This window comes from Chenopodium quinoa, unplaced genomic scaffold, assembly GCF_001683475.1.
Source record: "Chenopodium quinoa cultivar QQ74 unplaced genomic scaffold, ASM168347v1, whole genome shotgun sequence".
NCBI lineage: Eukaryota > Viridiplantae > Streptophyta > Magnoliopsida > Caryophyllales > Amaranthaceae > Chenopodium > Chenopodium quinoa.
This window is the reverse complement of record NW_018744704.1, coordinates 1,495,899-1,567,987: the sequence shown is the minus strand read 5'-3', so window position 1 is coordinate 1,567,987 and position 72,089 is coordinate 1,495,899. Positions and strand designations below refer to the sequence as shown.

The 72,089-nt window shown below is 35.1% G+C and overlaps 3 protein-coding genes and 1 long non-coding RNA gene across 8 annotated transcripts; 2 read left to right on the top strand and 2 right to left on the bottom strand.

The window, feature by feature from the left end:
* Positions 1–7,483: 7,483 nt before the first annotated feature.
* LOC110702885 lies at positions 7,484–10,416 on the top strand. The gene is made up of 3 exons (XR_002507608.1): positions 7,484–9,064; positions 9,465–9,616; positions 10,119–10,416. It is a non-coding gene; the product is annotated as an uncharacterized LOC110702885 (long non-coding RNA).
* Positions 10,417–24,259: 13,843 nt separating this feature from the next.
* On the bottom strand, positions 24,260–27,532 carry LOC110702847 (protein MAIN-LIKE 1-like). The gene is made up of 5 exons (XM_021880590.1): positions 27,229–27,532; positions 25,711–26,201; positions 25,395–25,624; positions 24,496–25,283; positions 24,260–24,408 (listed from the first exon to the last, which is right to left on the bottom strand). Exons 1-5 carry the CDS (start codon positions 27,295–27,297, stop codon positions 24,286–24,288), a joined length of 1,701 nt encoding a protein of 566 aa, XP_021736282.1. The 5' UTR covers positions 27,298–27,532; the 3' UTR covers positions 24,260–24,285.
* Positions 27,533–36,369: 8,837 nt separating this feature from the next.
* LOC110702883 (carbon catabolite repressor protein 4 homolog 5-like) lies at positions 36,370–60,639 on the top strand. 5 transcript variants are annotated; one of them, XM_021880632.1, is made up of 15 exons: positions 36,370–36,913; positions 38,014–38,177; positions 38,487–38,552; positions 38,630–38,682; positions 46,241–46,322; positions 49,908–49,954; positions 51,119–51,185; positions 51,296–51,388; positions 51,466–51,498; positions 51,572–51,660; positions 53,329–53,455; positions 53,568–53,653; positions 53,732–53,816; positions 58,102–58,162; positions 60,145–60,639. In XM_021880632.1, exons 1-14 carry the CDS (start codon positions 36,655–36,657, stop codon positions 58,108–58,110), a joined length of 1,260 nt encoding a protein of 419 aa, XP_021736324.1. In that variant the 5' UTR covers positions 36,370–36,654; the 3' UTR covers positions 58,111–58,162; positions 60,145–60,639. The 5 variants fall into 5 exon arrangements, with proteins under 5 accessions (XP_021736324.1, XP_021736322.1, XP_021736326.1 ...); XM_021880630.1 differs by lacking the exon at positions 58,102–58,162; XM_021880634.1 differs by lacking the exons at positions 51,119–51,185; positions 58,102–58,162 and having other exon boundaries at positions 51,325–51,388.
* Positions 60,640–61,904: 1,265 nt separating this feature from the next.
* On the bottom strand, positions 61,905–68,514 carry LOC110702882. The gene is made up of 2 exons (XM_021880629.1): positions 68,368–68,514; positions 61,905–62,993 (listed from the first exon to the last, which is right to left on the bottom strand). Exon 2 carries the CDS (start codon positions 62,969–62,971, stop codon positions 62,444–62,446), a length of 528 nt encoding a protein of 175 aa, XP_021736321.1. The 5' UTR covers positions 62,972–62,993; positions 68,368–68,514; the 3' UTR covers positions 61,905–62,443.
* Between the last annotated feature and the right edge of the window lie 3,575 nt (positions 68,515–72,089).

Genomic DNA, 72,089 nt, shown 5'->3' with positions numbered 1-72,089 from the left:
AGGAGCCGTCTGAGTTTCAAATCCTGGCAGTCTTTTTTGTTCTGGCCATCATGCTCTGCATAGACACAGATACAGTCGGACTTTGTATAAAGGGCAAAGATGGGTCCGGAAAAGGGCAGGCGGCACTCCTAGTCCTAGATTCAGCCGTCCCCGGTGACCGGCTGATCACTAACCTAGGTCGTGTCGTGTGCTTCCGTGGTGCCATTTCAAAAAAGAATAAAAAGAAAATTAAGAGTAAGAGAACCGACAGTTACCTGAACGAGTGACGATTGATGAAGTTCTGAAAATACTTTGCATTCGGCTTGTCAGAGCAGGCGGTAGGCAGAAAGGGTCCAAAATGTCAGAGCAAGTTCAGGGGTCCGAATGTTCTCTCACAAAGTTCTCAAGTGTGAAAATGACCGAAGTCAACACTCCTTTATATAGGCAAAGTGAGAAGGCAAAGGGTCACTTCCAGAATTCATAATTTGGGCGGGAGAATCTCTCGGCCTTTCGCCGAGTGACACCTGTAGCAGGTCGTCGCCTGTTACAGTGCGACACCTGTCACAGGTCACAACTGACCAGTCACGTGCCACCTGTGAGGGGCAAATGATTAGGGGATTTTGCTCCCACCAATCGGAATGCGCCACGTGGGCCAATCAGGTCCTGCCAAGTGTCCCCCAGTTTGAACTGTCAGGGCTTGCCACGTGGCACACGCTTATTTGTCCACCTTGGACCTATTATGTCATGACACGTGGCATACTCCATGCCTAATGGAGAAACCGGCCACCCAGGCCCAACTTCCGAGGGAAGCCCAATCAGCCCTAGGTTAACCTAAACCTAGGATTGGCACGTTTCCCAAGGTTATAAATACCTCCCTTAATCCTCATTAAGGGAGATTACATGATTAACAGGTTGATCACGCTAAAAAAGCAGATTACCTACATTAAACACTCTCACCTAGAGAGACCCAATCACTTTAATTTCCGCATTAATTACTCCTTAAACAAGTACTAACTTGATCGTTGGAGGTGGAGCTCCCACCACCAGGAGTCTCCGTTGTTTTGCAGGTACAGGCGTCCGGTTCCAGTCTCGGAATTGTAACTCTCCCGCAGGACATCAGAAAACCCCGAAACACCAAGCTTGGCTTGGGGGAGCTAATAGTGAGTGAGATGAGGGAGTTTGTGTAGGGATTTAGGTACTATATTGCACAATTTCACGAATCATATACGTTTGCATCTAAACAGGATCTACAAGCATAACACATAAATAATCACATAATTCATACCTTTGACGCATGATTTTTTCGTTACAATTGACTATCAATTAGGGAGAGAATAGAGCCCTAAGCGTTGCTCCTCTACTTAGTCCACGAGATTCGAACGAGTCGTCCACCAATGCTATATTGGTCGGATGAAGGAGGAATGCACCACAATCACCACCTTTGCGGATAACCGGCCACCTCCACCACCATTTACACCACCGGCGCAAGGAGGAGTACGGACATGAGAGAGAGAGAGAGAGAGAGAGAGAGAGAGAGAGAGAGAGAGAGAGAGAGAGAGAGAGAGAGAGAGAGAGAGAGTGAGAGAGAGGGGGGGAGTTTGAGAGGGGTTGGTTTCGTGTTTTCTAATTAGGGTCTTATCAAGTTAAATATTAACTGATCTCTGAATGTTATATTCAACCATAGGCACCTAGTCTATTTACAAACATCTTATAATTAGACTAGGAAGTAAAGCCCCAACCCTAAAATACTACCCACATAGCCGGCCACCTAGAGGGAATCATGGGTCTTTTCCTTTTATGCTCAATCTAGCCCCTTTGTATGACCTTATAGAATCCGTTCAATTTGTCTTTAGCCTATTTTACTAGTCCAAAGATCGTAAGTACCTCTAGGTATGATAAAACGATGACCCAAATAAACGAACATAATTATCTCCATAATTTGATCTATTTATATATCTAGTAATTGCACTTGACAAAGACGTAAAACCTTCAATCTCCCACTTTTCTAAGACAAGTGTGCGTTATTCAAATTCCTTAAGTCAATATGTGTCGATTTGATAATATGATTACATCACATCTCGAGATCATATTAATCTACAAATCATTTCTTGAAATCTGAGTTAGATTTGCAAAACAAATGATTACTATGTAATCTATTTGAGAACGGCCATGCAGTTTCTCAATTCTCCCTCTTCAAGAGGCCATGACACATTTCCTATACAAATAGGCAGACTCAATCCAATCTTGTGGCACCCAAAGCTCCCACTCAACTTTTGAAGTAACCAGCAAACATCCTTTATAGTCCCCTTTTACAGCATGACGTTTTGATGTCCCATAGTTAAAACAATCATCAAATGACAACAGTGTTCCCCTCTTGTCAAAGGAATCCACTAATATATCCGGAAGTTTTATACTTGAACTTCAAAGTAGGTCAATAGTTCGATCATGCATCATTTATACATATCCATGTGATTAACTGAACATCTTTATGTCCCTATAGCCCATGAAATTGCACTATCAATCAATCTTACATGCTAGTCCATTAATTGAAATCATTTATGTCCAATTTAATGATTTTGAACTAGCAACTTAAAATAATTTATGAATTTAGTTCACCTGTGGGGTTTCATTCACCAAATCACGTATTTGACGATCCCTACAATTCATAATTATTTTGGACATTTTATTTAATACTAAACCATAATTAAATAAGATTGAAACTTTATTTCAATTGATAAACATAGGGAAACATGACTGATGATCTTGCAATTGTGACTCCCTATTACACAATAAAAACCATCCACCATTATTTTCTTTTCAAATAAGCCTTTTGTTTCTTTAAGCTATTAAAATAGTTTAGTTAATATAATTCATGAGACATTCTCATAAATGTGAATTTTGCAACTTCTAAATTTATAATAATATTCATCTCCATACACTAAGAATCTTCCTTCATCCTTTTGTAAAGAATTTAGGAATTTCTAAACTGTATTCTAAAGTTACATTGGTTTTCGATTGAAAACTATCACCACATGTTCTTAAAACGTGTGAATCAAATAGCTAGATAAGTATATTCCATGACACGCATGATGCATCCTTTGCAAAATGCACATGGAGCATCATTCAAACCTTCAATTTCATCAGCCTTTCTCAAAGCACTGAATCTTGTCAAGCATTGTGCCATGTTACATGGGATTGAAACTCCTTTCAATATAATGTTGAATCTCATAAGAATCTTATCAATATAAGTTTCTTAACTAAGCTCAAACATCCTTCGAAACCTATCTTTATAGATCTTGATTCCCAAATATACTCATCTTTCTCTTCAAGGTTTTTCACACAAAATGCATTAGCCATCGCTTGACCGTTCAAACATGGAATAATCGCTCTTTGTACAAGACCAAGAAGATTGTATAGCTCCCACTTAACAAACTATATACACAAGATTTCATTTATGAGAACATAAACTAATTTGATTAACTCATTAAATTGAAGATTCTAACTCCATGATGCTTACTTTGATCCATAAATGGGCCTCTTATGCATCCTTAGGATTATTAGATTTTTTAAAACCATTCTGATTGTATCACATACAAGTCTTCTTTAATGAACGATTTCAAGAAAGCGTTTATGAAATCCATCTACCAAATCTTATAAGGTAGAAATCACTAGAAATATCTTTAATAGGTTTTAGAAACATGATTAATGTAAAGGTTTCATCATAGTCACACTATGAATTAGTTGAATCCCTTAACAACAAGTCTTTTCTTTTCTTAGAAAACATTTTTCTTCCTTATCTATTTTGCTTATAATTGGTCTTACCCAATTAAGCAAGTTGATCAAGCGTAACACACTTGTTTTCAAACATAAAATCTATTTCAGATTATCCTGATTTCAAACCACTTGGAGTTATGACTCGTCAAATCATCCTTGTTACTTGCATAATCATTATGTTCCAGAATCAATATTTTAGAACTCTTAGTCAATGTGAAATCATATTTCTTTGGCTAAGTTTTAGATATGCTAGTCATCATTGTGGGTCTTTATGCAACAACTGAAACTTATACAACTTTGTTTAATTTTCAATGAGAAACGACAATAGAGGGTATGCACTTGGAATGTACTACCTTCGACACATGGTTATTATTCCCATTATACTTAATGAGACCACGTGTCTTCATTTATAACATGAGGTGAATCATGCTTACATTGTTGCTTTTATTCGGTTACTTCTCGAATTTCTTCAAGATTCTGGAACTAACTTTTCTCGCACACCTTCGAGGCTCTCGAACTCTTTTGAGATTCATATACTCTCACTTTCCTTTTGGAAGAGGCACATTAGCATGAGGTGAACCAATCATGGTTTGAACCATGTTTGTTTGTTGCTTTTCTCAAAACTCTTTCGAGATTTACACTACTCCCACTTAACCTTTTGGAAGTGACATATTTTCCAAAAGGGCATCTACTTGAGCAACAAACATTTTATGCTAAGTATGACTTGTGTATTAGTACCCCGTTTTTTGTGTAGGAATTGAACGTTCATTAAACGATTTAATACAACTTTTATTCCTTATTTTGTAGAAAGACTTTATAAGACCTTTTCTTATCCATATCACATATGAAGCCTTTGTTGCATTTTGATTTGACGTATGTAGGCTTGTTTAGTATTATAGCTCATCTTAAAAGTATATCCCTTGAATAAGGGTTGGAAGATAGGTAATTTCATCCATTATCAAATTATATCTCATATAGATTGATAACTCCTTTCTCAAACACTTCACAAGGTTTTCTTTCGGAGTTTGTTGCAAAACAATTTCACAACTATTGGATGTTCATCAAGGTCTTGGCTTAAATTCTCATTATTACGATCATATTGCAATACTTTGAATATATTGCCAAGCAAATGTCTTGACACAAACTTTCATCATTACAATCATATTGTAACATATTTATTATCTTGTCAAGTTGATTCTGAACTTCATACTGGACCTTTTGAACATTTTAAAACATTCACACTTATGCTTCAACTAAGCACAAGTGATCTTATCACAAATGAAGTTTCATTTTCCGTCTCTAGCCTTTGAACCTTAGGTTTTCTTACATCGATATGTATTCGACCTTGAGTTCACGTCATCATTTCTCTAAAGGATGACTTGTCAACTTTCAAATCAGAATGATATTTACATATATCGATAGATTCATAATCTAAGGAAAATTTAACAATAACGAACCAACCTTTGCTCCGTTATCCCAAAATGAGTTAACCTTTGAATCAGCCCAAAATAAACTCAAGTTTGTATTTTTTCTCTCTTAGTAAACCAAAATGACCAATGACCTGAACAAGCGGTCACTTTTTTATTTTCCTTTAATTATCATTTTTAAATCAACAAAATAAAATTAAAAAATTTAAAAAAAAAAAACTCAGACCCCCACCCACTGCCAACGCCTCCTCCCCTAGTCCCCTCACCATGAAACCACCACAACTTCTCCCATATCTCCTCTTTCTCCTCCTCCTTCTTCTTCCCTTCCAATCTTTCTCCTCTCCGTCACCTCTAGCCACCATCTGCATCAATGGAAGCGAAATCTCTAGCCTATCAGTCTCTCACTTCCTCCGCAAATACTCTCCGGAACCCTCCCTAATCGCCGCCATTCATGTCTTCGAGAAAAACTCCGTCGTCGAAGATCGTATGGCTACGATCACCATTGGTAACAATACCTTCGAAGCTGGTGCTTCAATTCTCCACCCTAAGAATTTCCATGCCTTGAAATTTACTTAGTTTTTTCAGTTGAAGAAGAAGGTTTCTAAAATGTTGATTGCGAGTCTTTAGGGATTTATGATGGGGAGAAGTTTGTGTTTACAGCATGGAGTTCGAATTGGGGGTTTTCGATTTTAAAAAAGCTCGTTTCATGGCTTAATTCGTTTAAGCTTTTGTGGCGTTTTCGGTTGCAGGAAAGGGGGGAGAGGTGGTGTCGGGGGTAGCGGGAATGTGGAAAGAGGAACGCTAGGTTTCCATGGGTGGGAGAGAGGGGAGGGTGGTGGTTTTTGGCGCCGGGAAATTGGTTTGGGCGCCGGCCACTGGCAGGGGAGGGGGTGGTGGTTGGGAGGAGGGGCTGGCAGTGGTGGGAAAGGGAGAATTTTTTTATTAACAAAATTTTTAAAATGAAAATAAATAATTTATTTAAATTTTCAAAAAAAATTTTAAAAAAAAAAATTAACCATTGAGGAGATGACACGTGGTTTGCAACCTGATATAACAGGTCAACTTACTTGCTTCGTTTAATATGGGAGAAAAATTACAAACTTGGGTTTATTTTTGGCAGATTTAAAGGTTGGTCCATTTTGGGAGAATGGAGCAAAGGTTGGTTCATTGTTGTTAAATTTTCCATGATCTAATGATATTGAAAGTCCATCCTTTTGCATCTTCCTTATGCAATGTTCATTTTCATTTGAACCATTTGACATTTTAGAGACAATTCATATATATATCTGTATATATATATATATATATATATATATACAATAGTAGAAAAACATAAATATGCACCGAAGAATGAGCACCGATTCTTGAAAACAGGTGGCCCAAAATTCAAATAGCATCGATTAATCGATGCCCCTTGATTTTTTTTTCTACACTTCTGATACAAAGAGCACCGGTTATTTTTATACATTTCTAAAACACGCATTCTTTCCCAATTTAATAACCACGCACTCACTCAGTCATTCTGCTTTCTCTCTCCTCTCGTTCCCCCTTTCTCCCTCCTTTCTCTCCTCTATCACTCCACCACCACTCCTTAGCTTCCCCACCACCACTCTTTATCTTCCACCACCACCCCTTTCACCGCCAGCCCACTTTATATCTCCATTTCTTCTCTTTCTCCTTAGAAAATCAGCGTCAATTCGAACCAAATACAACCATCGTCGCCGCCGCCGTCTATTTCTTAAATCAACAATAATGGAGGTTAGGGTTTGTGGGTGTGTTTATTTCAAATCAATTAGATGTTTGTGCTTCTTCAACAACAACAAATACAAACATTGGCGGACTTGGCCTTATGCCTGGTGGGTCAAATGACTCACCAGGGCCCAAAATATTTTTTAAGTTTTTTTTAAAAAAAATAAATAAATAAATTATTTTCTAAGTTTTTTTTTTAAAAAAAAATACTAACTTTGAACCTTTTGTTAATGTTGTTGGGTTTTTGATGAAATGTGAACCTAATGCTTGTACAAATTTTAATCTTGTCAATTATTAGTTTGTTAATTATTAGAGAGCTAAGCTTGTCATGTTGTCAATTATTAGCTTGTTAATTATTAGTTTGTTAGTTTTAGTCTTGTCAATTTTAAGCTTGTTAATTATTAGTTAGTACTGTAATCTTGTCAATTTTCTATTTGGATGATCTTTGTAAATAATTTTTCTTGGGAATTTTGGTAAATTTTTTCTTTTTACATATTTGGTTATCAATTGTGACTCACCAGTCGGAAATTCCTGGGTCCGCCACTGAATACAAATCAATTTCGAACAAAAAATCAGAAATTTGAGGTTAGGGTTTCTAATTTATTTAGCTTTGCGTTATATTTTTGTCGAATTACTTCTAGAATTGCTGAGTATATTCGAGAATCGTTTTTCAATTCCCTAATTCAAGTTAATTTAGGGTTTTGATTTCAATTAATTTTTCAATTTTTGATGGTTAATTTTTTTTATTATATTTGATTCTCGTATTCAACATGCAGTTGAATTTGGGATGTCCATGGAGCTAATTTTGTCAAAGTTGACCAGGAGACTCTTCAGTCTCATCCTTGTATCCCTTTTTCTCTTTACTCTCGATTTAATTGTTTAATTTCTGGATTTGCTATTTTTTTTTCATTGTTTATTGATTGGATGAAATAGTTTTTTTTGGGGGGGTTTTAACTTAAATTTTAATTTGCTTAGTGTTGATGCTATGGAAGACTTGAAAGTGTTGTGTTGTGGAAAATTTCTTATTTACATATTGAAATTTGACTGTGGTGAATATTGGATTATGAGCCAGCAATTTCAGTCTAGTGAATTGCCTGGTTCTCGTATTCAACCTTATCGTCATTGGTTTGGTACGTTTTTTCTTACGAAATTGCTGTTATTTTTTTATGCAAATTTGATATAATTTCAATAATTATTGAATATTAAGTTTGGGGATTTGGAAGAATTGAACCGAAGTATTTGATTGAACGTGAAATTTGTCAAATTGCATTGATGATGATTGAATTGGTTGATATAGTAGTTTTGGGGTTTAAAATCAGATTACACAACTCAGTTTTATTGTGAGTGATCTAGGGTTTTTTTAATTTGTTTCAATAATTACGATTGATCCAGGATTTTGATAATTTGAGCTTTTGGAATTGTGAATATACGGAAAATTTGAATTATGGGTACCCGAAGTATTTGACTTGTGAGTATACAGAGTATTTGATACTTGAATCTTGAACTTTAGTAGTTTAATTTGTGGATGTATTGTGAATATTGTATTGGTTGTCATTTAATTTGATTTAAAAAGGTATATATCTTTTTGGGTATATTTTGATTGATTTCTTGATTGTGGTATGCATATATTTTGATCAGTTTTGGGTTTTTTTTATTGAATATGCAAATTAAATCTCATTTGGTAGTGGATAATGGTGGATTATTTCATTATATTTTGTTTCTAGTTTGTCTTCTTATATTGCCTTATTGTACCATAATTGTTAAGTTTCTTGACAAGTATAGCTAAGGAATTAAAATTGGGTTTTGGATTGATTTTCGGAGTTTTTTTTTTTGCGTTTTTTTATCGAATGACTTGAAGCTTGAACCTGTTGCCCTGCTTCCCTGCAGTGCACCCCTACTACTGCTACTTTTGCTCTGTTATAGCTGCTGCTTTTGCTCTGCCGAGATTAGGCAGGTGTGGCTTTAAGCCTATGTTTTTATATTAAGTTACACTTGTTGCCTGCAACTATGGCTTTAATATCTTCTGGAAATGATGAATTTGTTTGGGAGTATTCTTGCTGAAGCCATTGACAAGATTGGGGCTGATGGTGTTATCTGTCGTTCTCAACCTCTGAAACTTACATAAGGGAATGAAGGTCTGTGTTGCTTTTATATTTTACTGCCATGAATAAAAATTGTTCTGTGCACTAGTTTCATTAGAGGAGTGATAAACTGATAGGTGGCTGTTTGTACTCTGTATCTCTCTCTCTCTCTCTTTCTCTCTCTCTCTCTCTCTCTCTCTCTCTCTCTCTCTCTCTCTCTCTATCTCTCTCTCACTTTTTAAAGGATATAGTTGCATACATTGAGTCATCCTTGAACCTGGTTTGATGGGAAATCAACCAAATAATTATTTCTTTTGAGCTTATAATATGGATTAAGCACAAATTTAATTGTTTCTGGTTCATTGGAATGTTACTTTTATCATGTACTTGATCCTTTGCTTTTTTTGTGGTTATGAAATCATATGAACTTATTAGAGTATGTTTTTATTCTCAGGGACCTGTACAGTAACAATATCAGGGGGCCAATACCTAGTGAGCTGGGCAATCTGGAAAATTTGGTCAGTTTGGATCTCTATTTGAACAGTTTCAGCGGTCCAACTCTGCCATTTCGGAGTCTTTGGGCAGGCTATCAAAGTTTTGCTTTCTGTATGTATACTAATCCCTTGCCTGACTAATTTATCCAAGGACTATACCTTAGTTGCCTTTAACATTTGCATTGAAATGTATGTGTGTTGAATGTATGCATGGCCTTATGTGGTCCTATGCTATCTTTCTTGCTTTCTACTAGTTGTTAATGCCAGAATGCAAGTTGATATGGCTTTCACGGCTGCTCTTGAATAATTGATTATGCCTAGCTATGGAATATTGACTGAGTGTAGAAAAAGGGGTTCTCTTAATGCTTGTCAATGACTTCTTAATATGTTTTGAGTGTGTGTATTGAGAAGGTATTTTGTTGTTTGTTTGTTTGTGTTTGTTGTTGTTGTTGTAGACTCTATAGAACGTTTTCATCTGCGATTTTTATTTGATAATTGTTTTCGTGATTTGGGTTTATTCTTTTGATTTTGGTTTGTGTTATTTTTGTTGTTGATTTATTTATTGTTATGAAAGATTGGTTAGTAATGTGGGATATTTTTGTAAAATTTGACAGCTTACATATGGATCTATAATCAAATTGGTGCATGAAATAACAAAATTCAGGCTGCATTCAGGTTGCTCTATTGCCTAATATGGACGTTGCATTCTCTTTAGTGCTGCTGCTTCGGTACTACTGTTGTTTAGCTACTGTGATGCTGTTGTTCTGCTATTGGGCTGCTGTTATTTTTTTTTTCAAGTGTAAAATTACAGGTTATTAATGAAAATTATCAGTTTCAAGTATATTATGTATATCTATAACAGTTGATGATAAATTCAGATGAAAAAAGCAAAAAAAAAACAAATGATTTTTTTGGGCATTTTTGGCACCGGTTAATAACCAGTGCCAATAACAAGTGTATATATATATGTGTGTGTGTGTGTGTGTGTGTGTGTGTGTGTGTGTGTGTGTGTGTGTGTATGTGTTTGTCTGTGTATATATATAAAACTTTTATCCTATTTAGCAATTTAAATCACACTTTTATTCAAATAAGCATAGAATAACATTTACTCCATGTTTTGAATCTTCAATGCTTAATCATTACTAACATTGATTGGTGTTTTATGAATAGCAAGAATAAATAACATATATTTGATTTTAGCTAAAAACGAGGTAAGGTGAAAATGTATGTTTTACTTGCAAAGTTGCAACTTTTTCCTCTAGACTAATAGATTCTACTTGTGAAGTAGCAACATTTGTTTCTAAACTTGTAGATTTATTCCTCCCTTAGCCATACTTCCTCTTTAAGTTAAACCACATTCACAATGAGAGAACTAAACATGACATCGTATGTCTAAGAAGTAGTAATATGCCAAATCAATTTCTATAATATATTTCTTAAACTGGAACATTTCCATTCTTTTACCTTCCAACTGTATGAGATAGTTTCTAATCGAATGGAATTAGTCCATTCAATTCAAAGCATTTGTCATTCACAAGTGGTTTTAGGTTTGAGAAGTAGCAACTTGCTTGCATTTCTTTGCCTATAACTTCTTAATGCAATCCTCATATATTCTAAACCTTTCCCATTTTATCCACTTAGAACATTTCTCTTAGGTTCAAAATAATACTTTGTGTAACTACTTTTTTAAGCATTTTTCATAATTTTGCTAAGTTTTTTCAATAATCATTCATATTAGAGATTAATCAACAATTTAACTCCATATGAAATGGATGAAGAATAGTGTCATTTGATCAATTTTAGATCATAGAGATTCCAATCACTTTCTTATATTCAATCGCATTGAAGATAAGAGACTTTATTGGATTTTCATTCTTGTCTTTTAGAGGGTTCGTACCTCCCATCTCATTTTAACCCTTGAAACATTTTGAGTTGAAGAAAACCAACTTTAGACATGTGACATGGGTTTCTAAAACTTGTCCTTATAGAACTATCTTAGCAAAATAAGGATATAGGTTTACGGTTTATTTTTTAAACTTTTGAGAACGTTTCTCAATTCTATTTCAATCGAGGAAAAAATGTAATCATAAAACTAGAACATATATTACTTACTTAATAAACGCAAAATTCAACTATATTTATCTTTAAAGCACCTAAATTAATACCATAGGCAACTTTAACACTTTATTCAAAATTAAATGGTCCTAATTGAATTAAGTGATTTCAAGATCCTTTATTTGTGTAATAATTGAACAGAAACCGCTAAATTTTCAAGGTAAGTAAATTCTTTACTAATTGCAACTCTTGTAACTCTTGGTTGAATAATTAACCATTTCACGTTTAATTATTACCCTTTGCTTCAAGATTCTAAACTCTCACAACCAATTAAAATTGAAAACTTGATTTATCCCAAGTCACCTAAGATATAGAAATGACACCCAGCTTTGGCACGACCATCATTAATTTATCAAAGGGTTGTTGGGTTTTTAATTGGAAAAACAATCTCAATATTACCGGGACTTAGATTTATTATGTTGTTGATTGATTTAGTGAACTCTAGCGCATCATCAACAACATAAATAAACCTGGCATGCATAATCTACTAATGCATAAATAAACAAAGACATAGTATGGCCCCTAATCTTAAGAAAACTAATAAAGAAAATGCTCCCACTTGAACCTTTTTCCTTTGGGTCTTCACTTCATGGGCTCCTTGGATTAACTGCAATCAGTAATCCTAGTCTATTCTATTTACTTCTTAAATAAAATAAATAAAATTACAAAAAATACATAACGGTATGCAGACCGTACTTAGATTACCAAAATACATCACGATGCGCAGATCGTGTTTAGTAATCTACTGGGCCATACTAGTACTAGTCATTATATAGCAACATAATATCATATATTATAAAATTGCCACATAATAAAATCACGTAAACATGCTTGCCTAAATTACAACATTGAATGTTCATAAACAAGGCAACAAATTCCTAAAATATCTCATATTTTATCATGTAATTAGATAATATCATATAGTATTCATGACCATTAATAAAATATCATATATTTTAAATTAAGCATGAGATAGAATCAAATCTTATTTTAATCTTAAAAGATAAAGCATATTTATCTTTAAAGATTATTCTAACAAACTTAGAATATTTTTTCCGAATTATTAGCCATTCAAATAATTTTAATCAATTACCAAACTAATTATGGATAATCACATTATCAAGTCAATCCTTATCTTTTGGAATCTTGCTCAATTATCCTAAATATTTCAAAGATTAAAACCAATTTCAAATTTAAAATTATTTTAGATAAAATCTTAAATTTATTCTATCTAAAATTAAAAAAAATAAGATTTATTTTTATTGAAAAAACTGGGGAAACCATGACTAAGCTGTTGCCCATCCACGTCACTGCCACTACCACAACCAGACTCACAATCCAACCACCACAACAGCCTACCACCGCAGCCAGGCCACAAGGTCAGCCACGCAGCCAGCACGACAGCAGCTAGGACATGCAACGCTTGCTCCGTCCAGCCACCACCCCTCCCCTAAACTCTAGGCCTGCTACCTTCGTGCCTGAGCAACCAACCTAGCCACAACGCAACTCTTGCCGCAGCCAGACCGGAGCCCAGCCGCAGCCATGGCCAACTGCTCAGCTAAGCGGAGTGCTTAATCACGCAAAACAACTTGGGCAATAACTGAATCGTGCAGCCTTGCACGTTTCAGCCACTACCCTTCTCAAACGACTGTCCTTTCTGCCCGCCCACTCGACCACCAGAGTAGCCACCGTGGCCCATCGACAGGTGGCTCTGCCACCCAGTCGTGGCTGCTCCCACTCAAACCTTAATTTTTATTTTAAGTTAAATCAATTTCACAACTTTTGCAAAATTAATTTGGTGATCTAATAAAATTAACTATAAACTCTTTTATGTCCACTTCAAAAATTAATCTAAAATCTCTATTTTATTAAATTGGGACTTTTCATACAATTTAATCCACAATTCACATCAAACCATTTTACATGAATTAATTAATTACACAACACTTTTATGCACGAATAATTAAATTAGATCACATTATATAAATTAAATACTTAAAATTCGAAAATCATTAGCATTCATAATGCATCAAATTTTTGAATATTAATTAGGGCTTTTAGGGTTTAATTATTCAGCTAGGGTTTGATTCAGATTTTACTAGGAATAATTGAGCAATATAAATCACATTTAAACAAATTCCAAACTTTAAATCTCCATTTAAAAACAAAGACTAAATCATAATTAGAATTCTCCTTCTAAATTTAATTAAAATTAATATGGACATCAAAATAATCAAATTATTGTGATCAATATGCGTAAATGCAAGAGGCTAACTGATACTCCCTCTGTCTTATAATACATGACACGGTCAACATTGCACACATGTCAATGCACTAGTTTGACTTTATTTTTATATAATTAAATATTAATGAAATTATTTTAAAAATTATATTATGAAACTTTATATGAATACCTATATAACAATATATTTTATGATAAAATATGTTTTTATTATGTTAGTAAGAAATTATGGTCAAAAGCTAATCATGAATGGTGAAAAAAGTCCAATGTTTCATGTATTATGGGACGGAGAGAGTACCACAATAGGGATTTAGGTACTATATTGCAGAATTTCACGAATGATATTCGTTTGCATCTAAACAGGATCTACAAGATAACACATAAAGAATCATATAATTCATACCTTGGAGGCGTGATTTCCACGTTGCAATTGACTATCAATTAGGGAGAGAATAGAGTCCTAAGCGTTGCTCATTTACTTAGTCCACGGGATTCGAACGAGCCGTCCACCAATGTTATATTAGTCGGATAAAGGAGGAATGCACCACAATTATCACCTTTGCGTATAATCGGCCACCACCACGAACCACCACCACCACCAGCGTAAGGAGGAGTACAGATATGAGAGAAAGAGAGGGAGTTTGAGAAAGGTTGGTTTCCTGTTTTCAAATTAAGGTTTTATCAAGTTAATTGTTAATTGATCTCTAAATGTTACATTCAACCCTAGGCACCTAGTCTATTTATAGTCATATTGTAATTAGACTAGGAAGCAAAGCCCAAACCCTACAATACTACACACATAGCCAGCCACCTAAAGGGAGAAGGCCCATCATGGGCCTCTTCTTCTTATGCTCAATCTAGCCCCTATGTGTGACCTTATAGCATCCATTCAATTGGGCTTTGACCTATTTTACTAGTCCAAAGATCGTAAGTACCTCTAGATATGATAAAACGACGACCCAAATGAACGAACTTAATTATCTCCATAATTTGATCCATTTATATATCTAGTAATTGCACTTGACGAATACATAAAACCTTCAGTTTGTAGTGTGCTCTATTATTGCACAATGTGGGTGGGTTTTGAGAAGTTGTTTTGTTCTTGATTGTGGATTATTTTTGATGAGTTTGAAAGTTGAAAATTAAAAGTGAAAAAAAAAAAAAAGCGAACTTTAAAAGGAAGAAAAAAAAAGAGCAAAGAAAAAAATTGTCAAAGCTCAAGTGTTTTAATTGAAGGTTGCTCAAAAGAAAGAAAAGAAAAAAATAAGTTTCAAAGAAAAATTCAAGTTGAAAAAAAGAGTTCAAAGTTTGTTTGTTAACTCCAGTTCTATAATATCAAATTTGTACAAGTGAAGTTGTAAGTGTTGGAAAATTTGTGATATGATTGGATTGGTTGTTTGGTGAATTTTGGTGGAGTTGAGTTGTGTTGGAGATGATTTGGTCATTATTTATTTTTGAGCTTGGTTTTATTTGTTAGGATTTGGCTCCCTTAAGCATGGCTTTATTCCCACTTTTTCTAAAATTTATCCTACCTTTCACCTTAGCCTTACATTAAAAGCTTTAAAGACCTTCCACCTTTGTGCATAGAGTTGTATGAATGTCAAATTAGTTGGTTATCATTGCAAAGAATGATTTAACATATTTCGAGTCGACTATTAGGTTGAGCGCTTGTCTTTTTAAACACACGAGTGTGTGAGTTTGGGAGGGCATTGTTCACATTAAAGGAGTTGGGTCGAGAGCGATCGGATACATTTTATATCCGCCACAAAAATGAGTAAAGAGGGTTTGATCACTAGTCATGAACTCCATATAAACTTTTTGTTTACTTTGTTTGACGATTGTTCGGATGGATTAGTAGTCTGATGGATTTGATTGGTTGATTTGATGCATATTTGTTAGATTTGCCTTTAATCTTATCTACTTGAATTTTAAATGAAATTTGGGGTGAAGTATGTTTTATTTGTTCATTGATGAGATCTTTGCTTAGGGACAAGCAAAGGTTTAGCTCGGGGGAATTTGATATGTCTATTTATATAGTGATTTACCGAGAGCGTGTCACTATATATTACTAATATGCATTTTATTACTAATATTTTTGGAATATTTTTGGCTATACGGAGCTATTTTATTACTAATATGCATTTTCTAGTGTTTTCGTAGCTTTGGTATTATTTTATAGGAAATTGCGATTTTGGAGGCATTTCCTGGGATTTTTGAGCCATTACGAGCATTGGATGTGTAGCCCAGGACCGTGTTTGAGTAATCTAGCCCGCGATTAAGGGCTCGGCGAAAAAGAAATAACCGTGGCATTGGACCAGAATTACAAAAAGGCTAAGGAAGAAATTGATTTTGGGCCAAGCTAAGAGCCCAAATCGAGGAACCAAGCATATGCCCGGTGGACTTGCTCGTCCTAGAGAGAGAAAGAGAATGTTGAATATTCGAAGGCTCGCCCGACCGGGTGAGAGATAGCAGCAGCCACATCCGGATGTGCGCCCGACCAGGCAGTTAGGCGCCCTACCGAGAGCGTGTTTCTTCCAAGGTTTAGGAGTTGTTTTTGTCTTTGATTAATCTAGGAACTCCTTCTTAGTATGAATACTCTTTTGTTAAGTACGTTTAGGACGTCATTCATTACTTAATTTCCAGATTTTAGAGTTTAAGATTTCTTAGCAATTTGTTCTCTCAAGATTCTTTGGTCTATGCAATTCATATTTTTTGTTTATTTTGGTAATAATTTTCTTCCCTTTTATCTCTAGTAATTTTATTGCTTTGATTAATTATGTCTTGTTTGATTGTTTTGCTTAGTTTAGATTTATTTCTAGGGTTCTTGGGGATCCGTAAATAATATGAAGGGATGATGTATTATTGTTGATTGTTAATGCTTTAGATTAATTTTCTATTGATTGATTCACTGCTATGCAATTAGATTAGGCCTGGTTTAATTGTATGAGATATGCAATATTGATTCAAGATTTCACATATGAGAATTGAGGTTTAGGCTTAGTTTTAATAGGCAGGTTAATTTATAAATGGTTAAATTAAGATTCGAGAGATGCAACTTAATACTCCTAGATTAATTCTGTGATTGTAATACTTAGCGAAAGCCCTTTATAATCTGGTTAGTTTATGCATTGATAATTAATTATTGTCCTTCATCTCGTAATATTATTTATTGGTGAACTTATACCCCTAACCTTTAGCTTATTGATATTCTTATAATTTTAATTGCTTTAGTTTAATTATTTCTTTTAGTATAATTCATAAAAAAATCACATTGGTTACTTGATAATTTAGATTCGGTTTTTTCACCAAATACTATTGAGTTTTAACATAAATCACCAAATACCACCAACATTTTTCAAATTCACCATATAACATTCAGTTTTATGAAAAAGTCACAACATGCCATTTCCGTTAACTCAATTAGTCATATATATTAATTGTGTCACGTCCTAGCTTTTAATTGATTCTTATTAATATTATTTATTTAATTAATTAACTTTAGAAAAATTATTTAAAAATTAAAAAAAAATAAACAGTTTTTTCAACATATACCCTTGAGTTTTTTGTTTATTCACCATATACCCTTGAGCTTTTTTAAACTCATCATATACCCCCCGAGTTTTCATAAAAATACACCATATACCTTTGATGACTAATGATTATTAATTTCCTTATTCTTTAGGGTTAATTATGTCCTGGAACCACCCTAAATACATTCCCCTACCCCCGAAACCACCCACATTCCTTTTTCCCATCCCCAAAACCACCCCAAATTTCCTTTTCTCATCCTCAAAATAAATCATACGGATATGGTTATGGAGATTTGAGTGGTTTCGAGGGTTAGAGAAAAGAGATGAGTGGTTTCGGAGATGGGGGGATAGATTTAAGGTGGTTTCGATGCATAATTAACCAAATTCCACTCATCTTGTTGTCATTAGGGGTATATGGTGAATATTTGTAACAACTCAGGGGTATATGGTGAATTTGAAAATTTTCAGGAATAAAAGAACGTTGTTTTCCTATTCAACCCTACTTCCCTATTTGCTTTAGTTAGAGGACATAGGAATTACTTTTGATTAGGTGATACAACTTTAGCTAATTAATTCACGGTTCTCTTCTCCCCCTTCCTACGGCCAACGGGTACATGTACCTACTCCTTACCCGGCACACGCGTTGTGGGACAGTGTCTTCACGAGTACGCTAGACCATGGTCCTTCTCCTTCTCAGGGATCTGGTCTTCCCAAGGAGGCTGACAAGGTTCGTCAATTAGCTCCTCTTGAGGCTCCTTATGACGTGATAAAAAAAACCTAAATAGGTGAGGACTCATGTGGTAGGTCCTCTTGAGATTCCACCGAGGTCCAAGTGCGTCCGTAGAAGGTCCAAGTGGGTTCTCGGGGTCCTCGGGAGGTCCAAATGGGTCCTCGAGGTCCTTGGGAGATCTAAGTGGGTCCCTAGGGCCCTCGAGAGGTCCAAGTGGGTCATAAGGATGTCCAAGAAGGTCTTTAGTAGCTTAGAATGGGACCTGATGTGAATCCTTCTCTTGAGGTCCATATGGGTCCACATGAGATCAATACTCATGAAGTGGTGAGTCCTCTATGCCCCTTCATCTCCTCCTCATCATCAGATATGACTCGAACAAAGTGGCTTGACTTGCTTCTGCTAGAGTCATTCCTCGAAGAATCAAGCTGATTCCTCACATCAGAGATCATCATTTCCAATTGTTTTCAATAGCTTGACTACCTGCAATTACAAAATAAGAAATAAGAGTAAAAGAAATTAAAGTAACCTATCAGAACAAAGGCAGAAGCTTCAAATATTTTGCTGGTCACTTCTTGAATTTATTAAATTCAGTTGCATATTATGTTATCTCAGCAGCCACCTTTTGTACTATGTCCTAGACGAGTCCCTTACATCACATGGATGTTCCTCCTCTCCATATGCAACAAGTGTTACATTTTTAGTGCATGCTATAAAAAAAATGAATTACAGCGTAAAAAGATAAGAGAAAATGCCAAAAAATAAACCTGTAGCTTTCCATAGTCATCAGACGTCCTCCGTTTGTCTTCTTTAATGCCTTGGACACTTCGGCCAGCGCCCACACCTTTATCCTTTGTAAAACACCCGAACGAATAAGAGGACGATGAAGATGGTCAAGGTAGAAGACCTGCAATAAACATAAAGATGAGCATCAATATTATAAACCTTGTGAATAAAGATAAAAAATCATCCAACTAAATCAAACTAAATTAAATTACCAATAAGAAGAAAAAAAAAAAGTAAACAACCACAACGACCTGCAACATACCCATTCTCATCAAACTTATCGGCAAAATACTTGACACAATCCATTAACCAATTATATACAAAGGTGCACCAGTCATACTTATCCGCATGCCGAGAAATTGTAATAGCTGCTAACAACTTCTTTACCAAGAGGCCCCATTCTATCGTGGGCACATTATGGAACCAATAACAATAATAAGAAAAGTCGTCCTAAACTGCATCTTCTGTATATTATTTACAAGCGGCAGTGTATTCCCATCCTCATCCTCCACTTGAAGTAACAACCCTTATTATCTTCTCTAATGGCAGTGAATCACCATCATAGCCTCTAGCCCTATAATCCTTAATAATATCACCCAACTTCTGCAACATCACAGGAGCATCCCTATCTAGCTTCATAGGAATTTGTTTATCTTCCATTGGCAACCCCAAGATACATTGAAGTTGTATTGGGGCCAACCACATTACCTTTTCATCACCAAATTCAATCAACCCCCACTTTGGACCCTTGACATTATCCAATAATATATCTACCTTTGCAAATAATTTAACTACAGCTGCAACAATCCTCCAAAACCCACCAACTTTACCTCCTCTTCCCTGCTTGGATTCAGATATTTGATTAACCTCGAGTAAAACATATCAACTCGACAAATCACATTTGGAACCTACACACACAAAATGAATTCAAAACAAACACATGTAAGGGTTTCATTAAGTAATTAAGAATATCAATTAATTTTTTACTTTAGATCAATATAAAATCAGTGCTTTACTTACAAGATACACCTTACCTTAGTGCACTTCTTAGCTTGTGTTGCAACAAATGCATACTTAACCTTTACAACCTCCCCTTTTCTAGGTTCACCAAACTACATACATTAAGTAATTAACAAAATACAACCAACAAAACGACACAATCTAACCAACCAAACTATACAGCCAAATTAGATTACTGACCTTGTCTCTTTTATAGCCTACATCATCTTTTATCACAAACTCTTACCTTTTCTCTCTGTCTTTCACTCTACCCTTAGATTTCACTTTATGTTGGTGTTTCCTTCTTTTATCATGGGATCATGGGGAGAAGAAGAAGACAAGTTGTGAGAGCTACTTCGGTTAGAATGTTCCTATTTAGTCTTGCCTCCTTCTTTTATGAAATTAAACTGTTCAGAAACTCCATAACAATAATCATCATTTTCATTTTCAACCCTTTTTTTTTAATTGCTATTCGTCGCTCCCTTTTTACCAGGCATCGCCCCCAATTTTGACTGAAATGACCATTTTGCCCTTAGGTGATTTTGTGCTATTTAAAGGTTCACCGACTAGTCATAACGAATCACGATCATATTAAAAACATTATCGAGCGGTTTCACTCAAAGTTTCCTTTTCAAAATTCCCGAGTCCCAAAATCCCGACTAGTCGGTTTTTTTTTTAAATTTTCTTCACAAAATTTTTCTGGAGCTGAATTTACCGGCTTAAGATGTGGAATGACGGCAACAATCGCACACCGGAGGCATCGTCGAAAGATTCTGTAAGTTTCGAAAAAAAAAATTTGTTTCTGTTTTATGTCACATAAAACCGTTTTTTTTTTCTTCTGTTTTTTTAATATATTAGTGTTATTGTTGATGTTTTTGATTATTATTATTAGTATTATTTTATTATTAGTGTTGCTATTATTATTATGATTATTATTATCATTATGGTTATTATTAATTTTTTTAATTTTTTGTGCATTAATGGTTATTAGTATCGCTATTATTGTTGTTATTATTGTGTTTACTATTATTGTTTTTATTATCGTTATGTTTAATTGTGTAATTATTATGATTAATTTTGTTATTGTTTCGATTAATTTTGTTATTATTGTTATGGTTATTATATTAGTGTTATTGTTAATGTTTTTATTGTTTATACTATTTTTTGTATTGTTATGATTATTGTTAAGTTGTTTTTTGTATTGTTGTGGTTATTGTTAATATTATTTTTAATATTGTTACTATTATTGTCTATACTAGAATTAGAAGTAACGTGTTTGTGTTTTATGTGTGTCTTCATTTTTGTTTATAGGGTTCGGAGTACGAAGATGGTGCCGATGATGTGAATTATAGTGCGCATTTTGCCACAGACACGTTGTTTCCAACGTTTGATGAGGCAGTTAATTGGGCGAATGCTGTTGCCGTAAATCTGGGTTTTCTTTTGGTTAAATCGTCTTACAACAAAACCAAAGACGGTCGCCCGTACCGGTATTTGAGGTGTGATAGGGGTCGAAAGAGCTAGCCGAGAGATCTTGAGAATGCAATTAGGAGGGACACCAAAACCAAAGCAATTGGTTGTCCTTTCTACATCAAGATTTATTATGTCTTCGTCACCGACAGTTGGAAGATCCGGGCCAAGAATGATGCAACTGGGACCCATAACCATCCAATGATTGTCTATCCGGAGGGTCATCGTAAGATCAGTGGCTTGAGCCCGGATGCGAAGAAGCATGTCCATGACATGACAAAGTCCAAGGTTGCACCGCGGAACATCATGGCGACAATTGTTGAGCAATTTCCCGATGATCATCCAAACATCCGACATATCTACAACTGTAGGAATGACTTGAGAGCGGAGATGTCTGATGGGAGAGGAGTTGTTCAGCAATTTCTGCCGGTATATTTACTGGGTCATGTCTGATGATGTCGGCGTTCTGCATCATGCGTTTATGGTGCACCCGATCACGGTGAACATACTACGGACGTATCTGTATGTGATCGGCATGGATTCGACATACAAGACCAACCGATACGGGATGCCGTTCATTGAGATAGTCGGTGTGACACCGACAAATCAGAATTTCCTCGTCGGTTATGTGTTCATGCGCAACGAGTGCACGGGAAGCTACCGGTGGGTTCTACATAGATTAAGAGAGTTGATTGGGTATGATAAGGAGCCATCGGTATTTCTGACAGACCGTGAGCTTGGACTTTGTGCGGCATTGAGAGAAGAGTTTCCCGGGACGTCGCATTTGCTTTGTCGGTGGCACATTAACAAAGATGTGGAGGCTCGGGTCACTAGTATGTTCAAGAACAAGAAGATTGGGGCGCAATTCAAAAACGGTCCTTGGAAACGTATCATGGATGCCACGACTGAGGCGGATTATAACTCAGCTGTAGACAGAATGAAAACCCGGTGGGCCAGTTTCCCAAATGTGATTAGTTATGTCGAGAGAACCTGGCTTTGTCATAAGACCAAATTCGTGACATTCTGGACGAACCAGGTTCTGCACCTCGGTAACACGAGCACTTGCCGAGTTGAGAGTCAACATTCGGCCGTGAAGATGTGGTTTGAATCTTCGACAAGTATTTTGTTGGAATTCTGTAGCCGGTGTATGTACTTTGTTTGAATTCCATTTTTTTGTAAATACCAATGGGTTTTTTATAGTTAACTTCAATGGCAGGTTCTTTGGATACCGTATGGGCCCGAGTACATAGTCATATTGGCAACCAGATCATTGCCATTCGTAATTCATTGGAGGCGTCAAGGTCGAAGATCGGTGAGAAGTACAGACAGTTGCCACTGTCTCGTATTAACGGCAAGGTGTCTCAGCATTGTCTGAAAGTACTAGATGACGAGACAAGAAGGATGAGGGAGCTGAGTTACCAGGTGCATGAACCTTGTGGATGTGCAATGCGTGTGACCCACGGTTTTCCATGCGCTTGCCAGATACATGACTCATTGGTTGCGCAAACAGGCTTGTATAGAAGGCAAATTCATCCATTCTGGAAGACCTTGGTCATCGGCGATGGTGTTAATGTACCGGAGTTCGTGAACGATTGTAACGAGGATGCTGCACATTTTCGTTCCTTGGTTGATGAGGTCGTTGCTAGTGATCCTACTGCACTTCGAAATGTATCTCGCATTATTGAGGAGGAGCTGCATCCAGATTATTCAAACCTCGAAGAACTGCAAGTGAATCACAACGTTCGAGGTCGCCGAAGGAACAACGATACTAGACGACATCACAGTTACTTCGAATATGTGGACCGTCGATACACTGAACGTCGTACGCAGCAAACAGGTACGGCTTGCTATTGGTTTTGTGATTTACACATCTTTCAACTTCTTCCGTACTCATAACGAAAACATAAAATGTGTAGTGGCAGAAGATCAAGGTGACATCCGCCAATGCCGATATTTGCACTTGCTCCCAGGACCGATGTTGCCTTACATCACGGGATGGAAGGACGTCATTGGCGATGGTAACTGCGGATTTCGTTGTGTGGCCGAATTCTTCCTCGAGGATCAAGCGAAGTGGTATGACGCTTGGGAAATACTAGCGAACGAGGTCGCCGCTCACCCCTTCTTGTACGAAAGGATATACGGGATAGGAAGGGTGTGGCTGAATGTGGATCGCATTCGATGGGATGGTGGGGCTGTTGATTCACGACACTGGATGGTTGCTATTCAAGATTTATTTCCCATTGCTACTTGGTTCAACGCAGTGGTTATAATTCTTGGTGTAGGTAACGACCCGACCTGCTATTACCCTTGTCTCACCATCTTACCGTTGCGGGCACGAGCCGGGGTCAGAGCACCAACCCGGGAATTTGTCATCGCTACAGTTGGGGGTCACATTTCATCTGCATTGATCTAGTCGACAATTCACCTCTTTCTCCGATCGCAGGATGGTGGACAGAGAACCACGAGCCAAGTGTCGGTGGATGGGATCAGTTGTATATCGCTAGAAGGAACATGTGGGATGCATTAGTTGGCCAGTGAACATTATTAAGGTAATTAGGTTGAACATATTTATGTAATTAGGTTGAATAGATATATGTAATTAGGCTGAACATATTTATGTAATTAGGTTGAAAGACGAACTTATGTAATTAGATTGAACACATACATGTAATTAGGTTGAATACACAAATGTAATTAGGATGAACTTATTTATGTTATTACGTTGGAAGACGAATTTATGTAATTAGGCTGATCAGATTTATGTAATTTAGGTTGAACAGTTCTAGGGATATAATATAAGGAAATCAATCAAATTAATGATACAAAGTTGAAACAAAACTCGCAATTACATTATTTTTATTTACAAAACAAAGTTTCAGATGAACTAGCTAATGGTAAACAAAAACAGAAGTGGATCACAGCCCCATCCTCGCCTGCCAGTCCAAAATCAGCTGCTCAGTCATCCCCCTCGTGTCAGGCGACATGCTGGGATACTCCGCCAGTGCCCTATGGTGAATCTCCAAGGAACGACCCATCCACTGCAAATAAGAGAACAACACATTAGTTACATAATTCACAGTTAGCGTACATGAAAGTTAAAGTATAAATAAAACACAAGTGCTTACGTAGTCCGTGTTAGTCCTCTCTGGAAGTCTGTCCCCAGCTGAAGACCCAACCGGAGAAATACGAGGATGCGAAAATCGGTAGAGCCACTGCATGTAACCAGGACCGACCGTAGGAGCTCCACCGCCGAGTCGGGTAAGGGCACCGGGAACAACACTGAACGACGAACCAGGGACAAACCGAGTCCACATCACTGATGTCATCTCAGTCGGGAACTCTACCCGATACATCTTCAAGTTCGTCGGCCTCTTAGCCTTCTCAGGCCTGATAATGGTCCGCAGAATGTCCTGCACGAATCCCAGCTGACGAACGACTCGATCAGGCATGTATGGCTCAATGATACCTCGATACTGGATGCAGTCGATGAATAAAGTGGCTGGCACACGACGTGTCGGATCAACCCCGTACGGGAGCCAGTTAACCTCATTATCGGTCAGCTGATCCAATCTAGATCGAAATGCGAGGAGGCGCTCCATGCTCTTGTTGGGGCATCCCGATCCCACATCCCAAGCTGAGGCACGCGGAACACTAAGCTCCCTAGTCAAGGTACCCTGCTGAGGCCGGAAGCATGGAAAATACTCATAGATCCACGCCTGCAGAAGTGTGAGACAACCAGCGATAGAATTGGCATCTTTCCTAGATGTCGTACCCAACTGCCGATACAAATACGCTAGAACAGCTGAACCCCAAGAGTACTCATCGATCGGCAGATCATCCACAACAAGCTCGCTGAGGAAGGACGGATGAGTACGGTTACCACTCTTGTCCAGAAACAGACATCCGCCCAGCACTAACCACAGGTAGGAACTGTAATGGACATTAAAAGGCCTCTACAACTCCAGGGTCGACTCCGCAATCCTCTCTGTCAGCACCCCACTACCCTGCCAAATGGTCTTGGTACCGCTCTTCTCATTCAGCTCCTGTGCAGTCAAGTCCATGGTGATCGAGCATGCGTCCCGTAGGGTGTCCGTGATGGGAGTAGCGGACACCATGCTACCATCTACACAAAGCCCTAGTATGTAGTACACATCATGCAGCATGATCGTAATCTCCCCAAATGGCATATGGAACGTGTTCATATCTGGCTGCCATCTCTCAACAAAAGCTGAAATCAGCGGCCAATCCAAACGCCTGAACATGATCCCAGGTAAGTGAGACAGACCGCTACTGTTAATCAACTCCAGATGCTCCTGTGCAAGACGACCTCGCCAGGAGACCAACTCAGAACACAACTGCGTCCTGCCCAAACAGCGCAAAACATTACGCTCCTGCCCGCCCCATATATACGCAGCCACGTGCCCCCAAAGCTAGGGATAACGGTCCCATCCTCAGGACCTCCTGGCATTGCCTCCTGCACTACCCATGCCTCTGTTGTGCTGGTGGAAGGGTGACTGGTTTGACTACTGCTGACAAATCTCCCAGTCTGACCCCGTTGCACCGTATGATAATAACGAGGGTCATACTCTTGATCGCGGGAAGCCTGACTTGCCTCGTCGTCCTCATCGTCAGATGAAGGTGAAGGCACTCCACCCGACGAGTACATGGGGATGCTACGTTCTGGCTGCTGCTCCCCCGACCAGTTACCAGCATACCCATACTGCTGCTGGTGATCGAACGGTTCGGCCGTATTTCCTAAACGGCCTGACTCCCGCCTAACTGAGGCGTTCAAACGCCTAGATATTGCGTGACGAGTTCCCGAACCCTCAATCTATGTTAAGTACGTACATAATAAAAAAAGCATAAACAAAAATAAATTTTCCCAAGAAAAACCACAAAAACAAACCAAAAAACATAAACAAATAAAACAATAAAATTCACAAACAAATAAAAAAAAATAACAAGTATAAACAAATTACACGAACAAAAATAAAACCTCACTAAGATAATAACAACAGAATAAAAAAAAACTCGATACAAAAAAAAAACATCACAAACTAATATACAAAAATTAAGAAACATAAATGAATAACACATTAAAAAAAAACCTCACAAACATAGAAACAAAAGGATAAAAAATAAATCGACAAAAAAAAAACATCACAAACAAATTAAAAACAATTAACAAAGATAAACAATTTAAAAAATAAAGAAATAAAAAAAATTATAAAAAAAAAAATTACAAAATAAAAACTAAACAAAAACATACTAATAATTACAACAACAACAACAACAACAACAAAGACAACAACAAGGACAACAACAACAACAACAACAACTCCAACAACGACAACAACAACACCAACTTCAACAACAACAACTTCAAGAACAACAACAACAACAACTACCACTTCAACAACAACAACAACAACAACGACAGCAACAACGACAACAACAACAACAACAACAACGACTTCAACAACGACAACAACAACACACAAAAAAACAGAAAAAAAATGTGCAAATAAAAAATAAACTGATAAAAAAAAACCGAAACTGAAAATTATAAAAAATTTATGCAAGAAAAACTGGAAAAATAAAATACAACAACAAAAAAAAAACGAAAACTGAAAAACGTCAAAAAAATCGGAAAAAAGAAGAAATACAAAAAACGAAAAAAAAAAATGAAAAAAAAAAATTCTGGAAAAACCCAGAATTTCTGGAAATAAGGGGACATCCGCCTGAAAAATCCGGATGTCCCTAGAACATCCGGATTTTTCAGGCGGATGTCCCCTTTTTCCAGAAATTCTGGGTTTTTCCAGATTTTTTCCGCAGATTTTTTTTTACGTTTTGATTACCTGTTCGCCGGAAAATCCACCGCCGCCACGACCACCATGCGTGAACCTTATGCGCCTCCGGTCAGCCATTGCAACTCGATTGTGGTTGTTTTCGGTTTTGGTTTTTTTTTGGGAGAAAATTACAAATCTGTTTTTTTAGAGAGATTACAAATTTTAGAGAGAGAAAATTTTAGAGAGAGAAAATTCAAGTGTGAAATGTGTAGTTCGGGAGTCTCGTGGCTATATATAACCAAGGGGCAATTTAGGAATTTCAAGGCAAAAATGCGAGCGACGCCCGGTAAAATGGGAGCGACGAATAACAACACCCTTTTTTTTTTCTTCGCACCCTTTGTAGTAGATGATCCTTCACATACTCCAATAGTCTTTAAAATCCTATGAGTACCATGTGACGTATCTCCATATCTCCTTTTTGTCATTCTCCCAAAACATAAAAACAATACAAAGAAGAACATCAACATAGTTCACAAATACAATCGAAATACAAAGAAGAACATTATCCAAATACAAAGAAGACACAACCTAAAAGCAAATTTAGAATATTGCAATCGATTACCCTTGAAAAATATTGAAGAAGCTATTTTAATTTCAATATGGGCCAAAAAGGCAATTCCCTTTACTAAATTTCAATTCTGAAAAAAAAAATAAAAAAAAATAAAAAAAAAATAAATAAATTGAAGAAGCTATTTCAATTCAATATGGGCCAAAAACAAAAAATAATTCAATGTTCTCAATACTACATTGAATCTTGAATATACATCTATCGATTGCAATTAACCCAATCAAATCAATCAATCAATATTTATACTATATATTAAAAGTAGGGGTGTCAAACAAACCAAGTCGGGTCGGGTTCGTGTTCGGGTCAGCTACTCCCCAACCCAAACCTGATTTGGCCTGAAATTTTATTTAGGATAAATTAGCTTTTTAGACAATTACAAATCGGATTCTAAAAGCTAAAATGATTTTTAAGTACTATCTTCCATATATTAGAATCAATCTCCTCCTCTCTGAAACTCTAAAATCTGAATCTCTGAAAGAAAGATGGATTTGATAAGTGGCTTAACATATTACTTGTCATTATATCAATATCAAATATTTATAAGGATATCAATCATGAAAATAATAAAATCATATTAAAAAGTGTTATCAACTTATGAGTATATCAATAACAATATGATTATAAAATTGATCTCATTTCTTTCATTTACTCATTCATAATTCTTATGTATAGGTTATAAGTATTTAAAATATGTAACCTAAAAATATATAGCAATTTTAAAGGTTTTTTCTATTGACCACAAAATACATTTACTTTATTAATGATTTTTTTTATGACAACTGAAGAATAAAATCATATTAACAAATAAATTAAACATATGTGAAATTTAGGTTACTGCAGATTGAATAATATATTTTAATGTTCAATAATATTTGCAAAAATATACGATTGTTTTTTTTAATAAAACAATGAAGCGGGGCATCGCTTGGGAAAAAACTAGCTAGTTTCATTTAACATGCAAGTATACCCTCTTAAGAAGTTTCTTAAGTAACAATTTACCTTTAACCATGTTGAAAAGTTGCATAAATCGTAACTTGATTATGTATTGTTTTATGCCTAATACATGTGACTTCAGGATTAATTTAACCATTCAACCCAGTTTATTATAAACACAAAATTACCTATCTTTTTAACCAACAACGTAACAAATCACAGGAAAAACTATGAAAAGTTTATGATATTCCATAGTTAAATAAAAAACAAAAGATAAACCAAACCATCAATAATTCAACAAAAAAGATTCGTACATTACTCGTCAAAAATTGTCATACACTTAATCCTTTGCAAATTGAGTAGCTAGTAAACACTTAATCCTTTGTAAATTCCTCTGCGAAGAGCCTTAATGCCTTTGCGAGAACCCTAATTCCTTTGGAAAAGCCCTAAGTTGGCAAAACTTTTGGTGTTTGAGCCTAATTTCTTTGAGAAGATACATATTTCCTTTGAGCGAAGAACCCTAATTGCGATGAACGAAGAACGATTGATTGCAAAGAATGATAAATCCTAAACCACAAACAATCGATTGATTGTAGAGAACCCTTAAACCTCAAACAATTGAATTGGGGAAATTTGCGGAGAACCCTAAACCTTAAAGAATTGAATTAAGGAAATATATGTGTCCGAAGCGGAAAAAAAAATATATCTCATTGAGTAGGTTTTAACCCATGTCACATAAGCAACAGAATATTGTGGTCATAAGACGCATAACGGGTCTTACACGTTGGCAGCCACCCAAATTGTATTTCAAATTTTCAAATGTTGGAAAATAACCGTGTTGTCCTTGTGATGCTTGTGTCATACCATTACTATGAGGCACTGGAAAATGAGCAATAGAGTATAATAAGTTTTTGTCACAACCAAAGACAGGGGCTAGAGCCCCCGCCGTTGACATAGCCACGACCTCGCGTTAGTTGCATGGCAGGGCCATGATTACTCCCGGGTGCAACCTTCCACCTATTGTTTAGGCTTGCTTAGTAACCCCTCGACCCGGTCTTGCAAGGGCGGGGCACTATAAGAAGGTCCTAGTAACCTCTCAACCACACCCTAGATGGGACCATGAGGATGAGAATGGCCCATGGGACCATTATTGTGTTTCTGTCAATGGGGTGTTCAATGGTATTACTTGACCAAATCAATATAAGGCTCTTTAGGGGGCAGGTGCTCACTCATAGGTTGGTGGGAGACCTTGGGTGGCTTCATGGCCATGGGCCATGGGCGTAGCCTTCGACATAGGATTGCCTATGGGGGTTGGGGCACGGTGGGATTTGGCTAAGTGATTGGCTCGAGCTATGGCTTGGACGGAACGAGTGCACCATGATTTAAATACGATGGCTAAGAGTTACTAGACTCCGGGAGTCTAAGCAAAACTTAGTGTGGTTGATATTCATAGTGAACCCTATTTATATGGATTACGGATGGGGTAGTTACTCGACGGTTACTTGAATGGCTTAGTGGAGAACGTGGGCTGACGGTTACGCTTTTTGTTTGGGTTGTGGGAGACGGTTACCGGTAACCGCTCATCGGTTAAGAAGCATAATGATGACGTGGCAGTAATCCCTTAAATTTAGGAGGGCTTGGTAGTGGGGAAGTGAGAGGTTATAGTAACCACCCACGTAGCCCACTACTCCTATATTAAGGGACGGTTATGCTATGAGCGTGCATGCAAGACATTTGTACAAAGGAGCAGTTTGTAGTGGGTAGTTACCATGTAGGGAGCAGTTAACAAAGTAGTGGGAAGTTATTCCTATTTGGCCGGGATGTGGGTAGCCCTTGAGTAGTATGAATAGAGGACTTGCCCCATTTGCTGGCCCACTCATTAGGGCACTTTGCCCTGTATTGTAATCTCGCTCTAAAGTAATAAAAGTATCCTTGTGTCTTCTCTCGTTATTGCTTGTGTTTCTTAGTTCTTAAATTAAGGTTGGTCTAGACTTGGTCTAAGCGCCATCACGGGAACCTCTTAGGTCCCTAACTTAGAAAAAAAGTTAGTCCATAAAATTTCCCGTGATAATTTGGTCCGGCTTGCCGGAAAAGCAAAGTACCTTACATTTGTCATGGCTAGAAGTAAGTCAACCAACATTATTGAAGTTCCTAAAGTCGACGGTTCAAAGCAAGGAGGCCCCTGAAGCGAGGATTGTTGGTGACACTTGCACTCTCCTGTTTCTCCTCCTTTCTCTCCCTTGGAAGAAGGTGAGGAACCTCCACACTCTCCAAATTGGAAGCATGTGAATTGCCGTGTGGTTGAGATGAATGTTGAGTTGCCTTTGATGAAGGAACACATGGGTTCCATTGAAGAGTCCTTGGAAGCCACTAGGAAGATGCAAGTCGAGATGCTTGGGAAGTTGGACAACATCGCAGGCAACTATAGGGCTCCATCTCCTCACTCTAGTGGGGAGGTTGAAGACCTTCGTAGGGAAATTGAACACCTACAAAAGAGAAGGGCTGATCCCTTCAAGCTAAAGATCCCTGATCCTAAACCCTTCTCGAGTGATAGGAATGCTAAGGATGTGGAGAACTTTCTATGGGACATTGAGCACTACTTCAGGGTTTCTCATGTTCCACACCATGATAAGGTCTCGGTTGCTACCATGTACCTTGTGAGGGACACTAAACTATGGTGGAGATCTCGTGTAGAACTTAATCGAGCCGTTGGAAGGAATCCCATCCAAGAGTGGGTCGTGCTAAAGAGGGAACTCAAGAGTTAGTTCCTTCCCAATAATGCCACCTGGCATGATCGTGAAGCTTTGAAGAGCCTTCACCAATCTGGGTTTGTTCATGACTTTGTGAAGGAATTCAGCTCGATGATGCTGGATATCAAAGACATGACTAAGGAAGATAAGTTTTTAATTTTATTTCAGGTATAAAAACTTGGGCTCAAACTGAATTGCGTGGGCAAAACTTTAGGACTTTCTCCGCGGCTTTTGCTGCTGCTGATGCTCTTGTTGATCTTAAGCCAGGAAACACTAATGTTGCAGCCTCTTCGGGAACAAACAACAAATGGAAATGTTGGAATGGTCTCTGAAAGGGAAAGAATAGCGGGCAATGCCAAGGTAAGAACAAGAAACCCGATGGTAAGGGTAAAGTTGTTTCATCTAATGCTAAAGATACAGGGAACAAGCTTGGAAGTGGCGGCTGTTTCACTTGTGGAGGGCCGCACTTTACTAGAGATTGTCCCAAAAAAGGGAAACTTGGAGCAATGGTTGCAGAAGAGCCTGTAGCGGAAAAGGTGGACGAGGATGTCCCCATTCGCGTCAACCCTTAGGCCTGTTGAATGCCGTGAGGGCCACAACCATTGACCCTTATGGAGGGTTTCTGTATGTGGATGTGCGTGTCAATGGACACGATATCAAGGCTATGGTTGACACGGGTACCACTCATAACTTTGTGAGTGAAGAAGCTACGAAGAAGCTCAACCTTCCGCTGTTCGATTGCACTAGTCTTATGAAAGCCGTGAATTCCGATGCCCTTGTGGCAAAAGGAAGTGTGCACGGTGTCAACGTGCAAGTGAGCAGTTGGAAAGGAAAAACTAAATTGATTGTAGTCACCCTTGACGACTTCAAACTCATTCTGGGAAACGAGTTCATTCGCAAGGCTAAGGCATCGGTGATGCCCTACCTAAGTGGAATGTTCATTGGAGATGAGGATGGCCCATGCTTTGTGAAAGGTGTGCCTAGCCCCTCTCAATCAAATCATGTGGGATGCGATTTCGAGCGAAACTTGGAGTTCTGCTCTGCCTTACAAGTGAGGAATTTGGTTGCCAAGGGCAAGCCCATATTCCTAGCTGCACTTGTGGAGATTAGCCCTGACAAGAGTGTCGAGGTGCCGAATGAAGTTGCTGGGGTCCTTGACGAGTTCAAGGGTGTGATGCCCCCAGAACTTCCAAAGAATCTCCCTCCAAGGCATGATATTGATCTAGAGCCACGGGCCCAGCCTACTGCTCGTGCCCCTTACCGGATGAGTTCAGGGGAGCTTGCTGAGTTGTGGACCCAGTTGAACGGCCTTCTTGCCGTAGGTTTTATTCAACCCTTAAAAGCTCCTTTCGGTGCCCCCGTTTTATTTCAGCAGAAATTTGACGAATCTTTACGTATGTGTATTGATTACAGGGCACTAAATAAGGTGACGATCAAGAACAAGTATCCAATTCCAAGGGCTGATGACTTGTTCGATCGTTTGGCACAAGAAACTTGGTTTACTAAGCTAGATTTGCGATCCGGGTAATGGTAAGTGAGAATCTCGGAAGGGGATGAAGCCAAAACGACGTGTGTTACTCGTTATGGTTCATTTGAGTTTTTAGTTATGTTGTTTGGGCTTACTAATGCCCCAAAAACCTTCTGTAATCTCATGAACGTTGTTCTTTATGAATTTTTATATCAATTTGTTGTTGTCTATTTGGATGATATTGTGATTTATAGCAAATCTTTGTTTGAGCATTGCAATCATTTACGTTTAGTTCTCCAACGTCTCAAAGATCATTAGGTCTTTGTTAAAAAGGAGAAATGTAAATTTTCCCAAAAGGAAATTATGTTCCTAGGTCATAACATCGCTAAAGGCCAAGTGAGGATGGATGAGCATAAAGTGAAAGCTATCCATGATTGGCAACCCCTAAAGAACGTATCCGACCTAAGGTCCTTCTTGGGGCTTGCTAACTATTACCGAAAGTTTATAGTTGGCTATGCCAAGAGGATATCCCCACTAACCGACCTACTCAAGAAGGAGCATGGGTGGGAATGGACGCAAGAGTACGAGGATGCCTTTAGGGATATCAAGATGGGCGTGGATAGTGAGTTAGTCTTGAAGTTGCTTATCTTCGATAGACCCTTTGAAGTGCATAATAATGCATTGGATAGGGCTATTGGTGGGGTGTTGTCCAAGATGCGCACCCCATAGCCTTCGAGAGTCCAAAGCTAAAAGGAGCTGAGGAAAGGTACACAACTCATGAGAAAGAAATGCTAGCGGTTGTGCATTGTCTTATGATCTGGAGGGTGTACCTTCTCGGGACAAAGTTTGTGGTTAAGACAAATAATGTCGCTAACACCTACTTTAAAACGCAACCTAAGCTCTCCCCAAAACAAGCCCGACGACAAGAGTTTTTGGGTGAGTATGACTTCGAGTGGGAGCATAAGCCCAGTCGGCATAGTGTGGTCCCCGATGCTCTTAGTCGTAGGTTTCACGAGCTGGTTGCTGCCTTGACAGCGGTTGAGTCTAACTTCACAGCGAAGGTAAGGACTGTCGTTGTGGGCGATGCTTCCGATCCTATGAGATGCTAAAGGAACAAATTAACTATGGAACTGCAAGGCAGTTCTGGATAGAGGATGGTTTGGTCTATGCTAAGGGGGATAGACTCTACATCCCAGCGGGAATGCTTCGATTTGAACTCATGCACGAGGTGCATGACACCCAGTGGGCAGGACATCCTAGACAGGAAAGGACATTGGCGCTCCTATCCCACGATTATTTTTGGCCAAAGATGAGTCAGGATGTCGAGGCATATGTTAAGTCGTGCCTGGTTTGCCAACAAGATAAGGAGAAACGAAGGAAAGAAACTGGTCTCCTTCAACCTCTCCCCACTCCTGAGAGACCGTGGCAGTCGGTCTCCATGGATTTTATATTAGGGATGCCCAAGGTGGATGGGCTGAAATCGATCCTTGTGATAGTTGATCGGTTCACAAAATATGCGGTATTTTGTGTTGCTCTGGATGCATGCACGACTAAGAGAGCCGTGAAGCTATTCTGTAAGAACGTGGTCAAGTATTTTGGCCTTCCCCAAGATTTAATTAGTGACCGCGACACTCGGTTTACAGGGAATTTTTGGTTGCATTTGTTCAACCAATTGGGTTCACCGTTGAAGCTTTTGACTGCGAACCACCCTCAAACGGATGGGCAGACGGAGCGTATTAACGCGCTACTCGAGGAATACCTGAGGCACTATGTGGGTACCTCTCAATGGAATTGGATGGGACTGTTGGAGACAACCTAATTCTGCTATATCTTGCACCAAAGTAGCGCAACAGGGTATAGTCCATTTGAGTTAGCCATGGGATGGCAACCAATGACTCCCGCTACGGTGGCAAAGACAAAGTCAGGGGGTAAGTGTCCAGCAGCATATTATTTTCCCGAGATAGGCAGAAAATGATGGATGAGGCAAGGGATAACTTAGCTAAGGCTCAGCGTCGAATGAAGAAAAAGCGGATAAACGTCATAAGCCACTTGAGTTCCAAGTTGGGGACTTAGTGATGCTTAAGTTAATCCTGTTAGGTTTTACAGCAATTCAATTAACAAAGAATTACTTAAAATTGTGGGAACAAAACCTAAAATAGTGTATAATAATCAAATTATACAACAACCAAATACTTAATCGAAGTATTATAACCAAGCACCAAAAATTACAATGTATTTCAGAAAATTACAAATGAAAACACTAATGTAAAGAATACAAACTTGCCTCAACACCAAGCCTTGAAGATAATGAACATGAACATGAGAAAATGATGACCACTAGAGTCTCAAACCTTGATACACTGTCAAAGGCGTGTATACACTTTCCTAAAGAGGTTTATTTCCCCCACACGGTGCTTGGGTTAAACCGGAAATCCTCTTTGAGATACAATTGACAGCAAAACTTCGTTCTTAGCACTAGAATCGAAGTACAATGAAGAATTCACAATAAAGACTAAATTTCAAGAGATTTCTCACAATAGTTTGCAAGAAAATTGAGAGAAAAATGTGGAGAATTTCTTTTTGGAGAGGAAGAGAGAAATGTTCTGTATATATTTCGTTTTTCACGAAATTCTCTTTTATTAGAGAAACAACCGTCAGCAAATAACCGCAAAACTGGGAAGTAGCGCGGGCGTGACACAAACAGGCGCGGGCGCGCCACATGTCGGCGCGAGCGCTCCTCCCAAAATGCCTGCAAAATGAAATTGAAGACAGTAAGGGGCGCGGTTTAAGCGCGACCTGAAGCGCGGGCGCGCCACCAACTGTCATCCAAATGCTGATTTCCACAGAGGTGCGCGGTTTAGGCGCGCTCTCATCGCGGCCGCGCCTACCTGGCGCTGGCGCGATTAACACGATGGCTAAGAGTTACTAGACTCCGGGAGTCTAAGCATAACTTAGTGTGGTTGATATTCATAGTGAACACTATTTATATGGATCACAGATGGGGTAGTTACTCGATGGTTACTTGGATGGCTTAGTGGAGAACGTGGGTTGATGGTTACCCCTTTTGTGGGGGTCTTGGGAGACGGTTACCACGGAGTGGTAACTGCTCATCAGTTAAGAAGCATAATGATGACGTGGCAGTAATCCCTTAAATTTAGGAGGGCTTGGTAGTGGGGAACTGGGCGGTTATAACCACCCACGTAGCCCACTACTCCTATATTAAGGGACGGTTATGCTATGAATGTGCATGCAAGACATTTGTACAAAGGAGCACTTACTTTGTAGTGGGTAGTTACCATGTAGTGAGCAGTTAATAAAGTAGTGAGAAATTATTCCTATTTGGCTGGGATGTGGGCAGCCCTTGAGTAATATAAATAGAGGACTTGCCCCATTTGGTGGGAATTCACTCATTAGGGTACTTTGCCCTGTATTGTACTTTCACTCTAAAATAAGAAAAGTATTTTTGTGTTTGCTCTCGTTATTGCTTATGTTACTTAGTTCTTAAATTAAGGTTGGTCTGATCAAGGCGCCATAATAGAAATCTCTTAGGTCCCTCACTTAGAAAAAAAATTAGTATATAAAATTTCCCATGACAACAAATGCAATTTTTAACTTGTTGCAATTAATCTGAAGGAGTAACTATTTGGACCCGATTCCCTCAAATAATACCGGACCTCGAATCATAACTTCATCACTCTGCAAAACAGAAAGCGAACATGGCGGACCAACACTCCAAACGCTATAATCGATTTTCCAACAAACGGAAAACAATTCACGATGAAGAAGAACAAACCCTAACCCTAAGTCGATGTACTGTTCGAAGCAGTTCTTCAAGTTCCAACCAATTTAAAGCAATTCAATCATATTCGTATAAGCGGCATTCGGAGTGGAAGACCAGCAGGCGGCTGGATTCCACAAGTATGCATGTTTATCGTAAATGGACTTATTCGGATTGCGATTCCTCTGATTATAAAGGTAACTATCGATTTTGATGATTCGAATTATTTTGATTTTGTTGTATTATTCAGATTGTTGCATTTATTTATGGATTTTGTGGTTGAATTTGATGAATTAGATGGTGCACTTGGGTGCACAATGCTCAAGGTACACTCCGTCAAAATCCACTCTCAATAAAATAAAGTGCGCGACTTTATATATGAAAAAAAAATTGTAAATCAGTATTACAAAGCATTGGGATAGTAGAGCTTTCGTTATAAAAGTAAAGATGCGAATTTTTTTTTCTGTTGAATTCATTTATACATTAATACTATATCATATAGTTCACATCTTTGTACCAGTGGTTCTTTTTCTTTGCTTATTTGTGAACGTCATGCATTAGATATATGTTGCTAGCATTGGATGCAATGTGGATTTTCTGGATGTATATAACTGACTTAATATATTGTTAAGAAAGCGAGGCGGAGAAACCTTGCAAGCGTAGGCTAGAGTGGTAGAAATGCTGGTTGCAGTTATGCTGTTGCACAGTGTGATAGTTCTGTTGCAGGTTTTCAATTAGTTTTGGTCCTTTGCAGTTGTGATCATAGAAATTGTTGTCGAGCAGGCTTCATCCTTGATATTAAGATGCCTTGGGGTTTTGTTATGTGACGTTATTCATTAACTGTACTTGACCTTCAGTCCTTTATTTTGACAAGACTCGTGAGTTGGTTTATGTATCTAAATTATGATGGTGTTCAATCCGCTAGTTTTAATCCCAGGTTGTTTAAAAGTGTCAACCCTATACAAAAGAGGTCTAGAGTTATAAATTTCCATGCCCTGAAGTCATTGACAAGTCTCCTTTTTACAAAAAAAAAAGAAAAAAAAGGGGGGGGCTCTTTAGCTATTCCAATTCTTCCTCGATCTATTAATATGTTATTGAGAGGACTGGCATTGTATGTGTCTTCTATTATGCTTCTCTATAAATTGTAAACTTTTGTGATTATGCATCCTAATTTTCTTTTTTGATTAGGCTCTGAACTGAGACTTTGTTGTTGTTGGTTCTGAATTGAGATGCAACTGTTTAGACTTTGGTTCTGATTACAGTTTCTCCCTATTTGTTTTTTATTAACACTTTACAGATAGGATTGTCCTCGTAACATACAACATTTTAGGCGTTGAGAATGCATCAAAGCATCCCCATTTGTATTTTGGGGTTCCATTCAAGTACATGAAATGGGAGCACCGGAGGGCAGCTATATGCAAAGAGTTAGCTCGGTATGGTCCTAGCATCATTTGTTTTCAGGCAAGTCCAGTGTTTCTTGTTTCCTTCTCTGAATATTGTACTTTTTGTATATATTATGACTTCAAAGGGGATTGGGTGTATGGTGTGATGAAGAAGTTGTGATTTTCTGCTCTTTTTAAGGAAAATATCATAACTATTAATTTTGCAAGATTATTATACTAACCCTTTTCTATTCTCAAAAAATATTTCTGCTCTTCTCAAGTCTCTTTAACATTTGTTTACCTTGTCTTTTTCAGTTTTTCATCTGTTTGGCACTATGGAATTAGATTTCTTAATCTTTTTATGTTTAATCTTTGCATGTGACTGTAGGAAGTAGATTGTTATAGTGATTTATATGTTGCCCTCCAACAGGATGGATATGAAGGTGTTTTAAAGGTATCAATTGTTTACCTTTTCTCAAGTTGCCTTCAAAGTGACATCTTGACAAAATTTTCTGCCTTTTGTTGCTGTAGGCTCGCACTGGTGATGCTCAGGATGGATGTGCGATATTTTGGAATCATGAACGGTAATAATTTTATGTCTAGTTAACATAAATTCTCTAAAAAAGATATTTTAATTGGCATCTGACTGATTTGAGTGAATGAGTTTTTCTCCACACAAAATTTTTAACCTCACCATAGCTACCATTCCTTATGCAACGCAAAACCACCACCTCCATCGCTACATAAACAACTAGCCCACCGCTTTAAAAGAAAATTCAGATCTGAGGGAGGGAAGGGCGGTTTTTAGATAAAATAAAGAAACTAGAAAACAGGGAGGCAGCAGTGAAGAAGAAGTGCTACGTCACCATCCATGGTATCAGAAAAAGTAAAGCTTGCTAAGTTGCTATTGTTTTCTGCCTGTGTAGTCGGGGTTGGTCAGAGGTTTCACTGCTAGAGCTATACATCTTTGATCACCAAAAAATATATTTGGGAATTGGGAAGGTGGTTGTTGATGCAAGATTGTAGCAGTGATGGTGATCACACACAAGGCACTGCTGGTGGTGATATGAGAAGTTGGTCACGGTCTTTGAAGAAGGCAACAAGCATTGGTGATGTCAGATAGTTGTGGTTGATGATAGGTGAATTAGGGCGCTGAAAGATATTATTGTTGGCTGTGCTTAGACCAGAGGTAGAGAGAGAATAGATGATGAGGCTTTTAATGCAGAGGGATGGATGTTGAAGGATTTTTATATGAAGGAATGAGTTCTTATTCCTCAAACAAAACAAACACAAAGGTTGCTTTTTTTTTTTTTTTTTTTCTAAGGTGAACACCCTTGTTCTGTTCTGTTTTTCTTTTTCCTGTCCCTGCTGTCTAGTATCTCTTTGTACTTGCTTTCGCTCATTGAGACTCTTGAGGGGTCGCTAAGAATCTAGAGACTTATGAGGGGATTTTTGTGGTCATTATGGGGGAAAGGAGGGGTGACCTTTTATTGTTAGGGAGTGGGGACTTAGTATGTAGACCTAAGAAGTAAAGGACTTGGCAATATGTCATTCAGAAATGTTAATATGGAAAGGAAGTGGCTTTGGCTTTTACCTCTTAAACTGAATTCCTTTTATTATTGAACTAGTATTTAGCCCGTGATCGCACGGGTTAAACTTGTTAGTTAAATATATTTTAATAATTTGATTAAAGATATTTTGTATTGTATACTTGGATTGCTCTACGTTTAATTTAAATCATATTATATGTAAATATAAATTGCATTGTAGAAATACTACTTATAATTTAATTCATATTTTTTAATTGAAAAGTTGTATAACATCATATCATGTGAGGAGAGATACATATTGCATAAGCAAACTATCTACCAATATAGGACTAACAAAGCATGTAATGAAAAATATTAAATTATATATCGATGCAGTTAAACGATAGAGTTGTTGAAATTCTTAATTAAATAAAAACACACAAAAATATGCGTGTTTATTGATCGCCAAGAACACTTTATATTTTTATTTATGCATCTAAAAGCATCATTAAGCATAATTAAACACTATTACTTTCAATTTTGATTATAGTATTATTTAACACTATTGAGAATGCAAAGGAATATACAATCATTTGTACCTAACTAATCATCTAAAAATTCTTAAATTATTACAATTTCTTCTCAAAAAATTGATGTAGCTACCATCCAATATATTGTTGTTCAGTTGCTAAATAATGAATTTTCAACTGCAAAACACACAAAATCACAATTAATGAATAAATAAATCAACAATACTTAGAAGAAACACCAAAACGAAAAACATTAATTTACAAGAAAAAAAAATTAAATTAAGTACATCAAAGACAAATAGTATCTTGCAGAGTACAATATCTTGTAAAGTAGTCTAATTTAGAAACAGATAAAAGAAAAAAAAATCCAAACCAATGAATTAAAAACGAAAAGTTAATACAAAATTGAAAAATAAAGAAAAGCCAAATATGAATTTTATCAACTCATAAACAAACGTTAGGATAAGATAGGATTTTTAAAAAATAAATAAAAATAACAAAAAAAAAGCTATAAACAAAACCAAAATCAAATTTAAATTGTAAATTAAAAAATTATCCAAATAAAAAAAATAGTTTAGTAGATGTAATTCAAAATTTAACAAAAACAATGTTAAAAAATCCTAAATGAAAACCACAAGCAAAGTCTAAGTTAAAAAGGTTTTGTAAATAAAAATTAAAAAAAAAAAAAAAATCAAATCTGTAAACAATGAAAATAAAAAAATTATGAAAATCTTTGAAAAACGATAGATGAAATTGTTAAGCACAATTCATTTAAAAATAAATAAAAACAAATTTCACAAAAAATAAGAATTAAAAACGAATTTCCATAAACAAATTTGAAAAAAAATATCGTAAGAAAAAAAAAAACCAGATGAAATTTAAAACACATACAAAATACAAATCTTTATAAAAACCTAAATGAAATTCCAAAGAATAATTTGCTTTAAAAGATGATTGAATTCAAAATCATAAAAAAATAAAAATTTGAAAACGAATTTTTAAAAGACAATATAAAAATTGAAATAAAAACCAGGATCTTAATGTATAGGAAATTATAGTATAACGTAATTTTAAAATATTGTATATTATTGAAAGTATAAATAAATTTCGAAAACGTATTTTTTAAAATCAATATAAAAATTAAAATAAAAACCAGGATCTTAATGTATAGGAAATATGAAGTATGACAAAATTTAAAAATATTGTATATTATTGTATGTAAATAAAAAATCTTTGTAAAATTTACAAAATTTATACAGATCTTCTGTTCCAAAAAAGAATTACACAAAAATATAAAGGACAATTTGTTAAAAAAGATATTAAACGTATAATTGCTAAATAAAAAAATCAAAAACAAATTTGGGTAAAAAAAGTTAATATTGAAATGTAAACAAAATTTAGAAAATTACCTTAGAGTCCAACACCACCATTTTGTTCTTGATGTTTATTAGACATTGACAATGATTTTGTAAAGTAACTTCAAATAAATTAAAAATATATACTACCTCCGTTAATTATTATATGTAACAAAGAAATATATTATGTCTTACAAATAATACCTTTCACCGTTTTCATTTTTGAGAGAAGGAAGAAACAAAAAGGAAAACGGTAAGGGAAGGGAAAATAAACTAATTTTCAATGTAATTGTAGAATATTATATTGAAATTTACTAAGAGACACAAAGGAAATCTAATTATTTTTTTTTTTTTTGGGTTGAAAATCAAAACGATGGTAGTGGTGAACTAACTATTAAAGAAGCCAAAGATGAACAATCGGAAAAGAAATAATAGACAAAAATGAAAAAAAAAAGTGAATTGTAACGCTTCATTGATATTAGGGAAAAGACGTGATTAATATATTTAGGAATTGGGATGGAAAGAAAACGAGGATAGAAGCAACGTTTGATTGAATTTTTTGTAAAAAAAAAATTATTTAAAAAAAAAAGGAAAAACAAAAAAAAATAATAAAAAAAAATTTAAACAGAAACACAGGAAGAAGACAAGTGTCCTTCCAACTTCCTGTTTTATAATATTAGTAATGATAAGCATGAGCACATATGGTCTTTAAAGGGACTAATAGGAAATTTGCAGATATGTTTGCCTCTTATACTAGTGTGTGGAAGTTCGTGTCCTAGATGTTGTCTTATATTTCTTCACATCATCTCTTTGCATTTTCAGCGAATTTTTTTAAAAAATTGGTCCTAACTCAAGCACTTTACTCCATCTTGTTCGTAATAATTGCAATAGTAGGGTATTCTCAAAGTTTAGGAAAATTATAGGGTAAGGATCAAACAAGAATTTTGTATAATATAAAGCGTAACCAATAGGATAGAGAATTAATAAAAAAAAATCTAGAAAAATATAGAATAGCTGGTACGACTGTCGCGTGTCTACCAAAAACAAACCTAACTAAAACCTCCTAAAATGTAGTAAGGTAAGCTAGGGTCAATCCCACATAGAATTAGATTATCAAATTATTACTTGCGAATGTTAAAAACCCCTGATTTGAAGAATGACTATTACGATCTAATATATAAAACTACGGACTTGAAAATAAGCTAACTACGGATATGTGAAACTAACAGTAAGAATAAATATTAAAAATCAAGAATGACAAAATAAGGATCGGGATATATATTGTAGCATTGGAATATCAATTGTTCATCGAATTACATAAATCATGCATATATCTTGATGTTAACTAATGAACACAAACTAGTATTCAAAACTTCCCTTAATTGCAAATAAACCAAACAAGCTCTCGGAATGTTGTCTAACTAACTAACAATCTAGAACAAGCTCTCCAGACTCGATTAATTAGCAGCATTAAAAACTAGGAAGTAGCAAACTTAAGCTACAAATCTCATAAGCTCGGATTCGTGCAACTTAAAGGGTTGATAATCATAGGCATTCAGACAAGTTTTAGTGACCTACCAAACACCTAATTGATACTGAGGTATACTAATTAGGACAATTACGTATCACAAATTAATATTCTAGCAATTAAACTAGCAAATTATACTAAAGATGGCCGGTCTAAAATATAATCTGACTAGTTCATACTAATAAAACAGATTATCAATCCAATCAAGAAATAAACATAATACCCTCAAATCATCACATTCTTATTCTCACAATACAATATTCCAATGTATAATATATCTCTGTACCCACGACTAATCTAGCCTAACATACTGAAGAGTGAACGGATAACAATGGAAGCTATAATAATCATATTGCTTGAAGAAAGTAAGAAAATAAATATAAACAAGTAAACGAATCCAATAATACTTGAAATTACTTCTTAATCTAACAATAATGGACTGAGGAGCAGAAATAAACTACTACCAAATCTAACTATTGAAATACACATGCAAAAGTTGTAAACAATCAACTAAATTCGTAATACCAACTCATAAACTAACAATTAAATCTAATTTACCAATTTATGAGAAAGAAGAAATGAAAGTACAGCCACAAATAATACCCAGGTAGCTGATGTGTTTCCTTCGCTGGCTGCCTGCTTCCGATTCCTCACGGTTGCTGCCCCGAAAATCCACCCAAAAATAAATCTGTCAAGTACCAAAAAGACCAGCCCAGAAAACACCCAAGTTGTCCTCCAGAATCGCCCAGCAAGTTCGTAAAGCTTCTCGTCCCCTCTCTGATATTCGGTGCCAGCAAACCCTTTGATATATATCTCCCCAATCCAGCCTTCCTTTTTGGATTTTTTTTTTATCCCGAATTTCTTGCTCTCATCCTCATCTGATTTCATCCTTATCTTTCCTTTCTTGATAATTCAATCCCCAAATATTTTGCAAGGTAGTTGCTTTTGCCAGTTTTGTGGTAGAAGAATGCTGAAGTTGTTTTGGTGTTGTTTGTTTTGAAATATGGAAGTAGTATACAACTTCAATGGCCCATGATTATTTGTCTCTTTTTGGCCCAAGTATTTGTAATTTGAAATTTGATATTAATATCTTCCTTCCTACAGACAAATAAATAAAATAGTAGTAGTTCGTGTCTTAGAAAGAAAATTACTTAATATATCTTTAAACCATTAAATATCAATATAAAATGAGAGTTTAATGAAATAAAATAATATACTTTTATGACCCTATCAATGGCCAATTAACATAGACTACTGCTACGAAAGAAATTTTATTAATAAAATAATTACTCCCTCTGTCCCTTAATACTTGGGATGTTGGGGTGGACACGTAGTTTAAGAAAACTACAAGTGGGTCCATTTAAAACATTTGTTTATTATATAATGATTCTCTTTTGTATTTTTATATTGTAAGAAAACAAAAAGTGGGGAGAGGTGGGGGTAGTGAGGAGAGAGAAAATGTAGGATTTAATTGGGTTTTGGGGTTTGTGGTCCTAAAGAGAGTATAGGTAAATATTTTTTTATTAGTGGTCCCATTCCATATTTAGTAACGTGTCAAGTATTTTGAGACGGACAAAAATAGTAACTGTGTCAAGTATTATGGGACGGAGGGAGTATTAGCAAAAATATGAACCAACTAACCACTATTAAAAAGAACTAAAAGTGGGGCGCAAAATTGACAAATAACATTTCAATATGACGGGAAATTTATAGTCATCAACATTACCATTATTATTTTATATTTTCACAATCTAGGAAGCTCATTCACAACTAGCATGATTAAAAAATTACATAGGATTAGCAATTAAAAAGGGAAAAAGGGACTATCTTATGTATATCAAAAGGCATAAGATTAATCACAATACAATCCACGCATGCACCTAAAGTATTAAGTATATGAACTAAGTTGAAAATACTAGACCCGCTAGCAAATTAGAGTACTTAATTGCGTGCAGATCTTGTTAGTTTTTTATTTTTTTATTTTTTTTTTTTTTTTTTGTTTTAGATAATAATAATAATTAACATTAAACTTAAAAATAAATTTTAAAAATACAAAAAAAAAAAAAAAAAAAAACTTGGTAGGCCACGTGTCCTACCATGTCCTCTCCGCCCCTTAGTAGGGTTGGTAGGAGAGAGAAATGTTAAAATATTTGTGAAAGTGGGGTTAGTAGGAGAGAAATAATAAAATAATAGTGGGCCCTTACCAAATAAGGAAGTATTGCAATTATTATGAAACGGATGTAAAAGGAAAGTGTTGCGATTACAAATCGGAGAGTATTAGAGACAACAATGTTCTTTTGTGAAAATTTCAAGTTTGAAGGAGCCTTCTGTATACCTATTCCCCAGTTGTATATCTAATATGCCTGGGAGTGGGGTGGTGTGGAGAATCTTCAATTTTTAGACATAGAAATATTATCTACCTCTTGAAATGGCTGTTTGGGATTTTGTGGACAGAGTTTGGAAGTCTATGGTGATGAATTTTTTGAAGTGATGCATTAGTTGTTGTAGAAACAAGGGGAAGAAGTTTCTTTGGATACAAGCAATTAGGCATGCTGCCATCCTTGGGCACTCTGGTTGGAAGCAATGCTTAATTTTTCTTGGAAACTGCTCTTTATTAGCAAACTAGAAAGTTCTATTGTGGTTGTTATTGCTTCTCTTGCTTCTTTTTTTCTTTTCTTACAGCTGGGGTGTTATATGTTTTGTGAAACTCTGATATATTTACAGTATTGGTAGCATGCCTTTTCCTTTATGTCTTTTGATGACCTTTTTGTCTGTGTATCCCCTTCTTGTATTGTTTTCAGCTTCCAAAATTCATAGCTTAAATCTTTGAGTTATAATGGAAAAAGGTGTTCCTTAGTAATGCCTGAGGAGTGACGGCCTTTAGGAAAATTCTCCAAGAAGCTGAGTTTGTCTTTTGCGTCCTTTTAGTTTTCTGGGGAAAGCTGTATGGAGATTATTATATAATTACTCTTTCACTCTTGGAGTTCTGTTCTTTATTCCCATATCTGTTATATAAAGATTCCAGATGGTGACTGTACACGGTTAGCTTCACTTCTGATGAGTCATTATGAGTGCAACTCTAATTCCCTAAGAACGAACTTATTATGATGATGGTTGCTACCTTTTTTTTTTTTTTTTTTTTTTTTCTGTGTTTACTGATTCTTTTGTCTGACTGATGTTATTCTATGCTTTGGGCACAGGTTTAATCTTCTGCATGAGGAAAGCATTGAATTTCAGAGCTTTGGTTTGCGTAACAATGTTGCACAATTCTGTGTCCTGAAGGTATGTTAATCAGTTGATCCCATGATGAACACAGTATGTTCATACTGTAGCTAAAACTATGAATGTTACATGTTTTTAACTTTTCAAATCATATACTAGTAGTTTTTTTCCTGATATATATATATATATATATATATATATATATATATATATATATATATATATATATATATATATATTTTATTTTATTTTTTAAGATAAGACTTAGATCGAGAATCTGTATGTAGCTTATGCTTGGTAAAGAGCTGTTTATATCTCATTATATGGGATAAAAACTACCTTTGCTTCATGTTATTTGGTTTAGCTATCAATACTTGCCTAATATGTGCGTAGATTTGTACACTATCCAAAATTATAGGTCTTATGCTTATTTAGAATTATCTAGGACTCAGAGGTAGGAATGGCAACGGATCAGATTTAGGTTGGATGTGACTAAATCCGAATCAAATTCGTTTAGTAAACGGACCTTGGACTCAGATCCGAATCCGAGTCCGATCCGACTCGTAATTTTAGGATCCAAATCTGGTCCGTTTCTTTGGACATCGGAATGGATCTGAATACTTTTCTTTTTTTTTTTTTTTTTTTTTTTTTTTTTTTTTTTTTGTGCTATACCTATAATTGCTTGTATTGCCCTTAATAAACTTCATTTTTTATACCATATTGGTGCGTAAAATTAGAATAAACATTGAGTATAAAGTCTAAACATAACATATATAGCTTATGAATTAAGTTACATAACTCGGGTCTGACTCGGACTTGGACTCGGACTCCGGTCAGACTCGGTCGGATTTTGCACAGGTACAAGTCCGATCTGCCTCCTATTCGGATTTGGACCTATTTCCTCGGATTCAGATTCGGACTATATTTTAACGGATTCAAATCGGATTTTTTTTCCTTTGGATCGGATTGAATTCGAATCGAACTCGGAATGAATTGCCATCCCTACTCAGAGGACTACGTATAATATACAGAGCACATAAATATTGACTGGTGACTGAGAGAACTAGAGCAAAACAGGGGAACAGAGAGTTAGAATGAGAGACATGGCTGATAGAGATGATTTGACGTTGTTGGATAGGCCATCGAATGTCATTGATGATGAGATGGTGTTATCAAGGGGATTGGAATTCCCTCTGTAATATGTAATGGACTCGGTAGATGGGCCACCCAAGCCACCGATATGCTTCCAATATTAGAGAATGGGAAAGAAAGGCAAACAGGCTGAGCAAGCAGCCACATCACTGGAGGAGGAAACACAGTTGGCGCAAAAAGACAAACCAAATTAATGTTTCGAAGAGGAGCAAATAGCAATAACAAATAGTGGAGACATGGAGTAGTAATATAATAGAGAATGAGATAAGATTAATTATTGTCAGTTAACCTTTTTGCAGTCTTTGCCTTTGTATATATTAAGTAATGTGTGGAAGTAGGAAATCCTGTGATTATACTTGTGTATTTTGAGAGTTGTAACCTCAAGTTACTCCCTAGGAGAGTTTTAACCCAAAGTTACTAACATTCAATCAATCCACTGTCTTTTGCTAGCTGAAATTCTTGTTCTTTCTCTTGTATATGGTTATTTACATTTGTTTGAGTGTCGAGTCTATCATACATTATGGTATCACTCATCTGTTTCAAGTTAACTTGCACCGCATCTCTTAACTGGAAATCACAGAATATATGCAACCAATCACACATTAGGTTTGTTTCATTACACACAACTACAATGTTTCCCTTACTATATCAACTAAATATGACATTGCTACCCACCAATAATGCTTTCTCCTCCTTGTACCATCTTATAGGTCTTCTTTGACTCTTCCATAATCCCCTTTCATCCTCATCTATTAGCCAACACAACTTCCTGGTGGCACTTCCTCTTTCTCCTCCCGAGCTCCTGGACATCACTTCATTTTTCCTTTCCCTTTCCTCTTCTTCTTTGGCTTCTTCTTTTGAAGTATTCAAGGATATAATTCTCCTTGTTGTTTCTTTCTAATACAGTGTTTCGGTTCCCCTTCTACATCTTTTTCTTCCTCTTTTACTGAAGATGCAATATTTTCTCACTAAAAATAAAATCTGCTCGGTTGAACTTTCTGATGAACTTTATGTGTGCTATTTTAAAACAGTTGACTTTTCTGGAATTGTTAGGGACCTTTGTTTACTTGGTTTAATTAATTTGGTTAGGGCTGTGGGATTTTTTGGTGGTGGGTTTTGGTTGTGGTGGGCTCTCTCTCTCTCTCTCTCTAGGTATTGGGGTTGCTTTTTTAGGTGGTGGCCACTGGCTAGTGGTTGGCTTGCTTTGGTGAGTTTGGCAGGGTAGATTATGGTTGGTGATTTGTTGGTGGTAATTGGCAGATGGTGGTGGTCCCCATAGGCTCTCAGAGTAGCAGGGATGATTGGGGCTTGGTAGTCAAGGTCACCAGAGAGGGGACGGCGTCTGGCAGTGGGAAAAAGAAGAAAGGTAGGGGTGAGTTAGTGGGTAATCACTTTTGTAAATTGTCTGTTTACCATTCTCTCTCCTATGCCTCAATCTGTGTGCCAAGTCCTTTGGTTGCAAGTATTTTGAAACATAAGAAGTACTTGTGTTTCTTAGATTGATAATGAGCCGGTGCTTTTTTTGTAAGGCCATTTGCTTTTTAACAAGGACGGATGTTTTTGGATTGAAGGTGTGCTTATCATTAGTTTCTTTTACCTTTACAAGTAACTGCACCCATTCACGAAAAAGGATTGTGTGGAGAAGCCATCAACTTTGAGTCTCTTCCTCACATAAGTTCTGTGGGAATTAACATATAGCTTTTTTAAGTCTTAGGGGTGTAGAAAATGGGGGGATGAAACTGAATAAACTCAATCAAGCTATTTTATTTAATAATGACCATTTTGTAAAAAATGTGCTGTTCAACAGAAATTGGTTTTATAGTATCTGTCTTAAAGTAGTACTTGCATCCATTATGGAGTATTGACTATTAAATTTTCCATGTTAGCCTTTATGAGCCACTATTAAAACCATGATTTAGTATAATCAGTAAATTTTAAAATTAAAATTGTCATTATATCTAAAACACCTCATTTCAAATTTAACAAGATAAAATTTTAGAAATTAGTTCTTCATTTCTTCTAGGTGAAACACTTCGATTATTATAGTATTCACATACTCTACTTTTGCCATTTTTGGTGATTTATGCTCTAAAGAACAAAATTGTTATGTGTGATCTTATTAAATTCGTCTCAATATATAATTTTAAAGTTTTTTTTTTTTTTTTTTTTTTTTTTTTTTTTTTTTTTAAATTTTAAATTTTATAATTATTTTTACTTGCTGACAAATTCAGCTAAAATTGTAAGTTGCTACTATCATTCGTTCCTTTTCCCTTTTCACCTTTTTGATCAATATCGTGTGCTTCAATTGGAGGAAAGATGTGTATTTTTTTTTTTTTGGGGGGGGGGGGGTGGGGGAGGGATGATCTTTTGTTATTATATTTATGTCTTTGTTTCTTCCTGTCGTTCTGAACTTTTAGCTGACAGCAATTTTCATCATTTTTGTGGTGGATGAAACTATAGTCCAATTAATTGACTTTTGCTCTTTTGTCACAGATGAATGCTGACTCATTTAATCCTGAACCAAAGATGTCAAAGTCAATGTAAGTCCTGTATGTATCAAGTGGTGTATATTCTCTCAAGATTTATGGGTTTAGGACATTAGGTGGTTGGCATCATGTGAGGTCATGACTTTTCGACTGAGTTCCAGAATTTTATGCAGTTAAAATATAATGTCAGAATATAAAATTACTCCTCTTATGTCAGGAAAAGTATGTTAGTCGAAGCAATTAGTTACCTTTATGGATCCTTTTCTGGATTCTTTGGCCTGAGAGTGGGGAGAAGTACGGATATTGGTTTTGGAATGAGAGCGACGTTACACTGGAAAAGGAAAATGTTGTGATAGCATGTAAATTTTAGAAGTGGTTTTGTATTAGCTACAAGGCCTACAACATATTTGTTTATGCCAATTAGTTTCAGTAAAAATTGTATCTTCAAATTACACCAACTATACATGTGGTGATAATTAATGTCTACTACAGGCTATAGTGTTAGCTTGATTATGCACTAGTCGAACATAGATTTAGAATCACTGATTTTGGATTTGGATTTTTTCAATTTAAATTTACGGGAAAGTGAAATTTTGAAGCGTTGGGAAACACTCAAGCAGCTCCCTTTCCTCCCAACCGTGGGGTTGACTTTCCTCTGTTTATCCCTCATAGATATCCTCTTATACTACTGCCCTCTTTCTTCTTTGTGCCTGTCTCTCCCTTAAAAAATCTACTTTATGGGAGAAGATTTGCCTCTTAATTCTTGTGTCAATCACTTGAATGACAATTGCAGATAAAACAGAGGTAGTCCTCATTGCTGAATTGTAATTTTTTTTTCTTAAATATGTCAATAATACATCATGTAAGCAATTTGAGCATAATGTTTGTATTCCAGTCATCAATTGTGGACTTCTCCATCACAATTCTTGATTTTAAGAAGGACCCTCATAGGTTGGCATAAAGATGATCCAGTCATCAATTGTGGACTTCTCCATCACAATTCTTGATTTTAAGAAGGACCCTCATAGGTTGGCATAAAGATGAATTTAGGAGTAGTTTGTAACTTTGTACGTACATTCATACCTTTATGCTGTCACACGGACACTTTCTTTTTCCCCTTATTTTATGTCAGCGCAATTATAGATACTTTATACATTTTAAAGTTATACGAGTCTTTAAGCAAAAAAAATAATGTATCTACCATGTTGATACATGTAGAAGTCTGGTTGTTGGAAATATACACGTTCTTTTTAACCCAAATCGAGGGGACATCCAGCTGGGACAGGTATTGCATTATATAAATTATGAATGATATAGTTACTTCAGGCTTTGTCAAATTTGTTTCTATTCTGTCTATAGACACAATTGACATACCCTTCAAAACAACTTTGACAGATACGTCTGTTTCTGGATAGGGCCCACAGATTATCTGAAGAATGGGGTGGGATCCCTGTTGTACTTGGTGGTGATTTTAATAGTGTTCCTCAGGTATTCCTGCAGTTACAGTTCCAAAAGTTGGCTGAATTTCACAATTATTTGTTTGATAAAAGTATTTGTGCTTACAGAGTGCTGCATATCAATATATATCCTCTGCAAAGGTAAGCAAATAGTCTTTCATGATAAGCTGTCCTTAATTGTTTATATTCTTATACATGTACATCTTGTTTGCAGTTGGATATTTTACAGCACGACCGAAAACGTGTATCTGGGCAGATTCAGATGCCACTGTGTCACGCTTTTTCAACTAAGGGGCCATTCAGGTATATCCTCAAATTCATATTGTCTTCATTGGTTGTTAATAGCGCATGCAGCCTGCTGTCCTCCATTCCCCCTTCTGCCCTCACCTTTTCCATATGGATAAATCTATTATCTATTCTTCGCATTTTGAAGGTTTTTGACTTGCATATTTTATCCTAGTGATTGTCTGCAAGACTTTTACTCAATGATGCACTCTTTGAATCAAGTATCATTGTTTGTGGAAGTACTTTGTTGGTTTTATTTGAAAAAATCTTTCTATCTTATGTTATGTACAAGATTGCCTTGAACACACACTGATGATATTTTGATTTGGGGATTATGAAAAATAAGGGAAAGTGGAGTTGCAACTCTTGCAAGTCATTTAAGAAATGTTTAATTGAATTGGATGTGAATGGTTGATGGATTCTCATTATTTCCTTTGGAGTGATGAGTTAGATTTGAGAATAAATAGTTTTGGTTTCTTGGGAGGACTAGAGTTGGAATGTAATTGAGTGTTAGAATTCCTGGAGATTTACTGTTTTCTTATTTTTCTCCTTTAAAACTATGCATATCTCACATGACTATTTCATAGTTTTGATATTTCAATAAAGAAAATCTTTAAGGAGATGATTTAAGTAAGAAAAGCATTAGTACAATTATGCTACTGAGATCTAATTGTGTGACCTAAAGAAGAGGGGGTTTTGGGGGGGGGGGGGGGAGGGAGGTGCTCTTTGAATCAAGTTTTTTATGTGTGTTACGGTAATAAATACTTATATTTTATGTTAAATTCTTTTTATAAGTCTTTATGCTATACATCATTAGCACCTAATGTGACAACTGACAACCAGAAATAAAAAATTCTCACTGAAGTCAAGAACCTGATTTTACAATTGGATTTTTCTGTTTTTATGGTGGAAAAAGGCCAATATGACAAAGTTTTAATCGTTTTTTTAATAAAGTGTAGTATGGAAGAAAATACATAAGGCGTAAAATTGTTAAAATAGCTGGCATTGGAGTATTCAGTGAAAGTTTATTCTTTTGTCACCCGTATTATGAATTAAAGTTTGTATCAAATTGATCACCTTATAACAAAAAAAAAAAAAAAATATAGAAAAGCTAACAAAAAGAAATAGAGGGAGTGATAATTATTGCTCTTGATTTCGGGATTACCTTTTAAAATTCAGACTATGTTTCATATTAACATGTTTTTGGATCACAGTTGAGACCTGATTATTTTTGCACGTCGCTGGTGGCTCTCTCTCTCTCTCTCTCTCTCTCTCTCTCTTATTTTGATGTTGATGATGATGATGGTGATGCTTTGGCAGGATTTTAATCTTAATTTTTGGTGGGAATTTTATCGTTGGAAATTTAAGTGATGGCCTTAAGTAAATAACTATCCTTCCATCTCCTTTGTATCTACCTTACAACTACATATATATACTCTATGGCCACAAACCTCTTAATGCTGTGCATGGTTCACCAAAGTATAAGATGCATCATCTACTTTACATTTCGAATTTGATTTGATTTTTTTTTTTTTCTCAATAGTATTAATATTCTGGCAGCAGAGGCCAAATGACACCGTTTTTTGATATTTAAAAGTGTATAAGATATCAAAGTAGACTTTGTGATAAATACAACTGCTGGAAGTAGGCTCTTAAATATAACCAAAACCCTTTGCTTCTGATTAGGAATGGAAGGCAAAAGCCATCGATATGTAGATGGACTGACGAAGAATTAAAAATTGCTTCTGGAAGTGAGGAAGTCACTTGTCTGCAGCATAGCCTAAAACTCCACAGTGCATATCATGGTGTTCCTGTAAGACGATCTTAGATCCCAAAGATTTTTCACATTGCTATGGTCTGTTGTTTAGACATATCAATCTTGGATTTCATTGTTTTGCCTGATATTTGGTAAATGATTTGGCTAGGGGAGTGTCACAACAAGAGATGATATTGGAGAACCTTTGGCAACATCATTCCATTGTAATTTCATGGGAACTGTTGATTACATATGGTAAGAAAATCTGAATGATTAACTCATTATGGATTTGAACTTAAAGAGCTACTGATATCTATTTGTTACTTCCTGCAGGCACAGTGACCAACTTGTTCCTGTCAGAGTCCTTGAAACACTGCCTATAAATGCATTGGAAAAGTTGGGTGGGCTTCCCAGTAAGGTACTTCAATTATAGCCTAAAAGCTGTTCTTGTGTTTATGAAATTTCATATTCCCTCTCTTGTGGCTGATAATAGTCTTATTTCCTGCTTTATAAAGGATTGCTTGATCAAAATAATATGTTTTGTATTAGATTCACACAGGTCTATTTTAAGTACTCTTGAATTATGCTATCAATACTGTGCCTTTGTCAACGGCTATATATTCGCATATAGATCATGACTAGGTTGATCATATAGATCATGAAAACTAGCCGTGCGATGCACAGTTTTAACAATGGATTGTAGCATCTTTAGCATATATTAAGAGATAGGCAACTACTCCCAAAAGAAAAAAGAGAGGAAAAAAAAAAAAACCCTTATAAATTCATAGATAATTAAGAGAAGATAAATCTTAAACTCATTAAATTAAAAGAGAAGGATTAATTAATGTATTTGTTTCATCTTCTTTGTGATACTTGTATTGAGTTGTATATGTACATTGGAAGTGCGATGGTTTTATGTATAGACAATTCAACAATAACTAAGTAACTAACCTTCGCTAATTGGTAGTACAATGCTACATAGTACTTACTCCGTAGCATTTATTACATCATAAGAGAATTACAGTACACAAACAAATTAAAATTGCAAACATTGTGATTCATTACATAGCTAGTTACATCCCAAATGAAGAACCTCAGTTGTCAACAACAGTTCTACTAACTATAATTTTAAATTAGAGATAATTAAACCAACCTTGCTTCGAGAAGCATCAAATTTAAAGTACCCCATCATATCAAATTTTCTCGTACTTGGTATTAAACTATTCTGTATTATTCAAGTCTCCCCAAAATATTGGCGAGAGATTTACAAATAGTTGAAATAGATAAATGAAAAAAAAAAGTAAAAACAACTCCTATAATTCTCTAACTCCATCGTGATTCTCCTTCCACCTTGATCCACCAGTAAACAATCCTCTATTAAACATGCAAATTTCTGAGAAAAATTATATATATTGTTTAAATTTCAATAAAAGATGAAACTTTAAAAACATGCGTAGTATTAGAGCTTTGAAAAGGTCCATTGATTAGGATATTCTAGTTTTAAAATGGCAATATCATTATTGGCCAATTGTCATTAAGTATTGTATCTAAAAATAGGAGAAAACTTACCGTCATCAATGTGGAATCTACCCAAAAATAAATCAAGGAATTAATCAAACGTTTATAGAATTCATCTCATTGATGTTAAATCTGCCCAAAAATAGCGAAAATAACTGATTAAAAAAAAAAAAAATGACTGCAGCCTCCACCATCATCGATGAGGAATCCGCCGTGTAACCTTAGGAGAGTATGAGTTTAAGAGAGAGGAAGGAAGAATATATTTTCAAAATTAACAGTCAAGTAAAAGACCAATGAAATTATTAAGAATACAAAGGGTATTTATTAGGGGAGTACACGTAGTCCACATTTAGACTCAGTTCATCCCAATTTCAAACGAAAATATGGGTAACATTCAGTTTTTTTTTAGCTAAAAGAGCATTATCATAGACCACAATTTTGAAATTGAAAAAAAGTGTAATTAATTCTTGTCTAGGGACTTTCTTCAAAAAAAACTTTCTTTCTTTCTTCAAAAAAAAAAAAAAAAAAAAAAAAAAACTTAGGGAAAAGAAAAGTAACTCACTCAGCCTTTGAATTTCATTTTTCCCAAATAGGTTGAATGGGCTTAGCATTTGAGCGGGAAATCTTTTTATGAGGTAGCGCCATGTGTACTTTGGGAAAAATTGACATCAGCGGCTGTTAATTTAGTATTAGTTCTAGATAGATATTTTTTCCCTTTACTGATTTGAAACTCAGAATTGAAATAACTTATCAATGCATCCTGTAGCTGGCTAAATAAGGAATGGTGAATCTTATGCTATCCAGCTCTGAGAGTTGTTACAAAAAAATTTGGTCACTAATATGCATCAGCCCCAAGTTCCTTTTGATAGACCTACGTCTCGGTATTTAACCTCTGCACGTAGATCTTTAAAAAAAAAAACACGCACACAATTGTTACTTTTCAGTTGGCACATGATATTGCACTGGAACCTAGTTTTAACAACATCAAGAGCTTAACTAATGTGGTATATGCATCAGCTCCGAGCTCTTTTGGTTAGATCTATAGCTCTTGATGGGTATCTTTCTCTGCCGTTTCGACATAAGTGTCATTCTGCAAAGAATTTTGGAATTGTCATTTTCTAATCTGTGGTTTTGAATATACACTATGATATTGGTCATAACATTACTTTTTACCATTTAGGATCATTCCTTTTGAATAACTGCATCACATATCCCATACTTTTCCTCCTTTTATTCGAACCACGTGTATTTGCAAGAGAAAAGTTTACAAACTTGACTATGGAAAAATATGCCTACCTGATTGACCATACATCCACAAAATTTGTCATCGTTAGCATATAATTTAAATTGAGAACTAGTTCTCTTCAACTTAGAAACTTATTATTTATTCTTGTCGGAAGCACACCAGATCAAATTAGACTAGATTTATTTATTTTTTGATTATTCTTGTTATCAATCATCTTTAATTGTGTGCCACTGTATTTTATATTCTAGTGTTAAATTATGGTCAAAGTTTCTTTTTTAATTTCCGTTTACTTATTAAAAAAAATACCTTTTATTGTGTATTATAATTTATTAGTGTAAAATGTGATCAAAGTTTAGTCAGATTAGTTTCAGGCTAAAATTCCAAGCAATGCTTGGTCTAGTGGGAAAATTTGCATCTCACAACTATGAGGTTTTGGGATCAAACCCACCAAGAAGCAATTTGGGGTGGAATCCCCTTACCGTTCCCCCCCACCTCTAAAGGTTCTAGCCTGCAAACCTGGGCCAGGTTGTCTTGTGAGAGTTTTCAGCTCAATAGGGCCCTTCGGACTGCTATAGACTAGGAATTCAGAGATTAATACTCAAGAAATAAGGATGTAAGTGGATGAAAGCTTGGATATTTGATTGATTGATATTTGAAAGTAACGGTTACAAGGAATATAGCTTAAGGCTATAACTCTTTCTAGGGAAATTTAGACTACTTTTACACTACAAATGAATCTCACAAATCACATGAAAACTACTGTTTCATTGCTACTTCTATTTACACCAAGCATTCATCCATATGCAAGTACCCTAATAATAAAGAGTCTGTCTTGTTATGCCATTGTGGCTTTCAGAAAACAGAACCTCAGCTCCCACTCTCCAAAGTGCTTCATTAATAACTTTTGGCCTCATTCTCTTTGTTGATACTCTTTGCTGCCCTGCTACTGACCTTGTCCCCCAATGTTGCCCTGCTGTCTCTTCCTTCTCTCATAGACCTGAATAGCATGAGGTTGTGGTTCGACCCTGTTCATTGCACAGACCAACAAAAAAAAATATTTATAAAAAAGGGTACCAGACCAGAATTTTGTAGACCATATCAGTTAAAATCATTCGGAACACCTTATTTCTGGTAAAGAGAACAGCAGAACACGCTCTGAATACCTTGATCCGAAGGATCATTTTGCCAGATTTATTTGTTTTCTTGCCTTTCAGTTTTCACGGCAGTCACAGGCTCACAGCCCATAGTTTAATTGCCTTCATCATGTTTAGCAGGTTTGTTATGAGCTTTCAATGCTGTAGAAGGTGCAAATTTAGAAATTGGGACCATGTGTAATAGCATGGTTTGGTGACTGAGGGTTTTTTAATCATGGGGCAAGGGATTATGAGTTGGATCTTTATCAACTGCAGATTAAGATCAAGCTATGAAATAATCCTCATGTTAGAATAAATCAATGCTTAGCAGCAAAATTTTACACTCTTAATAATGTGTTCCCTCTTTCTCTTTTCTAAAACTAAGTTTAAGATTTTACCCGGGTATTAAAAAAAATATTTTGGGAGTAGGTAAAGTGGGAATATTTATTTTGAGAGTAGCTAAATATTTTCGTAAACAGAAATTTTTGCTTTAGGAGTAGGTAAATTTTTTGGTATATAGGAATGGTTGCTTTGGGATTATGTAAATTTTTTGGTAAATGAGAATAGTTGCATTGGAAGTAGGTAAATATGAGGGTAAGTGTGTAAATTATTGTTGGAAGTAGAAACATAACCATAGAAAGGAAACGCTAAAAATGGAAAGGAAAAAAAAAAAAAAAAAAGACAGAGGGAGTAGCTTTTATTAGAAACTTTATGGTTATACACCCACCACATATAGGATCTGTTCCTCCCTTTCTCTGTTTCCATTTCAGTTTCTTTAATTTGAAGCTGTATGTATTGTTTTCCAGCTATTCTAACCAGAGCAACAGAGGAAAGGCTTACTCTTTCAGATGCCTGCTGATTATATAGGTAATATGCCCCTTGTGCTCCTCTTGTTGTTGCAATAGCAGATAGGTCACTTGCTATCTGAAAATTTCTAGTTAAACCCAGCACTCTGTGTTTATTGTGCCTAGAACTGCAGATTTTGGAGTAGGGTGTTGTGAGGATTATATTTGTTGAGCTTGAGGAATTGGTGCAGAGGACAGGTCACTTTCCAATTGAACATTCTTGAATAGATTGTTCTCTACCCAGAACAGCTAGTTTGAGAGAAATTTGGGACTTTGGGTAGCTGAACTTAAAGATGTGATGACTGATGAGGATAGTCTAACTCATAATTACTGGCCCCGTTGCTATAATTGCTAGCAGTTGAGGCTTGGATTCCCTCTTATGCTTTTTCGCAATGGAAATCCTTAAAAGGCTTAGCTTAACTTCCCTGCTAATATGTACCTAGAAATGATTGTGGGTCATGCTGAGCCCATCTGCTTTGCAGTTAGCTAAGCCCAGCCCACAGCTACATGCCGTGTCAAAATTTTCAAAAGGTCAGCCCATGTGCCACAGTGCCATGCTTGTGTAACTAAACAAAATTTCGCTGACTTTAGCGTGCTTTTTAGTGCTGTGTCTTGTTGTGCTTCTTTCAAATAAAGGCATCCCAGGCCCAGCAACGGCCTAGCATGCACAGTAACATGCTGTGCAATGCATTCACCATGCCCATGCCATGCTTTGCTGTTTTCGTGATAGTGCTTTGGGTTGGCCAGTACACCTAGAGAGATTGCTATTCAATCGGATGCATAAGATATATCTATGAAAGTAAAAGCATAAAAGTTGGTTTATTGATGCTTATTATATTAGAAGTATTTTAATTCTAAAATATGTTTTGCTAGCTAGAAGTTAAATAGTAGGATCAGTACGATTGTTGATAGGGAAATAGAGTAGAGGATCTACGATACATTTTAAGAACCTATATAAGATTGTAATTTATCAGAGAAAAATCACAGTGAAGCGGTTGAACTTTAAGTCATTTGTTAAAATTTTACAACAACTAGGGTGGTTAAAGCGTGCGATGCGCGCCATTGCTAGCCATGTCTGGGGAACTCTTTCAGTTTAAATTTAGTTGTTGACGCTTTTAATGAGGGAAAATATGTTAACAAATATTTAGGGGTATAAATGTCCGCACACTATTTATAGGTGTTCAAAAAGGAGGTAATTAATATTAATAAGGGCAAATAAGTAAATAAACATTTTAGAGGATATAATTGTCCAGACACTGTTCATAGGAGTTGATTCATACTTTTTAAAAGGTAGGGATGTTGTGTATGTTGCCGAGAATAGGAAGTACTCCAACCTCTGTATAAGGAATAATTAAATTTGAGGTTGGGGATTGACACTATTGAATACCTCTATGGAAAATTGATGGTCAATCACACTTCAATGATTTGTGTTTCTTTTCTGCTCTTCCTTTTAGGTTTGTCAAATCACTACAAGTAATTAACCATAGTTGATAAAATGTTTGTTAACTTGATTGTTATGCTGTTGATTTAGAAAATTCTTATTAGTTAAGCTTGTCTGGTCCTTTTTTCTGCTTTTTGTAAACCCAATGTGATATACGAAGTATATTATCAAAGATTAGATTAATGCTTTGGTTGGATAGCAAAGAAGGAAAGAAAGGAAGGGGAGGAATAGAGGAGGAAGGGGAGGGTAGAGGAAGGGAGGGGAAAGATGAGCTCCTTTTTCCCTCCAAATCTCTCCAATTTTGGAGGGATTATTCTTATGAGAGTAGAAAATGGATCTCTCCCTCTCCTGTCCCCAACCTTTTACCCAAACAAGAGAAATTAACTTCCTCCTTCCATTTCCTTGTATCCAAACAAAGTTTATTGCTTGAATTCTTGAAAGATGCATTACCAAAGCTGACATTACTAATTAAAGGTCTACTTAAAGGTGCTTACTGCTCTGTTTCTTGTTAAACCCTTGCCCCCAAAAAAAAAAATTGCTGACAGTTGTTGCTTCTGGTGTAGAATTGGGGCAGCGATCACCTGGCGTTGGTGTGTGAATTTGGTTTTGCAAACACTGAAGCTTAAAAGGGGTAGCAATTGCTGTCATTCTTCTTCATTGGAATAGTTGCGAGCACCGGACATGAAGTGTCATATAGCTGTATAGGGAACAATCAGTCCAACATTCAAGTGTATGTGGTTTGGCCATGAAATTCTAGCAGTAATGGTCTCAAGATCCACATGAACTATCGGTTGATTGTGGTCAAATGTCCCTTTAAGAATTTTAAGCACCCAAGAAGCTAAGCAGTTAACTTGACTGAAGAAATATAAGAGTATGAAAAATGGGGACCGAATCATGAGGGATGGGCATTTCAGCACTGAGTCAATAGCAAGCACAGGCAGATCAAGACTTGAAGGGCAAATAATTTATATTAAAAGTTGTGTAAATGGCGTTTTCGAATGACAGTTCATGTTAGCCAACTTCAAATCCTTTTGGGATTAAGGCTTTTTTTTTTTTTTTTTAAAAAATAAAATAAAAAAATGTGTAAAATAAAATAAAATTAAAAGATCATGCATTCTAGAATATAAATCCTCTCTCCACATTAAACTTCTTTTCTAGATTATTAGATAGCTTTTTCTTAATTATATATGAATAGTGTTTGTTCACTTTACATTTTTTAGCTTAATTATTTTAAACACACTAATTATCTCTATTATATTATATTATATTATATATATATATATATATATATATATATATATATATATATATATATATGGAAAAACATGGTGTGCATTGTTCGCATATTTGTTCTTTTTTTATTGGTGCAAAAAGTTCAAGTATTTGGTTAGATAAATTTAAAATAATAGTTTTTTTTTTTTATTTGAAGGATTTAAAATAATAGTTTTTTGAATCGATTTTTGTTATATTTGAATAAAAATTCACTAAAATTGAAGGTTAGTCATCAATTTGTCTCTGTTTTCACTCTAGTATGTTCTCCTTGTACATCTCTAATGGTACTATTAGATCGTATATTTGTCCCATTTAAATACTTATTTGTACCATTATAATGTAACATTAGAAGGCTTTATTATACTATTAGACCATCTAATAGTATGTTACATGTATTTTGAAGTGTAGAAGTTAAAGTTGGTTATTTAAATGGTATGTATTTGCAACAACATAATGGTCTATCGGGTGTTGTTTAAGACTTCCTCAAGGATTGTTGGACTGTTAGTAGAAGAGGAGGCAAATGACAGTATAATGACTCCCACTTTGGGCTTTCACCAAATAAGAAAATAATCCTCAAAAAGCATCAATATGCGTATTGCGTAATATGAATGGATTAGTATTGCCGCCACATATAGCCGCTTAACCCTCCATGCAAGAGTAAATGTTGTTGCCTAAAATCTCATGCTCGATTAGACGTATCACTTTGTGATTGTAATCAATCGGGCAAACACTTTTCAAACAAGGCACTAAAAATTCTCGCGTAATCTCAGAGATATCACACACAACACACAACAATTAAGTATGATACGAAGTATCTAAAATCTAAAAACTTTCTTGTGATCCCTTTGAAATCCTTTGTAATAAAACAAAAATTTTTTTAATGATACTCAAAATGAATGTTTTATAAGTAAGTTAAATAATTTTTTCATATCTCCATAAAGGACATTTAACCATAACATTAAAGGATCCAAGAAAAAGTATTAACCCTCATTGTGGTGCTTGAGAAAAAATAACCTATTATTTAAATTAAAAATTTGGATCAATTAGAAAAGACAATGGAAATTATTGGGATTAATATTTCCCCTTTTCATATCAATAAAACATTGAGTAGCAATGTTGCAGGAAATTTAGATACAATGCAGCCTAATAAAACAAACAAGACCATAAAACGATAAAAGTTCCACAAAGACGGGCACTCTTAACAATTTCCCCTACTCTCCCAGCATTCCAATTCACTGTTATAACCTCTTGCTGCACAGCCCTTCAGACATCTTGAAACCATGCAAGCCAGGAAAGTGGACAAAATACAGGACAAAAAACTCAAACATTAGTGTGTTAAATAAATCATTAAGGCAAACCTCAAAAAAAAATCCCTTTTTGATCCACACCAGCAAGTACGATGTTTAGCCATTTATAGCTGACCCGACTGTAAACGTTTTGACGATTCTGTGGGGCAAAATGTTGAATCGAGTCCCAAGTAGTCAAAATTAAGTACAAAACTGACATCTTATTATGGCATGATAGGTAACAATTTTGTCAAATTACATTTACATCAAACCTGAGATGCAGATGTCCTAAAAAATGTAACAATCACCCAAGCAATTTTCCAAGGTTTTTTGCTCTTCGTACGCAGTCTTGATACCTTTGGACCACACTTGCGCATTTGAGCGATTCTGCAGTGTGTTCTTTGTAACATGCTGTGCATGCATCTCTCTCAGACTGACAGACAATAGATTTCTGCTGAGGAAGCTTGAATTCTTTCTCATGTAGTTCCTTTGATCTCTGTGTCACTTCTTTCAGCATGTTCTCCTCATGTTTCTGCATTTTCTCCAAAACAGCTTCACTCTCCTTTAAAACAGATCGAACAGCTTCTAGCTCTGGATTTGGGGATGGAGGCACAGGCAAAAAGAATGGGGGTTGAAGAGGCCAACCAGCGGAAGGAGTGTCTTTTTGAGCTTTAGGCTCGTCAGGAAGCTGCTTCTGGGGTACTTTCTTCTGTGACTGCTGAGACTCCCTAGGTACCTTTGGCTTACTTTTCTTAGGTTTTTTCTTTGACTTGTCATCACCATCTACTAGCTGAAGTATCAGGTTATGACTGACTGTAATACTGTCACCCATTAAGGCAGCACCACTAGACAACCTGAAACCATTTGTTCAGAAAACCCATCCCGATCAAGAATGCAGCAAAAATTATATGCAACTCTTACAGGCTTGCAGCTATTAGATAAATTAGCAAGTGCACTATAAACGAGGTTAACAATGGGCTTATTTAAATTCCAGATATCCTACAAAATTCCCAGACTGTCCTAAGCTATATACACAACCACATAATCCCTAAACTTCATACTCAACACCACTCCAGGCCCAAGAAAATATTACATCTACATAAAAAGACATTAAGTGATAGATGCAGGACTCGTGTTACTTTGTTTCCACTTGGATAGCAAAGAAAAGATAAAGGGTAAACCAAACACATTATTCCATTTGAAGCCATAAATAGATGGAGTTTTCAGCTATTAGGATGCTTTACAATAATCAAACAATGATTAAACACATTGGTGATAATCAAACAATGATTTTACAAAAAGAGATGGTGATGTTAGAAAGATATGTTACACATTGGGTTGTATGTAGGTTATCAAGTGTCGTGTGTCAGATACTCTGACAATTCAACACGACACAATACACATATATATAGTGGCCTTACATAGGATTTTATAAAATCTAGCATGCTGGAGGATCCAATACCGTATCGGACACAAAGCCAAATCTGAGTCTAAGCAACATAGTTAAGACGTAACTAGGGGACTGTAAATGAAAAAAGTGGCAGGAATGCGCTCAGCTTGGTAAAGTAAAAAAAAGTTCAAGCTTGGGCTCAGCCACCTTTGTATGTTGTTAATTTCTATATAAGAAGATACATAATTCTAACAAAACAAACAATACAAAGTATAAATTAAAGAGTGAGCAATTCAGCTGAGTTGTGCATCATAGGATAACAGCTTGTAATGGATCAATTTGAGGTTCAACGTAACTCCTATGGTCAATGAAGTTGAACCCAAGGAAACACTAACCCTTCTTATCATAATGCAAACCTAGCTAGCACATACATGGGGTTGGGAAAATGTGAAAATGCCTATTCTTAAAAACACTAAATAGGCAATTCAACAAACCAGTCAAACATTGTCACATGTTTGACAAAACAATAAAGCATTACTAGTAACAGTCCAACACCAAAATGAAGTCACAGCCTAACAAGCCCATGCTGAATATAAGTCACTGGTCCCCAAAGTCACAAATCAGTGAGTCACAATTTATCACAAACTAAAAAGTTGCTGTTTCAAAGAAAGAAAAAAGAGGAAAGGGATTGATTAAAGAGATGCAGCAAAGAAAAGTCAGAAACCAGTCAAGAAATGAGACACAGCAGCAAAATAAAAAATTGTGTCAGCATATAACACCAAACATTGAATCACAAAAGGAAAGAACTCCCAACAACCCAGTCAATCAATCAATCAATCAATCAAAGCCTTAATCCCATAAGTGGGGTCGGCTAACATGAACCAAATTTGATTATTCCGTGTAGTCATCGACATAAACTCCCAACAACCCAGGAGACTATCAAATTCTCCCAACACCAATGAACTTTGAACGGCCAAATAGAAAATGAACATTACATTACTATGAGCCCAATTATAAAAAATATGTGCATAACTGTAATAGGATAATCGAGCAAAATCACAAGACAAAACGCAGAAGATCAAAAGCCCACAGGTTCTAGAGCAAACTAAGAAACCAAACCATAAAATAAAGTATTAAAAAAAAAAAAAAAAAAAAAAAAAAAAAAAAAAAAAAAAAAAAAAACACTAGACAATCTCTAAACAAAGAGCTAACATGCTACGACATGAACAGGACCTCAATCACCAATGAACAAGAACCAAAAACACAACCTGAAAAAGAGCACAAGATAAAACTGGAGAGATCAAAAGCCCACAGGTTCTACGGCCAACTGAGAAACCCAAACATAAAAAATACCTAACAAAATCTATATACTATTTTAAAACAGGAACATTTACAAGAATTTTAGAGTGCCACGTGGCCTTTTCTTTAAGATTTTATTTTTTTAAAAAAATTATTAATTTTTTTTAAAAAAGACATAACTTCGTTTTCAGTTTTATTTTTTATTTTTTATTTTTTTTATAGTATGGAGTACTACATAGTATTGATTTCCAATTTCCATTCCAAACAATAATCCTCATTTTCCAATTTGGAACTTCCTATTGCCGGAGGTTTCAAAAAAAAAAAAAAAGAAAAAAAAAATTTGGAACTTCCTATCCCATTTGCCTCTTCCTCTCTCCTTTCTCTTTCCCTTCCTCTTCCTCTTCAATAATTCTATTATTTCTATTCAACTTCTTTGTCAAAATTTTAGCCTATACAACACATTCAATAGTTATCATTTCACTTCAGTTTAAGATTCCCAACCGACTCCTTAAAAGAAATGCAAGGAAATAAAATAAGAAAAAATATTTTGCCATTTCTGTGATTAGTATGAGGAAAAGGTATGTTTCTTCATATTTTATTTGGTAATGATGATTTTTTGAATGCATATTCATATGTTAATTGTGTAATTAGTCTTAATTTTATTGATTTAAAAATTTTGGTTTTTTTGAATTATGTTGGAAGAAACTGATGCAATTTATGATGATATTTATGGCCAATTAATATAATCTTCTAAAATATTATTCTATATCATTTTTTTTTTGTCATTTATTTTAAATTTTTCTTCCTTGCATTTCATATTTTATCTTTTTAGAAAATGACCAAGTCTATTACTCCGTATAATTTTCAATTAATTTTCTCTCTTGCATGTTGATTTATTGTTAATTATTAGTAAGATTATCAAGTTTCAATCAATTATTTCCAAAGATATGGATAATTTCATGGATTTGTTAATCATCATTGGTTTTCATCTAACTTTTTTTTTGTATAACTAAAATTTGATTAAATTATACTTTGTACGATGTATTGGATTGAAGGATATTGATTTGTTTGGTTTCATTGTTTTTCACGATTGAATTTCTTAATACATTTATCTTGTGATTAGTTTATTTAGTTTCAACTAATAAATTTCCCTAGAAGATCACTTAATGTATTCGCACAATCTTATCATGGTTCATGTAGAGAAAATGATTGTTCATGTTGAGAGAGTATGAGAAAGATGCACTGTAAGGGGAACATACTATTACCCCATATGAAACAATTTGTGCTTCTTCGTATTTACATGCATATTTTGGTCTAAATCCATTCTAAGAGCAATCTCAATATACAATACAGCAATAATAGAGCAACCCTTAATATAAACTATTCACCAATAAATTTAACCCGTGCATTGCACGGGCAATACTAGCATCATTATGAGAGGATGGTGTATTGCACATCGTGAATTTTGGATTAATTTTACTTTCCCTAGCATTATTATGGCATGGTTGGCAACAAATCCTTATTAACAATTTCTTCAAAAAAGTTGACCATTATTACAATTTTACTTTCGTCTACAACATTTTCTTGCACATTGTGGGTTTGATATTATTATGCAAGGATGGTGTATTGCACATCGAAATTTTTGGCTTAATTTTAGTTACAAAAACAAATGTTTTCTTCTTAATTGGTTAAACTTTAGTACCATTAGCTAAATCGTTATTATTGTCTTTTTAATCCTAATGAATTCACAATTGTTGCAGGTTAACAATACATCAGGTCAAGAGTTTGCTTCCTTTGTCATATTGTAATGCATTTTTGATACATCAATTTCAAGTTTTTGCTATCTATGTCAAATTGTAATGCTAATTTTCATTTCGTGCCTATCAAACATTGGTTGTCACATGTAAAAGTACAACTTTAAAACAAATATTCTTCACATTTTTCTTTTCGGATTGTTGCAAAAAAATAAAGTACTACTCTGTAGCAAATAATTAATTACTGAGATCACAACTTCGCTCTTGCACACAATGTATGTGTTCCCACTTCCCAAAATTAAACATAGTGTTTTATCAATTTGACTCAAGCAAAATTTTAAAAGTACTTCAATCCCTCATCAAGTGATGACACACGATCTTTCATGTAGAATTTGAAATATTTAGAATTCTGTTGACATTTATGCACCTTAGAAAAGCAATGGCAAATAAAAGTATTTAAGATCGAATAATTATAATTAATCAAGGATTATAAATTATTGGAACCTAATTAACTTGAATTGCAAAAAATAAAAAAGTAGGAGCATGTTAAAAATTATAAAAAAATAAATAAATAAATAAATATATAAAAAAAAAACGTGCATTGCATGGGCTTAAAATTAGTTTCTAAACAAAAAGCTAACATGTCTACTACATGAAAAGAACCTTAACCCTTAATGAACAAGCACAAATTAACACAGCCTGAGGAGCAACATATTAGAGTGATGAAAAGAAACTAAATGATCCCCTACTTCCAACGGCGTACAACAATCATCCCCTCGTTCTCCCCTCACCTCAAAACCTCATTCCCTCCACACCCCAACATCCAAAAAAATAAAATAAAAAAAAATAGCAGTCACAATATCAAAACTAACTTTAAACAAGGGGTGCATTACACACTAATTTCGAAACCCAAAAGACCTAGTTAGCTTATTACATCAAATCAATCAAACTCCACTGACTTACAAAACCAAAAACAGAAAATAACTAAACATTGTAAACCATTGAAACAACACCTCACAACAACAAAAAAACAGGAAGATTCGAGGCAAAGATAGGATGAATTCAAATCCAAGTAAAAGGGGTTCCACTTCATCGATGCACAGAAGATGAGGCCTAAACCAAAATTAGTTAAGGGCTTAGAAAGAAATTTGGAGAAAAAAAAAAATATACTACAACTGCAATCATAATACTCACAGCTTATGTAATTCAAATAATATTACTCCTTTTGTTCCAAATTAATTTGTAGGCTTTTCTATGTCACCTGTCCTAGATTAATGACCCCTTTACTATTTTTATACATCCCTCATTTCACTGCAAAGTTAGAACTTCACACTCTTTCGCATTCGATCAAATAAATCTCACTCTCTCCTTTCACATACTACCTCCGCTTATTTTAGTTGTCACGTTTCTTTTATCATGTCTGCCAATTGACTATACGTAATCGTAAAGACCAGGCCCGTCCCTGAGCCAGGAGAAGAGGTCTAATATCATAGTTCAATCCTAACATTAAAGGTTCTGCAATACATTAGCAAGAATAGCAACCAAATTTGATTCAATTATCGAATAATTAGGGGTATTTGATTCAATTATCAATTAAGCTCATAATTTTCTTTTCTAACAACATAATCGCTGGTTATGATCTTTCATAATCTTAGTAACTAGAACCAATAATTCAGATTTTCGAACCCTAAACCTACTGCACTGACAATTAGATTAAATCAAATCAAAGATGAACCTAGATTGTGCAATTGATATGATGATTACAAAAGAGAAACAACAACTTACCTCAGAAGCTGCTTCAATGGGAGATACAAGTATTTCAATGGAGAACGTGAAGTGCGCTTCAATGGAGAACTGAAAGACAAGTTTTTTTTTTTTCCCTTATTGACAATTAGAGCAATTCAATGGGTTGGAGCCCCATTAAAAGCTCTGACCCGCCCCAATTATAACTGGATCAGATCCGTCCAATTATTAAATGGGGGGTCTTTATAGAATTGTCCAATTATTCTTAATGGCCTAATGGGGCTTAACGAACTCTATAGCGGTTTGAAATTGGAAATCAATAACATATAATAACATAATACTAAACTAGACATAAAAAAATAACACGGGGCTATTTTCTCCCTCTAAAAATCATTTATAAAAAAAAAATAAAAAAATCTTACTTTATTATTATTTTTATATCTTTATTCATTGACAACTTATATAGCAATGATTTTCACATTATATTGACATATGTTTATTTAAAGATTTGTGTCTTTATTCATTGACAACCTAAAACATATAATATTAATAGGACATGTTAACCATTTTTTTCAAATAACTAAATAAATTATTACTGTACATAAATCAATTCATTGATAAATATCCATACGATATTAGCCATACAAATATTTATTTAACTCAATGCTTTATTGTCAAATTGACCATGTATCTATAATATTAAAACAGACACAATAAATTTTATTTTTGATATTTTAATCTGTATACATAATATTAAAATAGACACGACATTTGACTCATTTTTTTCCTATTAATTTACATTGAAAGTTATCGATGAGTTCGTTATAAAAATAAACACTAATATTACACGAAGTCTCGAAGTTGCAACTAACTATCTTTAACTTTAGTACTTTACTAATAGTGCACTTGTTTTTGAAAAATGACATAATATGTAATCTTAACAAATCAATCAAAGAAATTACGAGTATAAATTATAGGTGATGTGGGTATTTTTCCTAGTATTAATAAAAATGCATAAAAATTATTTATTTAAGTATTTCAATATTTTTACATTTAATCTTTGTCAAAAAAAAAAGAAAAAAAAATTACATTTGATATAAAAATATCCACCAAGTATAAAATTTTATATAAAAATAAATCCCTACTACTCACTAGATTTAAAATTAAAAGGCAATCATATTATTGTCTAATAATATGCCGATCAAAGTGTATTTACTAAATAGAAATGGAGAGAGTATCATACATTATTAACCTTAATGCCCTTATTATAATATATGTATAAATTATATGCTATTTATTTATATATCTAAATTTAATTTTTTTAAAGTCAATGTAAAACTAACTAAAGGTAGTATGTGTGTTCAATTATCCTTTTTTTAAAAAAAATAAAATAAAATTTCTTACGTTTTTAGATTTTTTTGTTTTTTTTTATTTTTTTCATTGTATCTGAGCTTAACTGAACTTTTTTTATTTTATCTAAACTTATTAGGACTTATTAAAATTTATTTTAGTTGTTCTTAGGTAACTCTTAGCAGAACTTATTTTTTCTGAACTGAACTTATTAAACAAGAAATAAGTGAAAATAATGTGAGAACATACCTTATTCATTATAATTTTTTGAAGCACCATGCAACATCTAAGTTTTATATTAATGAATTGAATTTACTATCAAATATATATAATTATATTATTAGAATGGAGGGAGTGTGAATTATTTTTAGGTTAATAATAAATAAAGTTTTAGTAATAATCGTACGTGGCACGAGTTTTAACTAGTAAATCTCTATTACAAAGTACTTCCTCCGTTCTTTTTTACTTGACTCGTTTTGACTTTAACACTATTCACCACCCCTCCATTGACCGCCTTTTGTGAATTATATGTAAGGAAAAATAAATTCATGTGGATGTTTTTAAATTCATTTTAATAAGTACTATCATAATATAAAACTTTTATAATTTTTACTTATGTAGATTTAAAGTTATTAATCGTTAAAGTTGTGCATTGGCAAGCGTGATAAAAGAAACAAATCAAGTAAAAAAGAACGGAGGAAGTATTAATTTTCCTTCTATCCTTTCATTTTCACAAAATACCATTTCCACATTTAGGCCTAGCAAAAACCAACACGACCCGAATCTCGACTTGAAAATGGTGGGTTTGGATTGAGTTTTTTTAATCCGATTTATTAAATGGGTTAGCACGAACTCAACCTAAAAAATTAAATGGATTAGGTTAAAGGTTAGAGTTTCAACCCAAAAATGACCTGTGTAACTTGAAATACTAAATTATGCTAAGTTGAATCAAACCCAATCTAATAACTCGAACTAAGTGCAACTTAATTAACATCCTTTTGACACGTATACACCCATGTGACCCATCCAACACCCTTATATAAATAATCTCATCTCAACGACCCTTAGAAATTCAATCACATTCCAACTACCCATTACTTCATTCTTTCTTCTCCTTTCCTTATTTATGTAATGGTGGCAATTTAGTTAATGTGTTTTCTTTTAAAATCCACACTACTCTATGGATTCACGTCAATCTAGAAAGGAAAAGCCAAATGGGTTCAAGTTGACCCATTTATAATTTTTCATAAAAAAAAATTAAAATATGATTAATCTTAATCCGACCCGAAATTAAACAAATCAAATTAGGGTTAAAAAATTAAACCTGAAAACTTAAACATGCCGGGTTGGATAGGGGGATAGTCAACTCGATTAGAGCTGACTCAAACATGAATCCAACCCAACCCGTCCTGATTATCAGCCCTACACATACCAAAGCTTGTATCAATTCTATGTAAGATTTATTTTGAATTTTTTTTTCGTGGAATAGGGGAGATAAAAAAGGACAATGCCAAAAGTCAAATGACTCCATTTTTCATCCTCCAATCAAACCAGAATTCGGCTTGTTTTCGATTCTCGATCTATTATATTGGGTGGTTTTGAAATCGGAGATTTTTTTTTAAATGATGAAATATGAGACTTGATGAACCTTGATTTAGGGGTTTTGAGGAATATTTCAATGATTCTTCTCAAAATATTTTTTGTTTCTCTCCATGATTGGCTACGACTCACATAAAAATTTAAAAAGTCACATGTCCATTTATCTACCGAGAATAGAGAAAATGGATGTATTTTTTTCAATAGGTAAAAGGGTTGAGGCAAAAATGACAAGTCTTGACCCGTTCCACCCCATTTTTATTTTAAATTGACCTGCCTTGCCCTTGACTCAACCCATGGAATAAGTTTATTGACAATATCCATTAAATTAAAGCAGCTTGTACTTCGTGTAATTATGTGTTTTGATTTAGTTTAGATCTTGTGCATGCAAGGACAATACTAAGATATTTTTACTTAATTCAAAGACTTTCATAATTAAAATTTAATGAAATCAATTGAAATATAAGTATGTATATCTCGCATTTATTTTATAAATTGATATATATTAGTTTATACATTTTCCTTTCATTGATTATAAATATATAAATTATTTATTTATTGAATTTTTTCGTACTTTGAATTTGTTTTGGTATAAAAGGTAAATTTATTGTTCCTTAAACAAAAAGGTAAATTTATTGATATAAAATATGACATATCGCGTAAATATTATGATTTAATTATCAAATAATAAGATTTTATTGGGAATCATCTAAGAAAATGATATTTTGAGATATATTTAGATTTAGTAACAATTGTAAAAAAATAAAAAATAAAAAAAAATAGGAAAGAGAAAAAGGAGGAATTTTTTTTTACCACAA

Excerpts from the sequence above, each read along its gene's own strand:
- LOC110702882 (XM_021880629.1), bottom strand. The coding sequence starts at position 62,971 with ATGGGTGACAGTATTACAGTCAGTCATAACCTGATACTTCAGCTAGTA.
- LOC110702847 (XM_021880590.1), bottom strand. The coding sequence starts at position 27,297 with ATGGCTGACCGGAGGCGCATAAGGTTCACGCATGGTGGTCGTGGCGGC. Across the intron at positions 26,202-27,228 it reads GTGGATTTTCCGGCGAACAG|ATTGAGGGTTCGGGAACTCG; the intron begins GTAATCAAAACG and ends TACTTAACATAG. Across the intron at positions 25,284-25,394 it reads GGAGCTGAATGAGAAGAGCG|TGCTGGGCGGATGTCTGTTT; the intron begins GTACCAAGACCA and ends ACCTGTGGTTAG.
- LOC110702883 (XM_021880630.1), top strand. The coding sequence starts at position 36,655 with ATGGCGGACCAACACTCCAAACGCTATAATCGATTTTCCAACAAACGG. Across the intron at positions 49,955-51,118 it reads CCAAAGATGTCAAAGTCAAT|AAGTCTGGTTGTTGGAAATA; the intron begins GTAAGTCCTGTA and ends TGATACATGTAG. Across the intron at positions 53,456-53,567 it reads GTGCATATCATGGTGTTCCT|GGGAGTGTCACAACAAGAGA; the intron begins GTAAGACGATCT and ends TGATTTGGCTAG.